Source organism: Schistocerca nitens, chromosome 5 (genome assembly GCF_023898315.1).
Source record: "Schistocerca nitens isolate TAMUIC-IGC-003100 chromosome 5, iqSchNite1.1, whole genome shotgun sequence".
Taxonomy (NCBI): Eukaryota; Metazoa; Arthropoda; class Insecta; order Orthoptera; family Acrididae; genus Schistocerca; species Schistocerca nitens.
In genome coordinates this window covers 105,219,905-105,291,993 of record NC_064618.1, presented here as the reverse complement: position 1 = coordinate 105,291,993, position 72,089 = coordinate 105,219,905, and positions in this window count along the sequence as shown.

Genomic DNA, 72,089 nt, shown 5'->3' with positions numbered 1-72,089 from the left:
GTTCACAAATTGCAACACCTTCTAAACTACTCTTGGTTATTAAGACCATAGGAACATGTGCTTTTCTGAAAGTACTTTGACGAGAAACCTATTCTGCTAGCTAGGGGCGGAGGTTTTTGTTGATCCTGTCTTTTGTTCTTGTGGTGAGATTTCCATAGAAGCTTTCAGCCCCTAGAAGTGAAATACCAATTCTCATACATTTGACTTTAAAATTTTTAATTTTTTAATATAATTAAAAATTATCATCCCTTATTTCACAGTCTTACTAAACGAATTTCCAAAAACACTCAAACACGTATTTTTTTATTTATGACTGAGAAACTAAACATTAATTTTCGCGGGTTCTTCCTTCAAAATTACGAAAATAGCCTGTCACGTACGTGGAGCAATCTGAGGTTGAAATCAAGACTCGTTTCGCAGTTGCCCAAACCTTTCAATCCTCATCCTACTGCGGAGCTTGAAGACCATAGTTATTGAAATTGATAAATTACTCTACAGGTTTTTTATGTGGAAATGATGATTCTTCAGTGAAAGACATTGTACGTGGTTTCAGAAATTACAGAGGCGTTACGTTAGTAGGATAGAGAAAGGAGAGGAAATTGTCATAATCCAGAAGAAACGATATAAAATTAAATTTGGTAAGGACCAAATTGAGCTAAAATTCAGTTTATATTTATTCAATACATAAATGAGTTATATAAGGTGAATCGTAAAATGAGGGGTGTAAACAGATACAAAGTTAGATCCATCAGGAAAGATGGCAAATATGTTCTGGCCATAATCAGTTATTTCAGGTGAAATTATTCGACAAGTTCAGAATCTTGGAATTTGAATTTGATACAGGAGAAATATAGAATTATTTTGCAGAAGTGAAAGATTCGCTAATATGTAGACAAGTAGAGAAAAGATAACCTCGAGTGTAACAAGCGTATACTACAGATATGGGTGAATTTTTAAGCAAATGATAATAGAAACATGAGGGAATGTGCAGAATTAAAGTACTCTAAATCCTTAAAAAACTTTCTCACACTGATGTCAAAAGAAAAATACAGTAGTTGGGAAAGATTCTCTCGTCGATATGGAAAGTTACTGATAATATTTTGATAACTGAAAAACTTTTAACGTGATAAGAGTATGAAGAAAACAGAACAGCACCTTTTAGGACTTAATTTGAGGACAAAATTTCTGAGGCTACACGTTTACAGCACAGGATTCTATGTTAATGGAACTTGGACTGTGCGAAAACCGGAGCAGAAGAGTGTTCTAGTGTTCGAGATTCGGTTCTTCAGAAAAATATTGAAAATTAGTTCAACTGATAAGGTACGGAGTGAGGAGGTTCTCCGCAGACTAGGAAAGGAAACAAATATATGGAAAACACTGACAAGAAGAAGGAACAGGATAATAGGATTTTGTAAACAAAATAATACGTAAGGAAATAGCCACTTTATGTCATGTGTTTACTGCCGTCGCTGTCAGATGTGCACCACACTTCTCGGCTGCAAATGACGAAGACCTTATAGACATTTGTTTCTCCCCTATAACGATCTATCAAGGCTCATGGCTTATGGTAACTTAGCGCAGTGTTAGATTAATGTCTGGATTGGTCATTGGTCTCTACCTTAGTATGTAATTATGAGCTTGCCTCTCATCTAGTAGATTAGCTTTTTCGAAGTTAAAGCTGAGCTGCACCGCACTGTGAATGATCTCAACAATATCAGATATGTTCGTTAAGCAGTGTTCCTGGGCTTGACCATATCATTACAGTCAGAAATATGACTAGGTGTGCCAGATGTAAGGAATGGGAATGAACATGTAGCTTTACTATCGCGGGATTCAATAAATCTAAGTTTACATCGGTTACTAAATCTAATATCCGTACACCATTATTTGTCAGCATTTATAGAAATATGTGGTTGGAATTAGGCTGAACCAACGACTAAATTTTCCGTATTAGTCGAAGTGCAGAAGGATGACATTTCACACTGTAACACATACTGCTATTGATTTACTATCAAATTTAAAAATTTGTCAAATTAATCGCTCGCCTTATTGGTTTAGACATTTGCAAATTCGTCCACAGCAACTGACAAACGCTGTCCCTGTTCAGTAAATGCTCATTTCCCCAACTTAAAGTAATTTTGACACCAGTGCAACACTTCCCTTTTCTTCATGCACGCTCAGCACGTGATTGCTGCTTGAATACGAAAACAGTGCTTTCAGTATCACTGCTTAGTATGTGTGTATTAGCTTTTCTTTTACAGCAGCACAAGTTCACATAACTAAATACACTCCTGGAAATGGAAAAAACAACACATTGACACCGGTGTGTCAGACCCACCATACTTGCTCCGGACACTGCGAGAGGGCTGTACAAGCAATGATCACACGCACGGCACAGCGGACACACCAGGAACCGCGGTGTTGGCCGTCGAATGGCGCTAGCTGCGCAGCATTTGTGCACCGCCGCCGTCAGTGTCAGCCAGTTTGCCGTGGCATACGGAGCTCCATCGCTGTGATGTATCTGACCCCAGGAATGTGTCAATGAAGTTTCCCCTTCCTGGGACAATGAATTCACGGTGTTCTCATTTCAATTTCCAGGAGTGTACAATAAAAGTAAATCAGAAATGTAGTTTCTGATTAATATTTACATATCATGAAATGCTGTTGCACACTAGAGTGTTTTGAGCTCTACAGTTTCCTGCCAATAACGATACCCTTGGGCCAAGGACCATAACAAAGTTACTGCGTAATGAATCAACCCCAAGGGAAGCATGAACTGTTGTATATTATTTAGTAAGGCAAGTACACTTTCTGCTCTCATATCCCATACAAGCAAAATTTCGCTCTACGTCTTCGGCCAGCTTGTAAGCTGAATATTCATTCTCACATATCCGCAGAAGGAACAGGATTTGCTGAAGGAAAATGAGCTCCTGAGCAAGTTCTCATGTACTACAAATAATAGAGAAATTTCGATGTTTCTGTGTTCCTGTTTCATCTGCTTCCTCGACTATAGGAAAGCCTTTGACTGTGTCGTCTGGGAAAAGTTGTGGCATATGCTTGCAGAGTTCGATATACCACCACTGATCAGAATTCTGTACAATAAACACCTCGCAGCTGTGAAGACAAGTGCTAGCAAAGTCTGATTTCATCAGTATCTCGCAAGGTGTCAGGATAGGTTCTGTTCTATTCCCACAACTAGAAAACATGTACGGGGAACATGTTATTAGGAATTTTGTTTATGCTTGGACTAAAAGCAGCTCAACTGGCGGATAGCTGTTAACAACCTGCTATTTGCCAATGAGCCTGTGCTTTTAGCCAACAGCGATGCTGAACCTGCCGAGCAGCTATCAAACGTAAAAGACACATTACCCTCTCATATGGCTTGGACCTCAGTCTCAGCAAGTCCAAACAGATGATAACTGATGAGGAGCACAGGTTAAACTCATAGGACCATTAAGGGCTGCATGTCTTGGGGCATCGCCGCTACATGGGAAGCAACGAAGAGGAGATGAGAAGGCGGATCACGCTAGGGCGAGTGGCTATGAAGAAGCTCAATTAAGATCTGGTAGACCAGTGCAATAACGGACAGTACAAAGATCTGGCTTGTTAAAACACTCGTGTTTTTCGTCTTCTCTTATGGTAGCGAAAAAATGGGACCTTTATGGCAGAGACTAGAAGCGTATTGATTCATTTCATCTTTCGTTCTGGCGCAGCATTCTGCGCTTAATGGACCGAAATAAGAATAAATGAGTCCATTATAGAGCAATTCAATATCTCCAGGCGCCTTTCTTCTAGTATCAACAAAAACATTATCCATTTATTTGGCTATTTTGTGAGGAGAATTGGAGATAACCTACAGAAAATAATTGTGGAAGGTAAGATCAAGGGGAGAGCAGCGCGGAAGTGATTAGATCAAATCAAGATGATTTTCTGTCTACTTCTGTAGGATGTTCTAAGAAAAGCTGGGATGATGACTCTTGTTTCATGGGCTTACGACACTTAGTAACGAGCACAGCAACTTGTGATGATAAATGAGCATTTACGTGACACTACTTTAAAATTAACTGAATACATCACTGATGCTTGCCAGAAAATGACAAGAATATATTTTCCTTAGTGACATTATTGTCGTCTCTTACATTAATCTTAAATAAACTTGTATATATGCTTCTTTTTGTGCCAGTCTTTCTCTCTCTCTCTCACTATATATATCACGAAGCTGGTAGGCGTGTTTCTACATCTGAAAGACGATGTCTACGGCTGGCGCATAGTACTGAATCTGCAGCTGCAATTTGAGCGGTAGTTGGCACCATAGTGACACAACGAACTGTTAGAATTCGGTTTTTTCATGGACAGCTTCGAGCCAGACACCCTGTAGCGTTCATTCCAGTGACCCCAAACTACCGCCATTTGCAACTTCAGTGGAGTCAGGAGAGAGTTCTTTGGAGTGCCGGGTGGAGGTATGTTTTGTTTTCTGATGAAAGCTGGTACTATCTCGGTGCCAGTGATGGCGTGTGTTGCATACAGGGCCAATTTGGTGCCTGCAAGTAGGCTGCCTGTGTGCTACACCTAGAGTTATGGTCTCGGATGAGATTTATTATGACTGCAAAATTGTACGTCAGTCTGATCATTCGGCCAGTTGTGTTGCCATTCAAGGGGAATGTTTTCCAACAGGATAACGCTTGCCTATATACTGTTCCTGGAACCAAACATGCTCTACGGAGTGTTGACGTAGGGCGATCATTCCAGCGTCATCTACAAATAGCGTTAACCAACCGTGCATTGACCTACCACGTGCAACGGTCCTGTAACTCCATCCTACAAATTGACATCCGGCACCTGTATAACACAATGCATGAATGTTTACATGATTGCATTCAATGTTCCGGCAAAAGAAGGGAGCGTTACAGACTGGGGAATGTTTTCGTGGCGTTCCCTGGGCGATCTCGACATTGTGGAAGGCACAATAGATTATTACATGTATGAATTTACCCTTGGGAACCAAGTCCGCTCCCACACCTGGAGGCATCTATCAGCACGACAATGCAACGTATCACACAGTTCTCAGTGTACTTGTGTGCTTCGAAGAGCACCAGGATGTTTACTGTACTCCCCTGGCCAACAGACTCCCCAGATTTGAGCCCAGTCGAGAATCTGTGGGACAATCTCGATCGGGCTGTTCGCGCAATGCTTCTTCCAGAACCTCATTGACTCTGTTCCTGCACGCCAGCAGTCAACGATACAAAAGGTGATTATTCAGGCTTCTGACGGGTGGTCACATTTATGTGACTGGTGTGGGTGAGGGTGCACTGCCGCTCAGTGAGTGTATCTTTGGGAGTGGGGCTCGTCTTAGGCGCGTTATAACTATGCAGACTGACTTATTTAAGGCCACGCCAAATGCCTGGTGTGGACTGACACTACCCAGACTAATGTTCCAAACTCTCCCACACGGTCCGAACGAAACTGGCTGCAGAACCGGTGGATTTACTCCCTATGTAGAGTCTGTCAGCTTTTTCAAGATGTTGATTCTGCTGCTGATAAATAGTACCCTGCGATTTGAAACATAGGACCAAATCCAGGGTAACTGCGAGATATTTTGGAGTGTCACAGTGCAGAATTTTCTGTCCTTTCCACTTAACACTATTCTGTCTTTCAGCGTTTCTCACCGAGCGAGGTGGCGCAGTGGCTAGCACACTGGACTCGCATTCGGGAGGACGACGATTCAATACCGCGTCCGGCCATCCTGATTTAGGTTTTCCGTGATTTCCCTAAATCGCTCCAGGCAAATGCCGGGATGGTTCTTTCGAAAGGGCACGGCCGATTCCCTTCCCCGTCCTTCCCTAATCCGATGAGACCGATGACCTCGCAGTCTGGTCTCCTCCCCCAAACAACCCAAACTCAGTGTTTCTCTATCTTAATTGGAATGCTCTCACTTGAACCTTTGTTGGATTGGGTTTCTGAAGGTTCAGATCTCAACCTTACAACTGCGTTGCTTATGTTGGTGTCAACGTCCTCAAAGCCGCTCCATCGTTCTTACACAGCTGTGGCATCTGCGTAGATGAATCACCTTATGTCTCGATGATCAGGCTGATCACGTCTATAGGTCTTATTGACAAGACACTGGCTTGAGGTAATGCGTTCTTGTTTCTCCAGCGGCTTGCAACGTTACATTGAGCGTATATCTGATCACGTCTGTCAGCCGGAAAGTTGTACAGCTGTTTGGGTGAACCTTTTGTGATTCACAGTGTTATACGCAGCACCGAGATCTATGAAAGCTGCACCAGTGACTAGTCAGATATTCCGAGGTAAGGGAATGAGGGACAAAGGTCACAGAACACGAAAGCGCTCTCCAGCGTTTCATACGCCAGACCGCGACTGGGTTATGGGCGGGGGAGACGGGGCTGAGGCGAGCAAAGAGCAGGTGTGCGCTCCGGCCACGCGCCGCAGATAATCTGGCCGGCGCCGCTGCATTAGACTAATTAGTAATCAAACTAATGCGCAATCGGTAGTTAACCCCGCCTGTCTCGTGACGCAGAGCCTAGCCGGGCGCCGCCCCCCGCCTTCCGGCATAAACTCGCCACTGCAGCCGCCGCTGCCGACCGCTATCGCCACATCTGGAGGGGCGGCCCACCACCACCACCACTGGTCGGTTCTCCGGGTCTCTCCACAGCACGTGGCCGCAGCTCAAGGCTGTCTGCGGAAACCACGGCTCTGATCGTCGCAGGTAGAAGGCGAGAAATTATAACGTGGTTGTGGATAACGCCTTATGGCATGTCTTATCCGATCTTGGGTTTCTTATGGAGTAGTGCTGTTTGTGACGTTCTCTTACGCTAGTGTAGGCCCTTGTTGTCTTGATCGCAAATCTAAAGAGTAATTTACACTGGAGCGAATGTAAGCGAACACAAACGAATGAGCGTTCGCAGACAATGGTTGCCATTCTCTTGTGTCTAGAGGGGACGGAAGAGAACAACAGACAACGACAGTAGCCCATAAATGCTGCATTTTTTCCGCACTAACTGGGCACACAGGATGCACCACCACAAGTTTTTTCAGCACAGCGGTAACAAACTTTCAGGACAGCTATAGTACACCTAGACGATGGAGAATCACATAGCAGTGAATGGCTGCAAACACATTTCGAGGCGTGCTAGTGACGACACAAAACACAAGACAAGAAGGAATTAACAGGGTGAAGACGTGTATTAGGCTTAGCACAGCAGAAACCAAGAAATAAGAACAGCTACAGACAACGATTGTCATCAGATTCGGCCTTGGAAAATACGACCCTGGACTGCGACGTAGGCCTCACTTTTCCAGTGGGTGAAAGTCCAGTCTGGTGCAAACTAAATCTTTTCGTATCGTGTTCGAATACAGTATTACTAGCATCCAGTTTGATACAGTCAAGTCGTTTAAATATCTGGGTGTAATGTTGCAAAGCGATATGAGAGGGAACGAGCATGTGAAAACTATGGTGTCACCGCCAGACACCACACTTGCCAGGTGGTAGCCTTTAAATCGGCCGCGGTCCGTTAGTAAACGTCGGACGCGCGTGTCGCCACTATCAGTGATTGCAGACCGAGCGCCGCCACACGGCAGGTCTAGTCTAGAGAGACTCCCTAGCACTCGCCCTAGTTGTGCAGCCGACTTTGCTAGCGATGGTTCACTGTATACAGACGCTCTCAATTGCAGAGACGACAGTTTGGCATAGCCTTCAGCTACGTCATTTGCTACGACCTAACAAGGCGCCATATTCTTCAAGAATGTATTCTGAACAGATAATATTGTGAATCATGTTCCGTCAAGAGCGACGTTCATCATTAATGGATTAAAGTTAAGTATCAAACTAATTACGTTCGCTCTCTGAATTCTAATTCCTTGTTATGTTCCAGACCTCACGTCAGTATAGTCCTTCCCTCCTCACGCCAGCCTGCGTGAGCTAAAACGCGTGCATTTCGGCCTCCACTAGTAACACGGTGTTGGCTCTTCTGCCAACACAACAAAAACTGTGATAGGGGAGGAAAATGGTCGACTTCGGTTTATTGGGAGAATTTTAGGAAAGAGTGGTTCACCTGTAAAGGAGACTGCATATAGAACGCTGGTACGAACTGTTCTTGAATACTGCTCGAGTGTTTGGGATCAGTGCCAGATCCTATTGAAGGAAGATATCGAAGCAATTCAGACGCGGTCTGCTATATTTGTTACCGATAGGTTCGAACAACATGTAAGTGTTACAGAGATGCTTCGTAGGCTCAAATGGGAATCCCTGGAGGGACGATGGCGCTCCTTTCGGGAAACACTATTGAGAAAATTTAGAGAATCGGCATTTGAAGCTGACTGCCGAACGATTTTGCTCCTGCCAACATATATCGTGAGTAAGAACCTTGAAGATAAGATACGAGAATAAGGGCTCAAACGGAGGCATATAGACAGTCGTTTTTCCCTCACTCTACTTGCGAGTGGAGCAGGAGGGGAATGACTAGTAATGCTACACGGTTCCCTCTGTCACGCACCTTACGGTGGATTGCGGAGTATCTGTGTATATGTAGATGTAGATTGGGTGGATGCAGTACAGACAACGTCAATTCCCAAACATACAGAGTTCGGACAACAGTTGGTGGAATTCAGATCTGTTGTGTATGACACAATGATAAGGAAAGGGGGGGCTAAAGGGTGGTGTGGTGAGTTTCGTTGTAGGAAAGATGGACAGAAGCAGAAATGTTAGTGAACGAGTATCACAGCAACTTGTATTTCTCCAAACATACGAAGACTCAATATAAAGAGTGCAGCAAGAAACTGAGTCCAGCTATTACAACATCAACATCAATGCTGACGTGGTGCCGACTAGGCAGCGCCCACATTGCTTCCTGCAGTGATGTGACTCCATGTGCAAGTGGGTTGTCGCTGCTGCCGGCAATCCTCTCTCGCGGCAGCAGAGGGTGCTCATTGTACGGAGCTGCTACAGGTATGGCTCAGCGGCCTAACACCACTGGGTCCGCCAGATCCCACATGACTGATGTCGGAGTCAGGTGTAAACTTGCAGTTTCGTCGCTATGACGCCCGTGGGGTGCTATCGATACAAGATACCACGAAATCAGTTTGTTTCCTTTGGTAGAATCGAGCGACTTATCCACATGCAGCACATGGACTCTGGGAAACATTTATTACAAGTTAATAGGAGTATGTGGCGTTCAGAGCATGCGAAGTATCGTGACAGAGTCGATATCCGAATCTGTTATTTAAAAACGCTACTTTATTGGAAACCATACTTACTTTATATAAAGATGAAAATTCAAGCTGACATTGTGTAACAAATTTATTTGGCTTGACTGAGTAAAGTTTATCTTTGTTCTACATTGTGAAATAATTTGTAAAAATTAGATTGACAGTTTTGTAACACAGTTGTTATCATTTTGTTGTCACTTCAAACACGCTACATTATTTCTGTTGCAATGGTGTGAGGCACAGGCACAGCTAAATACCGCATCCAGAACATTCACACCTGCCTCTGCCGGTCGGAGCCTGCCGACACGGCAGGACTGAGGACATCTGTGCCACCAAGCCACCACGAGATGGGATGATAACTATCTTTCAGGAAGTTTCCGCAGTTCGATCTACTACTGTGAGGCAATAGCTGGACCTTTGCTCCTTTCCCCTTTTCCAGCCATTTCCATGTGACAGAGGAACGCAGCCCCTACCACGCTGTCAGCGTTGGACAGCTCTATTTAGTCCCTCCAGGCCAACCTGTTTTATCATTGGACAACTGGGCAGTTTAGTGACATTCAGTTTGTGCAGGTTAATTATGTGCCGATGACGCCACCATCACTAGCTGCCGCCACCAACATCGCCAGGCCTCAAACATCTGTCTGTTGCCTCACCACTAGGGTATGTGGGGAGTTCAGCAGTCTGCCAGGACTATGACACTGGGCTCCAGCCATCCCTGCATCTGCCGAGGTCTTAACAGAGACTCTTCTGTCCTGTGTCGCTGGAGGCCGAGACGCAGTCCATTGTATATTCGGTGACAGACACTGAGGCTGCAGCCAGCCTGCTACGGAGGGCAACTGCTCCGATGCTGCGTGGTGAGGCACTGTAGCCACCAATGATCACTGGCAGGCCAGTGTTGGGAGCTCAACAAATTGGGAGATACTGTGCTGGTGCATTCTCTGCATTAGACAGGGATCAATACTAGCAGCAACGAAGATGATGACAGTAAATAAATAGTAGTAAAGAGTTTCTTGTACCCATGAGTTGTCTTGTCTACCCGTCTCTGGCAGAGAATCACCAACCACACCAAGCCATACTAGCCACCTCTTTATATTTGGTGTCAGAAGAACTACTGAATATGTAGATGGAGAACAGCGGAAGACAGCAGCTGGTTCTGTGGTTCTGTAGCAGGAGCATCCAATGCTGCGATATGAGTAAATACCGATTGTAGGGTCTTTCTTGTCCATTTGTGGCTGTTTTTGCTGTCGTTTCTTCTTCCTTATTTTTGGATATACTGCGTGATTGTGGTGGTAGTAAATAAGCAATATGTCTAAGCATTACCAGCTCTGGATGGGTCCTGCATCAGATGGGTTACGTAGCTTAGTTACAGGCAGAAATAGGTAAAATAAGAAGGGAACAAAGTAGTGAACAGTTGCATCTTAGCGCAAATATCCTTAATACTAACACCATTTCGTTGATAACGCCATTTTCCTGTAAATCATGCAAAATTGACATTCAGTTTTTTAATAATTTAGATGCACATGCCAAGTTTGGAAACTGAAATAATGAGCCGTTACAAATTGTAGTCCATCTGAAATTAGCAGTTGATACTATGGCGTATGTAATGTGTCATGAGAAATTAAGGGATGCAAAGTCGTTTCTTGGTTTGAGATAATTTTTAGTGCAAAGAGACAGAGAAAAATACTTCAAGGTGCTGCTGTGAGCAGCTTCAAGGGATACTATACAAACAAGGAGAATATGGAGAGAGTTTTGTAGAGCACATTTGGAAAACTAATATTAGCAATTATGAGGTGACTATGGATAGTAACGTTAGTGAGGCTATATGACAGGTTGCCGAACAGAGAGCATTTGATGCAATTTATAGTTTGCCACCAGAAATGTTATGCAGGGTTCGCGGCTCACATGGAACTCGGAAAATCTTTGGATGAAGTTTTAGATACTGTAGTAGTACTAGCTCAAATGGATGTGGCTGCCAAACCATGGGAAAAGAAAGTGATGTATAAAACAGATCTCAAATGTTTTAAATGTGTTCGTCCAAGTCATATTAATCATAATTGTAGGGAACAACAGTGTAAACATGTAAATTGTTTGGGCACTCCGAATGTAATTATTCTTGCAAAGTTTCACAGAAACGAGGAAGATGGTCACAGGGTGAACGTAGTACCCCTCCATAAGACAGTAGAGAGGGTGGTGTGTCCACTGTAAAATGCTCCTAGTGAAGGTTGGCACAGGTTACATATGTGTTAAACCATTGGCAGACCTTTCTCTGCCTAGTTTTGTGGAAGCAAAGTTGTGCAATTTTTTTTAGATACTGAATCTCCAGCATCGGTGGCAAGTAAGAACATACTTGGTGAAGTAGAATTGAATTCACCATGCTGCCTGACTTGTGGCATTGGTGTGAGTAATATTAATCCACTGTGCTCATAAATTCTGGGGGTGGGAAAGTAACTTCCAGGTTAGTGTAGACATTCCCTCTATTGTGGGCAGAAGCTACAAAATATAAACTTATTCCCTGGTTGTGTATCATGCCAAAGTTGCCTTAAAACAGCGTATTGCTGAATTGGATGTAATACCATTTTATCTGTTTTACTGTCACACAGATCACCCCTACGCTAGACAGCCACCCAGACTGCGTGCAAGGTCCATTAAAGTGAGATCGGGCATACTGTACCAAAATGAACCCAGACTACCAGAAGCAGTTAATACTGTCATGTGATGCTACCATTTTTTCCAGACTCTAAAGATCCAAAAAGTTGTTTCACTTGATAGGCATTACAAATGAACAAATTCCAATTTGAAGAAATACAGTGACAGGATAATCTATATGAGAATGCAACAGACATGGTCGCAAATTATGCAATGTGGAATGTGCCAGGGTAGATACAGAATAATGGTAAGAAGCACAAGCTGCTGATCCAGTATATTTGCAGTTTTTTAGGCAACCTCACTGGATTCAGCACAGAAGTGGAATTTGGGACCCTGTATCAGGAGACAAGGTGTGGTTTCTGCTTAGTGGTGTCAGATAAATTACAAAAAAAGGTTTGAAGCAGGTTTATGAAACTGTCTTAGCTGGAAACTATGGAACAGAGTGCTGCATAATAATATTGGTGAATGATACACAAAAAATATGTCTACTGTTATCTCAACCATTACGTCCCATTCACATAAAGAGTGGAATTCACTTATCAGAAGATTGCATTACAGAGTCTAGTAGACATGGATAAATCATTTCAAATTTTTGGTTTGGACATACTTGGACCATTTCCTCAAACACCTGCCCGAAAGTGCTGTGTTTTAGTGATAAGTGATCATTTTTCAAGTCCCTTCTGCGTGATAGACATACGTAACCAGCAAGCACTAACAGCGGCATGAGCCATGGTTAATCAATGTTCACTAAATTTTGATACATCTAGAACAGTGATAACAGTCCAGAGAACGAATTGAGAAACTCAGGGATAGTGTATTACACCTGCATTCAAATGGACAATCTAGAATAAATCACTGAGCAAATGGAAAGTGTTGCTTTATTACATTAACAGTCATGATAAATGAATTGCCATATTCCCTCACGCAGTAGTGACATATAACTCAAACATCCAGGAGAGTACAGACTTATCCCCGCAAGAGGTTGGTTTCTGTCGTGAGATGAATCTCCTTTTAAGATATGTAAGCCTTCATCCAGGAAAAGGTATGTCATCAATTTGGAATTTCTTGAGAGAGTTGAAAAACACTTAGTGCCAACTTGAAAAAAATGAACACCAAGACCGTGGAACCAGGAAGATACCTGTAATAAAAGTGCAACATCGCCAATCATGTCTTGCAGTAAGTAATGCTAACCAACCCCCATGTGCTGAAGGGATCCACAAAAAAATTGTTATATGTTATCAAGCACTCTATCAGGTAATACAAATGACGTCACAGGTTTGTGTTGGATTACAGATCCAGATGCACGACACAGTAGTGCACATAAGCCAAAGCTACGTGAGCTGTCCTCACTCCCAACTATGCGTTTTCGTGAACTTCACTGTCTATCTATGTTTGGTTTCCCGCCCTTGTTGTGGTTACGTCGTTGTTCTTCTTCCTTCTACATGTGGCAGCAGTGATGTGTATCGATATTTGCGCTGAGTACCATCTTTGGTTTGGTGCATATAGTTTCCGGCTATGGGTTCGGTCGGTTTGGTGCGGACAGGCTGGCAGCCTCTGTGCAGTGTCAGAGCGTGTGTGGAGCTGTCCGATCGCTACGAGTTGTGGTTCACCGACCCAGGGCGTCAAGGTTGAGTAGTAGTTTTAACTACCCAAGCCACGTCCATTCATGTTGTGGTGCTTCGTTTAGGTGGTTTCCTGTTGGGGAGGTTTTCATGTGAGCAACACATTGTTTTTCTACTGCTGAAATTTAGCCGCCATGCGGTGGAATTAACTATTTTGGTTGAATACAATTCGAGTGCACCGGCGGAATTTTCTGCCTAGTGGCCGTTAGTGTTCTGGTCATCTGCCCTGGGCACTGACGTAATCTCAGGCAGCGTCCCTTGCTCACCAGTTGACGCTGTTCAACATGGTGTGTAATTTTGACAGCTAATACATAACTCCATTGTGGATTATCACGTTTGTAACCTTTTCTGTTTGAGTTCTCATGCACTGATTGATGGGAAGCAAGTCGTGGTGTCAGTTGATTCGTGGATGTCCTGTGGTTGGGTTCCGACAGATCAAGTGTAGTTGGGCTCACCACCTGTCTCGTCCAAGTGAGTGAGGGCAGACCAACCTCCCTCGAGGCTCCTGAGTGCCACCGGTGTTTAATTATCCGTTTTTAGCTACTTTAAATTGAAAGCTTATGGTTATTTTTTCTTTTTTGTTAAAAATTTTGCAAAATTAATTCTTAAATTTATCTTTCAAGCTTGAACATTGCGGCCTTCAGGCTTTAAAAGATTATGGTAATATATTTTAATATTTTGAAACTTAATTGTGGCCTTCAGCCACTGATATTGCACCTTGCATATGTTTGTTCTATCTGCTTACCCTTAAGGCTTTCCACATGGCCATGATATGTTTTTTTATTCATTTGCCTCTTTTATTGCATTTCAATCTTGTTGGTTTTTAAGATTTCTTGGTTTTAAACATTCTGGCCTTCTGCCTTTGAAAGTCTATGGTAGTATATTCTGAAATTTTGAAATTTAATAGTGGTCCGCAGCCACTTGTATTGCACCTTGCATTTGTTTGTTCTATCTACTTTGCTGTGATTTTTTAAAATTATTTTATTGCTATCTTAAATGGATTTTATCTTGTTGATTTGTTAAGATTTCTTGTTTGGAGGCCTTCAGCCGTGAAAGAGTTGCATTCGGAAAATATCTGGGTATGTAAAAATTATTAAATTACAATAAATTACAATTAGAAGGCGAAACTGACCTCAACCTATTTGTCCCTTTCCACAATACTATTACCTGTTCTACCCAGCGGGTTCAGCGGGGGTATTACTTCGTTTGTCCACTTAAAGTGACAGTAGAGGCACTGCTTCCATTTCTGACGAACCTGCACAAGGAGTAAGGGCAGTGTTTGGGAAAATGGAAAAGACTGGTAAAATCAAGGAACAAGAAGACACCTCATCAGTTATTCTGACACATTGCTAAGGGGGGAATACCAAGATAACAAGAGGATTTCCTCTTCCTTTAGGCCACAGTGTAGTTCCAACCCAGGGCGAGAAGTAGCAGTTCCAGCTCCACGCATCGAGCTTAGGACGAAGGGGGAAAAGGAAAAGATGAAGTCTCGTCGTAGGAAGTCTACTGCGCTTGCTGTTGTCGGGTGGCATAAGGCCTGGAGGTTCATCCTGCAAGAAGTAGCGTATTGTTCACACAACAGCTGGAGGTAGTAATGTGAGATCATAGTAAATCCCAAGAATGTATTGCACTCTATGGGTGACGGGAAACGAAATGAAGCAGTTAGGAGATACTTCTGTAAAGCTGCAACTCGTGATGAGAAACTGGACAACGCTGAGAAATATGCAAGGAGAAAACCAGTGGTTGCGTTCAGCTTTTAAACGTTTATAGAGGCAGCTACATTGAACTACAGAGAGCCCCATGAATATGACAAAAGTGATTGGAAAAGGGGTTAGCTATATGCAGGTGGTTGAATACTGAAGACAGTAGTATTCAGTACGACTGGTGCAAAGCATTTAGAAAAGATCAAATAACGCCTTAGAGCAAGTAAAAGACGCTAGAGCAGTCAACTAGCGAACAATAGACCTGCGCATCACACAGGTCAGCAGCCTTGAAAAGGACGTAGTAAGTGATACTCAACACCTATGGCTCCTAGCTGTAAATCGTACAAAGGAACAAGTGACACCGTGAAAGATGCAGAAGAACGCAATGTGCAAATTCTTGTAAATTTATTGCTGTCAACATACAACAAGAATCCTTAGGGCCAGATTTCCTTAAGGGAAGGGACTGCAACGGCGCACGCCACAGCCACAGCCAAGTACCGCATCGAGACGCTTGACACTGCCTACTGGAGTTGGTGGTCTGCTGATGCAGTAGGAGTTAGGCACTTGCGCGTCGCCAAGGCACTACCCGTTAATGGCATGGGACGTTTACTATGCTTCAGGAAGTGTCTGTGGGTCACACCGATACCTGGCCCACGGTCACTGACCATTGTTCGAGACATTTCCGCGTGACACAGGAACACAGCCACATGGCCAGCACCGGACAGCGGCAGTTAAATCACCACCTCTTCCAGTACCAACTCGTCATCGTTGTATAGGTAGGCAACAGAGTGAAGTCCATGCCGGTCAGGTTGTGCCGATGATGCCGTCGTTAACATCGTCGTCATGGCTCGAACATTTGTACACTGCCTGACCACTTGGGCGCTTGTTCTGTTTAGCACTCACATGCTTTCTCGGGACTACGACGCTGGCACCCAGCCACCGATGCTTCTGCCGAGGTCCTAACGGGAGACTCTTTCGATCTGTCGCCTGGGCCGAGACGCAGTCTCAATGACAGCAGCCGACCCTGCGGACGCTCCACTGTGGCTGGAAACAGGAGACTTCCTCTGATGCAGTGGCAGCGGGGACATTAAGCGCTCACTACCACTGACAGGGATACCGTTGGGAGGCCTACACGCCAGGAGGCAGTGTCGCCGTGTATTTGCCGCGTTCACCAGGGATTAACACTAGCAGCACTGAAAACTGAATGAATGTAAATAAACAGTAATAAAGAGCTTCGTGTATCCACAAGTTGCCTCTGCTTCTCCACCAACACCCATCTTCAACAGAGACTTACCACCCACACCAAACCATCCTAGAAACTTATAACTTATTAACAATACCTAAATTTAAATTATTCTTTTACATTTGACTGACTGCATCAGTCGAAGGAGGCACGTAATTGTCGAGCAAATTCAGATGAAAAATTGTATACTGCTAATTTTACTAGTTCGCCACCCTTGGTATGAGGAGCTTTACTGTCTAGTGCTCATGTATAATTGGAACAATAACACATATTGAGCAAAATCACTGTTTAAAAAATGGTGTTAAACAAAATCAATAAAATAAAGTTGCCATACGGTTAGGACTAACACTGAAACGAATTTTGCGAAGTCGGATTGTTGTTCGATACCACACGAATCATCTCGACTATGTAATACGACGTTTCCTTCCTCATTATCACGTATTAGGAAAACTTGTCTGGTTGTTCCATTGACTGGGGACAGATGTGAGGAACTCGAGACATATGTAGCTCGTTCACGTATATTCAAGGTTGTTTCAGTAGAAAAATCCAACAGTGTACAGCCCGTCTGTAAGCACATACATTTTGCAGACGTCATCCGCCGAAAGCTGACGAAGGAAGTGGGGTGCACTGTTACGAAGATGTCGGCCGCCGTTATCGGGCGACATCTGGCAATGGCGTCTGTCAATCATTGCCCCTGTTACTGCGACCGTAGCCTTGAGCATACAGTACTTATACCTGACATTGTCAGAGAAGGAGAGAGGGATCAAATATAGCTTTCCAAAAATAGCTCCCACCAGTCGTCAAAGTTACTATTCAATTTTTATTTACCATGACTGGTTTAGAATCGAGATTCATCATCATATGGTATTCATGTAATGAACGTCTGCAGCATTGTGAGGTTCGTGTAACTGGAACAAGACATAAAAAAGAAACAAGTAACCACTGAATGTGGCGAGAGCTATTTACAAAATGAGATCGACTTAAAGGCGTTAATTATGGTTACTAGCACCCATTGGTTTATTGCTCGTGAAAATACAGTTCTGGAAATCATAATTTATGTTTTGCAGTGATATTAAACCGAAATTGATGTGTTGGTGAATGTGCCAACACCTTGTAGATAGAGGAGGCCGAAATGCACGCTATCTAACGCAGACGGGCGTGAATTCTGGAACAGGATAAGTAGTGAATTCTAATAAGAAAAGTATGCAGCTCCTCTAATACTTAACTTTTATTTATCCTTGTTGTGAATACAGCATTCTTGATGAGACATTTCATACGATAACTATCAAACTATGTAAGGCTAATGGCGCCTTGCTAAGTCGTAGCCATTAACTTAGCTGAAGGCTATTCTGTCTCTCGGCAAATGAGAGCAAAGGCTTCGTCCGTATAGGCGCTAGCAACGTCGTCGTACAACTGGGCCGAGTTCTAGTACGTCTCTCGAGACCTGCCGTGTGGTGGCGCTCGGTCTGTGAGCACACAGTGGCGACACGCGGGTCCTACATGTACTAATGGACCGCGGCCGATTTAAGCTACCACCTAGCAAGTGTGGTGTCTGGCAGTGACACCACATTCCTCCCCCGCAAATCGGCGAACGGTCGTGTTATAAGGCTTCCGCCCGCCGTGGGGAGGACCCCATGTTGTCGTATGCGATGAGGTGGGGAGCCTAACAACAGGCGAGGCTGTGCCACCCGCACCCGGCCATTCGGTCCGAGGGGAGCTAGGAAACGCCTGAAAACCTAGTCCAGGGTGCACGTCAACATGCGGCATATGCGCCCGTAGAGAGACAGGAGGGGCCGAAGGGTCGACCTCCATGTGGTCGGGGCACCCGACGGGCGAAGACGACATCTGGTCCGGAGTGGGCAAGAGTTCCATGGTGGAGGACAGCTGGTCACGGGAAGCGAGCGGCGGCGCGTGACCCAGGGAGGCGCCATGCGGTTGCAGCGAAGTGTCCACTGCGGGCGGCGCCGGCGGGAGCACAGGCGGCGGCGGCGGCGGCGCGTCACCATGAGGCAAAATGGAAGGCAGCGTCGGTAACACCTGGGGATGAGGCGAGCCAGTAGATGGGTCCCCAGGGCGCTGACCGGACGGCACCGTCGCTGAAAGCAGACGGGGAGCGGCAGAACCCAGGCGACGACAGAGGCGCAGCTGATTGAGATGCCGACGCACCTCACCAGAGGCCCCCAAAACCAAATACATCGCGCGGCCGAGGCAGCGAAGAATGCGCCCTGCGAGCCAACGCCGTGAACCTCGATAGTTGCGATAAAATACAACGTCGCCAGGAGCAAAAGCAGGAGTCTGCCGCTGCACAGGAACCTGATGCGGCGGATGCAGCAAAGTCATCAAGGTTCGATGAGAACGACCATGGAGCAACTCAGCCGGCGAGCGACCATCTCGGGGCTGAGAGCGATACGAAGACAAAAAGAGCAACAATGCGTCCTCCCTAGAATGCGACTCTTTCAACTTCAACATCTGTGACTTGAAAGTCCGGACCAACCGTTCAGCGGCACCGTTTGACTGAGGCGAAAACGGCGCGGATGTCAGATGTTGAATACCATTGGCCTTGCAGAATGACTGAAATGCTACGGACATGAATTGTGGGCCATTGTCGGAAACAATAGTCTGGGGAAGACCTTCAATGCAAAAAATAGCGGACAACGCTTGGATGGTGGCAGATGACGTCGTGGAAGACATCCGGACAACAAAAGGAAATTTACTGAAGGAATCCACCACAACCAACCATCGAGCATTCCAGAATGGACCAGCAAAATCGATGTGCAAGCGTTGCCAAGGGGAAGTGGCTGTCGGCCATGCAAAGAATTTCCGCGGCGGGGCGGATTGTTGTTCGGCACACGCCACGCAAGAAGAGCACAGATTCGTAATCGCAGCATCGATTCCGAACCAAGTACAGTGCTGACGAGCAAGTTGTTTCGTGCGCACTATACCCCAATGTCCTTGGTGAAGAAGCCGTAAGACAGAGGACTGTAACGAACGTGGGACCACGACTCTGGATTGATCATTATCCGAACGCAACAACAAAACACCACGTCGGACAAAAAGTCTCTCCTTGTGAGCAAAAAATCGGCGAACCAGCGGATCCTCGATCCGTGACTTTGACAAGGGCCATTGCGTAGCAACAAAACGCAAAACAGTAGCAAGGACAGGGTCAGCAGCTGTGGCTGTAGCGACACGACGAAAATCAATCGGAAACGATTCGACCACGTCATCGGTTTCCGAATCAATGAACATGCAAGCAAGTTCGGAAGAATCGAATGCTTTATCCTCACCAATAGGCAAACGGGACAACGCATCAGCGTTTCCGTGCTTAGCAGTGGACCGATACAAGATATCGTAGCGGTACTGCGAGAGGAAAAGAGACCAGCGAATGAATTTCTGCGCTGTACGTGGAGGTACAGGCTTGTTCGGATGAAAAAGCGATGTCAAAGGTTTGTGGTCTGTGATGATGGGAAAGTGACGACCATACAAGAAATCATGGAACTTAGTAACACCAAACACGAGAGCTAAAGCTTCTTTCTCTATCTGGGAATAATTTCGTTACGCAGACGAGAGTAATTTTGAAGCAAAGGCAATAGGGCGATCATGCGAACCATCTTTGTGCGCATGCACAGCACCGATCCCAAATTCCGAAGCATCGACCATCAACAAAAGGGGTTTCTGGGGATCGAATGGCGTAAGGCAAGTATTTGAAAGCAACGCCGATTTCAACCGGCGAAAGGCGCGTTCGCATTCCGTCGTCCAGATAGTTCGCAGCAGTAGGGACCGACGCACAAACAGTTTGTAAATATTGCTGAAACAATGCAGGGGCGGATGCACACCCGGATGGCAGTCTTTTGAATCGGTACAATCCAAGATGCGTGTTAACCACCAAGACGCGCTGGGATTCTTCGTCCACTGGTATTTGCAAGTACGCATCTGCTAGGTCCAACTTTGAAAAGTATTTACCCGGGCACAGTTTATCAAAAAGATCTTCCGGGCGGGGCAAAGGAAAAGTTGCAGTCACAAGTTGTGGATTCACAGTTGCCTTGAAGTCCACGCAAAGTCTCAATTTTCCGGAAGGTTTTGACAAAATTACTAAGGGTGAGGCCCAGAGAGAAGCCTCCACACGTTCAATTACACCTTGAGATTCTAAACCGTTTAATGTTCTGGCGACCTCATCACGCAATGCGTGGGGAACATTGCGCGCTCTGAAAAATTTCGGTTGCGCGTCCACTTTGAGTTCCAAATGTGCTTCATAGTTCTTAGCGCAACCAAGGCCCGGTGCAAAAATGTCTGCAAATTACTCACATAGACTAGAAACACTGGCGGAAGGCACAGTCTGATTCACTGATAGGACCTGATTTACTATAGACAAGTTAAACAACTGAAATAAATCCAAACCAAACAAGTTCACTGCCGCAGAAGAACGAAGAACGTAAAATGACACAAGTTTTGTTTGTCCCTTGTATGTGGCAAGAAGGCTGCACTGTCCTAACACAGGTATCTGCTGTCCTAAGTAACTATTGAGCTGAACATTTGCGGCACGCAACGGAGGTTTGCCCAGTTGTTTGTACGTGTCTTTATTGAGCAATGAAACTGCAGCTCCAGTATCGAGCTGGAATGGTATCACTTTGCCTCCAAAGTCTAAGTCTACAAAAAGTTTATTGTCCTGCTGACGACAAGAGCGACTTTCACGTGCAATTTGAACTGATACAGGTACAGAAGCTCTTGCGACTTTACGGGAGTTCCGGCGACGTCGACGCACACTTTTTGTGGGACGAACACAGTCACTGTTAGATAAAGTGGCACTGGACGGGGTGGAATGAACGACATGAATGTCCATGGGCGAATGTCCACGAGCCTGATCGTCCCTGGTTCGATTCCGGCGCGAAGCAAAGGGCCTGGAATGGTTGTGATTGTCTGATCTTAGCTTTTTCTGGCAAACACTTTGAACATGTCCTTTCTTATGACAGTAAAAGCAAATAGCTTGGCGTGACGGGCAATGTTCACGCGAATGTCTAGTTGCACACCGCGGGCATGATTTTAGAACTGCATTGGCAGGCTTATGCGGCACACGTGTTTGCGAGCTAGGCTGCAGCTGCGCGAACGTGCGCGAGGGCCGTTTAGCGTCCCGTGCAGCGTGGCCGCCGGGCTGGTCAATGCGACACACTGCTGGCGAAGTTTCAAATGATTCCGTAGCAAAGTCAAGTGTGTCTTGCCTATCCAATATGTCTATTACTAGTTGAAGGGAGGGATTAACTAGTTTCAAAATCTGTTCCCGTATGCGAACATCAGAAACGTTCTGTGCTATTGCATCACGCACCATAGTATCTGAATACGGAAGTCCACACTCACATGCAAAATCACAATCCCTAGTAAGTCCTTGCAATGTTGCAACCCACTCCCTATTAGTCTGACCGGCCGTACGTTTGGTACGAAAGAACGTATACCGTTTTGCAACCACATTAACTGTTTCCTTGAAATAGGCATCTAAAGCAGACAAAATTTCTTCGTAGGACAGAGTTGCTACGTCGCGTCGAGGAAACAATTTCACTATCACATGGTAGGTGGACACACCAACACAAGAAAGCAAAAACGGCTGCCGCTCATTACCTTGAATTCTGTAGGCGGCTAGGTGGAAGCCGAACTGTCGAGACCATTCTTGCCAGGTCTCGTGGGTTGAATCAAAAGTACGGAAGGACGGCGCAACGGCGTGTTGTGGCTGCGATAGCGATGAAGCGGCGGCAGCCGCATCGGTTTGCAGCGCACGTTGACCCCGGACGAGCTGTCCCAGGGCATCCAATAACGCCTGCGTCTGCTGATTCTGCAAGCGATAAAATTCGGACAGTACATCTGGCGAAGCCATGACACAAGTAAATGTAAGCAATCAGAAATAACACTTTTCCCTCGTCGCCAATGATGTGTTGGTGAATATGCCAACACCTTGTAGATAGAGGAGGCCAAAATGCACGCTATCTAACGCAGACGGGCGTGAATTCTGGAACAGGATAAGTAGTGAATTCTAATAAGAAAAGTATGCAGCTCCTCTAATACTTAACTTTTATTTATCCTTGTTGTGAATACAGCATTCTTGATGAGACATTTCATACGATAACTATCAAACTATGTAAGGCTAATGGCGCCTTGCTAAGTCGTAGCCATTAACTTAGCTGAAGGCTATTCTGTCTCTCGGCAAATGAGAGCAAAGGCTTCGTCCGTATAGGCGCTAGCAACTTCGTCGTACAACTGGGCCGAGTTCTAGTACGTCTCTCGAGACCTGCCGTGTGGTGGCGCTCGGTCTGCGATCACACAGTGGCGACACGCGGGTCCTACATGTACTAATGGACCGCGGCCGATTTAAGCTACCACCTAGCAAGTGTGGTGTCTGGCAGTGACACCACAGAAATAACTACGTAACTTCTGTTACTGGAGCTATTTCCACGTGCTTTACACAATAGAACTAAACCAGCGAGCGTGTTCAAAGATTATTCGTTGGCGTAGAGACTTTCTTCACGCAGCACTTGAATTGTAGTTTGGTGACATCAGAACTTCACTTGCGGATACATTTAATGAAATATGGAGCTATATGGGCGTTTGGGACGGTGGTACATGATAGAAGGGGTCATGTGTGTGTGTGCGTTGTGTATGTGCTTCCATGTGTGTGTGTGTGTGTGTGTGTGTGTGTGTGTGTGTGTGTGTGTGTGTGTGTGTGAATGGTGTGTGGTTGTGAAAAGAGGGAGTTGAGTAGGTGCGCCACTGAGGAAGGGCGTGGGGCACACCTACTAAATACTCCCTTTTCATCCACTCGCATCCACGCGCATGCACACATACACACACACTCACACACGCACGCACACGCACACACACACACACACACACACACACACACACACACACACACACACACACACAGTCACACACACACAAACCTCACCCCATAACACCCCCCTACCCCCGCCCCAAATGCCCATGAAACTCAACATTTCATTAATTCAACCCACCCGATAAGCTTTGATGTTTAGTTCGCAAGCAATAATCAATGTTTATTAACGGAAAAGAAAGACGTAAGACATAATTTGAGTACGAAAACTGTAGACGAAATATCATCTTAAACTCTTACTTTGACACGTTATGTAACTAGCACATGCCAATTTTGCAATTTGAACGTATGTCACTTTCCTACACTAATGATCATTAAAATTGCTACAGCACGAAGATGACGTGCTACAGAAGCGAAATTTAACCGACGGGAAGAAGATGCTGTGATACGCAAATGATTAGCTTCTCAGAACATTCACATAAGGTTGGCGCCGGTGGCGACACCTACAACATCCTGACATGAGGAAGGTTTCCAACCGAATTTTCATACACAAACAGCAGTTGACTGGCGTTGCCTGATGAAACGTTGTTGTGATGCTTCGTGTAAGGAGGAGAAATGCGTACCATCACGTTTCCGACTTTGATAAAGGCCGGATTGTAGCCTATCGCGATTGCGGTTTATCGTATCGCGACATTGTTGCTCGCGTTGGTCGAGATCCAGTGACATTTAGCAGAATATGGAATCGGTGGGTTCAGGAGGGTAATACGGAACGCCGTGCTGGATCCCAACGGCCTCGTATCACTAGCAGTCGAGATGACAGGCATCTTATCCGCATGGTTGTAACGGATCGTGCAGCCACGTCTCGATCCCTGAGTCAACAGATGGGGACGTTTGCAAGGCAACAACCATGTGCGCGAACAGTTCGACGACGTTTGCAGCAGCATGGACTATCAGCTCGGAGACCATGGCTGCGGTTACCCTTGCCGCTGCATCACAGACAGGAGCGCCTGCGATGGTGCACTCAAACACGAACCTGGGTGCACGACTGACAAAACGTAATTTTTTCGGATGAATCCAGGTTCTGTTTACAGCATCATGATGGTCGCATCCGTGTTTGGCGACATCGCGGTGAACGCACATTGGAAGCGTGTATTCGTCATCGCCATACTGGCGTGATGGTATGGGGTGCCATTGGTTACACGTCTCGGTCACCTCTTGTTCACATTGACGGCACTTTGAACACTGGACGTTACATTTCAGATGTGTTACGACCCGTGCCTCTACCCTTCGTTCGATCTCTGCGAAACCCTACATTTCGGCAGGATAATGCACGACCGCATGTTGCACGTCCTGTACGGGCCTTTCGGGATACAGAAAATGTTCGGCTACTGCCCTGGCCAGCACATTCTCCAGATCTCTCACCAACTGAAAACGTCAGCTCAATGGTGGCCGAGCAACTGGCTCGTCGCCATACGTCAGTCACTACTCTTGGTAAACTGTGGTATCGTGTTGAAGCTGCATGGGCAACTACCTGTACACGCCATCCAAGCTCTGATTCAATGCCCAGGCGTATCAAGGCCGTTATTATGGCCAGAGGTGGTTGTTCTGGGTACTGATTTCTCAGGATCTATCCACTCAAATTGCGTGAAAATGTAATCACATGTCAGTTCTAGTATACTATATTTGTCCAATGAATACCCGTTTATCATCTGCATTTCTTCTTGGTGTAGCAATTTTAATGGCCAGTAGTGTAATAGTGAATATAATATAAATCGATATACTTACGCCGGCCGGGGTGGCCGAGCGGTTCTAGGCGCTACAGTCTGGATCCGCGTGACCACTACGGTCGCAGGTTCGAATCCTACCTCGGGCATGGATGTGTGTGATGTCCTTAGGTTAGTTAGGTTTAAGTATTCCTAAGTTCTAGGGGACTGATGACCTCAGAAGTTAAGTCCCATAGTGCTCAGAGCCATTTTTGATATACTTACTTACTGCCACCAATATCCAAGGAGAGGGCTGAGTAAAGAAAGTCTCTGCCCCAACTTATATTCTTTGAAAAAAACTTCAGTCACCCTCTTTGGTTTATTTACACTGTGTAAAGCAAATGGATGCTGCTAACTGTGGCAAAGCTTTTGTAGGGGAAACAAACTCCATGTTTTCCAGAACAATGTGTCCACCAGGACTAAACCTACGGGTCTTAATAACCGCAGGTAATGCCTTTCGGTGGATTTCATAATGTAAATAATGTTTGCTGCATTCAGTGCTTACGTGGTTTGTGTCTTACATCTTGCTGCAGCTACATGCCTCCAGTATGCTCCAAACACCCATATGAAGTTTTGCGTCTTATGATAGACTACTAGGCAATTCGAAACCCATGCTGTAAATAGAAACTGAAGAATCACGAAAGGAGAATGACAGCAGTTATTTCATCACAGTCCCAGTATTCCACATCCACAATAGATAAAGATTTAATCAAATGTGTATCTATTTCAATTAAAAAAATAGTTTTTTATAATTGTCTAGACTGAGTACTAAGTTATAAAACTTTAAAATATGACGACTGGTTTCATCTGACAAAACAATTATCTTCACTTCGCTCATGGTAAAGAAAATGTCACTGTAAAGTTTATTGAAAAACCATGCATCGTCTGTGAAGCTCCGAGCTTGTCCGCAGAGGCGACACGTTGAATACATAAGTGAATAATCAGCAACGTAAAACTATTTCAAAACCATACTAAATGAGATTCTTGCGTTTCATAATGAGTGAAATCTCATTGAACATGGTTTCGAAATAGCTGGTTTTATTTGGCTGGTTATTCAGTTTTGCACTGAAAGTGTCACACATGTGGACATAGTATAAGGTAGATAAACTATGCAGGGTTTGTCAGTAAGCTGTGTGCCAACATTTATTTTCTCATGTGCGACCTGTAGATGGTTAAGTTGTCAACTGAACCCAGTTGACAGTGAACATTTTAATCTTTTGTACAGCACGCGATCTAGACAGTTATAATTTTTTGTTTTTAAGTTAGTTACATAAACGAGCGGGTACTTTCATGTTACGAAAACACACAAGATGACAATAAAGTAATGAACGCTGCAAGAACCAGAAATGTTAAAAATACCTTGTAAAGAATATTTCGAAAAGGAGTATTTGTAAAGGGAGACATGTTGTCTGCGCTTCACAAGAATTCCCAGCATGTTTTCGTGTTTTCTGCAGGTACTGCTGGCTATACTTGCGCCAGGCTGTAGGCAAAGCTTTTCAGTGTGCTCCTCATGTTCCAGAATCTGCCGTTTAGTGTTGCGATTACATGTTTATGGCTCACCATAGCGGCAGTTAATTTGCAAGAATTAAGTACGAAAACAGCTGGTGAACTTTAGCTCAGAGATAATTTAGAACGAAAACGGTCGTGGCGTAATGCAAGTACGTGAAATACAGCTATGGTGGTTTTCACTGACATTTACTTTAGGCTTGTGTATCGTTCACCGGTGGGACACGATGGCAAACATATCAAGCGCCCTATTTCATCGCTTGTAAAGTCCGCCCACGGTAGCTGACTGGTCAGCGCGACAGAATGTCAATCCTGAGGGCCCGGGTTCGATTCCCGGCTGGGTCGGACATTTTATCCGCTCAGGAACTAGGGGTTGTGTTGTCCTAATAATCATCATTTCATACCCATCGACGCACAAGTCGCAGAAGTGGTGTCAAATCTAAAGACTTGCACCCGGCGAACGGTTTACCCGACGACATTATAATCGCATGTAAATATCTGTAACGCGAAAATATTTCCAACACAATCTCGTAGCTTGTGTAAATAACACAGCAAAAAATCGTTGATAGTGAATCAGGCTGAAGAAATTAATATTTGTACGAAGCCCCGTATTCTAACCCAGGTCTGCTGCTCACTTCAGTGTATTCCGCATCATAGGTAAAGTTGTGACTTAAAATGTCTCTGGAACATATAATTTCCTCACAGAAGAAATTCATCGACATACACCTGTTGCTCTGAACGTGTCCGATGAAGACAGAAACCGTTTATTAAAATATAATGAAATTCGTGATCTGAACTTTGTTATTCAGACAGACTACACAGAGGACCGAGACGTCATAAAAAAGTATTACGGTGTTGTTTACTAGAGGAAAGTGAGAGTCCAGTGGTGCACACATAAATGTCCCTGGCCAGTTCGATTCGAACTAAGGGAACTGTGGTGGCTCTTACCCAAAAATCTGCCCTTCCCGAAGGCCAAAGTTTGAATATTTCCTTTAACCACCATTTGAGACATACGACTTACTCAGGCAGTACATTTGTAGGTTGAAACAAAATTTTTAATGAAAGGTCAAAACGTGTATGTTCATTCATTTGCCTCCCCCTACATGGAGTTTCAAATTGGTTGTGGTGCATTCAAATGCCAATGTTACTTTTCTTCTGGAACTGCCGTTCGGAGGTGGGCACTGAATACACCATTACGGTCTTCAAATCAAGAGACCTACCATGCAGTTTCAATACCCTGTTACTCGATGTGGTGACAGATATTGAAACAGTTGTCAGAATGTTCTCAAGAAGAGATATGCAGAACCTCTCGGGATTTGTAGGGCAACTGGGTGAACAGCGCTTCTGTCATTCTTGTGGCGTGGGGTAGTCTGGAGAATATAATGGCACATAAAATTGCTTCGGAAGACACTTGCCTGTAATGGGCAGGAGTGCTAGTTTTAGTACTATTCTCGTATAACGCTGTGAACTTTAGCGAAATTTAATGGTAATGGATAATAATAGCAGAGCCCCATCAGCATTCCACAGCGAATAGTGCCAGTGATACATTATGGTTTATTGCATAACTGAGACTTTTCTTCAGCATTCTGTCTGTATTTGCAAACTTTGGTAGGGTGTGCGTTTGAGATGTATGGAAAATGAAGGTACAAACAACAATACAACTACGTAGCATTGCAGTAACGGTAGGCGCTGATTATATTCTACAACATGATAAAAACAGATATTATTTACACAGGATATGTTATTTTAAATGCTACGGAATTTAAGTTGCAGTTTACGTTCTAAAATTTAGTACTTTCTTCGGTCCCATGCCTTAGTATGTATGGTTCCCACGTGACGTACGCACAGTTTACGTCCTACGGTGTCTCTAACCCGAGACAGTGCTTCATACGCTTTCACATGGGGAGGTGTAGTTGTGGTTCTTGGCATTTGACGATAACGTGTTTCTCATAGAGGGAGGTGCAATACATCTGCCACACACTGGATCAGTGTAATTGTGGGTCAGATAGAAGCGCTTCAACCTTTAGAATGTGCTGTTCGTCCGAAACCTAAAGACAAAATTTTACCTTATTCCGCCTCTACCAGGACATTACTCACCTAGAGGCTTGAAGAGCTGAGCCGATTCTTCAAATTCCGAAAGTATAAAGTCGAATGCTGCAAGACATACATTTGAACGACCATTTACATTGTTCTTTATTGACTTTTACTGTACAATCCTGAAGGAATAGTGAACTACAATAACTGAGCTCTCATTTACTCTTCACTTACGTTGGCAGTTCGTCTGGTTACTGGTGGAGGTGTGTTTGTGCAAAACTAACATGTTGATCATTTCTGCTACTCACAAATGGTGTCATGTCCTCGCCGTCTGTGAAGGAGAATACTGTGAGAAGTCGTAAAAAATTTCTCTGGATGGAAGAAGCTGTCTAGTCGTCAGGTACCAGAAATTCACTCGCTGCTGCACAAGTTGAAGTGTTTTTTAAGTGGTTTGTGTTTCAATACTTGTTTTAATGGGTTTCATTTGGATTTATCATTCGTCTGTGTCTATCTAAAAATTTTGCTGACGATAACATTTAATACTCGGTAAAGTCATTACAGTACGTTGTGGTGTTTTTGCCATCTGGGGGCTCAGAGTGAATAAATATCTGTCTGTCTGTTCCCACATTCCTGTTCCTGATCACTAGAAAAATTGTAGTGTACGGCTCAGGTGAAACGTCCAAAAAACAGGTGCCTTATTTTCAAATACCCGAATGTGGCCAACGGATATTTAATTCAAACTATTTGTTTTGGCTTTGGCTATAGATCTGAGCACGTACTGAAATAAATTCTTCCTACACGAATTTTTAAATCTAAATTCCTTATATTTATTCCAGAAAATAAGTATCCCTACTGTTATTGTAATTATATGTCACATAAAATAAGTGTTGCACTGTACATTATTTCTCAGAGTAACTGCTACATTTCATTACTGCCACTCAAATAACCTCAATCTGTTAATAAGAACCATCAAATACAAAATAATGCTCTCAAACATACGCTTTAAACAAACTTTGCACGGAATTCTCCATGTGTTTCCCTACCTATATTCAAATATTTCATTTAAAATTAACAATTGTTTTCTTTAGATAGCCTGGCCTGGCCCAACGTATATCTTATACCAGTCAGCGAATTATACAACAAACGACTGACAGTTACAACATATTAAATCATTTCTTGAATAACGGCAATGGCGTCCCTCTGCTGCTTGGTGGCCGATTTGTTGTCACCACACATACTGCTGATCCCAGCTACTTCTTTCCTTAGAATTACACACATGGTGGAGTATGATTCTCTTAAGAATAGGTTTTAGAATGCTTTTATACAGGTTTTGTTTCTCACTTCTGGTGACTTAACCCTGTCGCTTAAGAACATTTCTCCTTACGTCTTCCTAGACTTATTGTATATTACTGGAAGTAAAGCAGGTGTAGGAATGGAATGGACAGACATATGGATACACTGTGAGAAATGCATGCTTGAACATAAATGCAGATGCTAGCCGAGTCTGCAGGTTTCGCTGTTGTATTTGACCGCCTACGGCACCTGTACAATGCCATCAACACGTTGCAAGTATCCGTTACTTGTGAGTACATTACGTCTCAGTTGACGGAATTGGAACGAGGACAAAAGGTTGTTTCTCTTATGGTGGGTGCTGCCTTAACCAAGGTAGCCGAAGTGTTTGTTGTTTCAAGAGGCAGCATACCGAACATTTATACCACTGACAGGAAAAGAGAAAGAACATCATCCACTGATTCACAACGCAGACGAAAGTGTGTGTTGAGTCATCGTCACAGACAGTCACTGAAGAGTATTGTGACGATAAATAGAAGAACGACAGTTGCAAAAGCCATTGCAGAAGTGAATGTCGCATTGGTGCACCCTGTCACCACGAAGAGAAGAGGAAATGAGCTCCATAATCTGAAAACTGCAGGGCAAGCTGGACTTCGAAAACCAAACACCAGTGGCATAAATACCTTTAACAGTAAAACGTGGTGCCGAAACTGTGTATCCTGGACTCTGCAGCAGTAGAAGAAAGTAATTTGATCGGACGAGCCTTTTTTCATATGTTCCCACCTTTTAGGCAGCCACATCGTGGTATTCCATGAGCCCCATACTTACCGTACAAGATCGCATTACTGCCAAGAATTGTGTGACAATTTTGGCTGATCGGGTCCACCCCATGGTACAATGATTATTCCCCAATAGTGATGCTGTGACCAAAGGCGACAGCTGCACTGTTCACCCAGCTCTCATCTTTCAGGACTGGTTTTGTGAGCACGAAGATGCAATGTCGCATCTCTTCCGACCACTACAGTCATCGGATCGCAATATAATTGAGATTTTGCGCTCTGCTTTTGAGAGAAGGGTGCGTCATCGCTCTCCACTGCCATCATCGTTAACCGAACTTGCCACATTTTTGGGGGAAGAACTGTATAATCTACCGTCGAAAATCATACAGTACATTTATCCGCTGCGAGACAACTAGAAGCTGTTTTAAATGGTAACTGTTTTATTTGAACGTTTTGGTGTATCCCAACGCTGTTGATCATGGCGATGAACTCTCGAAACGTATTGTGGTAGGTTGCCAGTGCATTCGGAACACTCTGGGGTGAACGGTGGCTACGTGTGACACTTGTTACAATGTGATTGTTCTCAAGTGCGTATTTGCAGCTTGTATCCTCGGGGGCAATGTCATTAGGTAACCGTGTACTCAGCCGTGAGAGGTCATACTGGGAAAACCAGTGGTTTCCGGATCTACGTTTATCAGGATTATTTGCTTGTTTCATTGATCTCTAGTCATCATTTTCGTTTCGTCGTATAAAAGTAGTCAGCTGCTCTGGGGCCGCATCTCAGCATACACTGCTAAGCCAGAACATTATGAGCTCTACCCATCGCGACGTTCTACCCATCGCGACGTTCGATGCCACCTGGTGGCGTTGGGGGCACGTGACGCGCTAGCAAAAGTACGTTAGCAGATCGGGCACGGACTGGGTATCACCCCAGCGGCTATATTGGCTATATGACACCATTATACCAGAGGTTGAAAATACCGTTTTATTATCACACGACCGGTGTCGTAACTTGGAGCTGAAGGGTATTTGGAACCTCTGGTAAAGGGAAGATTATTATTACGAGTATCTCTAACACGGTAAAGCTGGTTGAATGGTCACGTGCTACTGTCATGAACATCTACAGAAAGAAGTAGGACAGTTACACTACCACTAAGCGCTAAATAGTTGGACGTCCATGACTCTTCACAGAACGTGGGATTCAGGGCACTTCTGCTCTGTAAAGTAGGAGAGATGGAGATTTGTGTCATCTCTGCACAATGCTGGTGCACCTACAAGTGTTTCAAAGCACGCCGTTCATCTTACGGTGTTGAACGTGTAGCTCTGCAGCAGACCACAACTTCCTGTTCACATGTTGAGCAAACTGAATCGTCAGATATGACTGCGGTGGTTCGGGGCCATCGGGATTCGAACGTCGATTAATGGGACCGTGTAGGCTCTTCGGATGAATCACCTTTTTGCTACACTCGGTCGACGGTCGCCTCCAATACGGCAGTAATCGCGATAAACGGTGGCTCGAATCGTGCAATACGCCACGGACGCCGGCTGGTGCGAGCAGTATTATGCTACAGGAGAACTTCTCCTGCGCTTACATGGGACCTGCGGTAGTAATCGAAGACCGTCTGCATCCCTCCATGCTTGATGTTTTTCCCCGTCGGCGATGTCATGTTAGCTGTATAATTACCCATATCTTGAAGCCAGACCCATCCTACAGTGCTTTGAGGAACATTATAGTGAACTCACTTTGATGCCTCGCCGACTGAATTCACCTGATGTAAATCGCGTGGAAACCATCTGGGTCGATATCGGGCGCCGTCACCAGGTACATAAATAGGCGGCTTGTCATTTACGTGAATTACATGACCTGTGCGGAGATGCCACATACCTCCACAAACCTACCAAAAAACTGTCGGATTCCTGGTACGCACCATATTTCGTTCCCAAGACGGACGAACGAGCCATTAAGCAGGTGGCTGTAATGTTTTGGCTCGTCAATGTACGTCAAGCCTGCTTACACCTGGACTGAGGCCCGTAGTCATTATAGAGGGATTTACTTGCAGAAGTAACTCTGGAAAGTAACGTATGAGGCCGTCCTTCATACTTGTTGTCTGGTACCCAAGGCGACTGATAATGGGCACAACTGCAGCTTCAGAGCTTGAGGGCCAATTCACCAGAAAGGGGCAGACTGGTGCTTTTAGAGCAGTGGCGGTGGATGCATGAGAGAGGGGGAGGGGGGGCGGGGAAGGGAGAGGAGAGGAGAAGGGGACTCGAGATTTACTCGTCCCTAGACAGCCGGGGCATTTATTGTGGAGGAGCGGTTTGTTTCAGGGGTGGCCGCTCACCGCTCACCGGCGATTCATTATTCATGACTCTGGGCCACGAGGAGCCGGCGTTGGCTTTGGCTGAACGCAAGTCCGCCGGTCAGTTCAGTAACTGCCTCCGCTGCCGTTGAGGTCCGAGTCCTGGCACGAGCGGTACGCTAATACGAATTCGCATTCCCATAAAACACCTTGAGACTTTTTCCCCTAATCGTCATTTAGTCAAGGACATACCACCATCGAGAACCCGTGCGTCATTGGGAATGCCTACTTCACAATACATAAAATTAATTTTGGAAGACTACATATAGGGGAAAACTATCGCGTAACAATCTTAAGAGAATAACAAAGAGCACATTCACAAAAGCTACCCATACACCGTGAAGGTAGTGTATCTAAATAATTAATAACTTGAATACAGAGTATTAATGTTCCACAACAGTGTTCATTTAACAGTTCGTTATGAACCGGCTTTCGGCTTCTTAGGCCACGGTCAGAGAATTTAATACTAAGCAGATACTCCATACAACTTCAGTGAGAATTCGCAGCTGAACGAAGAACATTTTATGACTGTATCGATACAAAACACAAGCATAATGTGACACCTAAAGTGACTCTGAACAGCTATATTACAGTTTATTCACATATTAAAAGTATGTGAATGTGTAACCCAAAAATGTTACCCAAGTGACAAATGGCACAGGCTGCTGTGTCATATGAACAAACTGGTGAATGCATCGAAGAGACCGAGTAAGGAGAGAGGGAGAGAGAAGTCTATGGAATGTGGGTGTGGAAAAATTATAACAAGCTTATTATCTAATGGCGAGAGAAATAATAGTAACAGCCAGTTATTGTTTCTCTCACCATTACATAATAAGCCTGTTATAATACCTCCACACCCATATTTCATCGACTTCTTTCTTCCCATCTCGTTATTCTGTCTGTTCGTCACATTAACTAGTTTGCTCACATGAATGGTTCAAATGGTTCTGAGCACTATGGGACTCAACTACTGAGGTCATTAGTCCCCTACAACTTAGAACTAGTTAAACCTAACTAACCTAATGACATCACAAACATCCATGCCCGAGGCAGGATTAGAACCTGCGACCGTAGCGTGCTCACGTGATATAGTAACCTGTGCCTTACTCACTTTGATAACATTTTTGGCTTACACATCCATATAATTTTAATACTTGAATATACTGTAATATATCTGTTCAGAGTCTCTTTAGATATCACACTATGCTTGTGTTTTATATCGATATAGTCATAAAATGTCAGATATTTTTGTACAGTAATCTTCGTACAGCTACGAATTCTCACTGAAGTTGTATGAACTATCTCTTTAGTATTAAGTTATCTGACGGTGGTATAAGATGCCGAAAGCCGGTTCATAACGAACTATTAAACGAACATTGTTGTGGACCATTAATACTTTGTATTCATGTTATATAAGTGTCTATGTTCCTCCAAGAACCGATAGAATATTCCATAAATAGTATCCAAAAAACTTCGTCAAACACCTTTAAAAAGTTAAAATCATACGTAAAGTATATTAATTCTTATGTGATGAATGCAAGACGGCAACCGATTTTGGAACAGTAGAAACTGCGAGAAGATGCATGAGTCACGTATTTTTCTGTATTTGAACAGATCTTTACATTGGATAGTACCAGACTAATTTAGAAGAGGTGGGTTGTAAATTTAAGGTAACTGAATTGTTGTTACGTATCGCACTATTCCATTCCATGTTGATAAATCTTGGAGGTGAAGACACATTTTACGTTACAATCACATTTCGTCTTTTGACCGAACGTCACTTTGTTAAAGCGTTAAGCAAAGCATTTTTCAATAAGGACATCTGCTTTTTTTAGCATAGTGGCTATTCCCTTGGTTTAGCTGAAAAATTTTCTTCTATCCCGTTTCGTTAGAGGGCTTTAATGACATGTATGTTTATGTCTTTTATTCTGGGATATACGTTTGTTCTCGTTAGTGACTACGTAGGGTTCAGCTTGTCTAAGTAATTGCCTAACATCACCATTCTTTAATGTGTGAAAGACCCGCCATGTATTTCTGCTTTCCTAATTGATACGAGAACCATGACGTAGATTATTCTTTTTTTAAGTGGTAAACAAAGATTAGTTGTTTTTTTCCGAGCTTACATACAGCGAGGAGCTGACTCTGGATATCATTGCTGTCCATTCTAGTTTGCTTCCTTTTGTCAGTGTAAATCGATCCATATACATCTGTGTGATTCCTGTGAAGGTTATGCCAAACAAAATTTTGATTTAAATGTTTACATTTGGAAAATTTTATGACTTGAGTCACTTTATCGCCAATTTTTCTTCCACCTCAGTTGCCGAAAGTCATTAGGCAGCCAGGTAAGCGTTTTTGTTCTTCATTTTTTCTAATTTCGTACTTCTGTTCTTCACACTGATCATGGCTGTGTATATATAACGAATTGCGTATTTCAAACAGTGTAAATTCTAGGGTGGAACAACAGCATTACAAAAAGGATAGATCGCCACTCACCACACAGAGGAATAGAGTGAGAGACAGGTACAATGAAAATACTGCTGAAGATTTAAGCTTTCTTTCACAAAAAGTTCTACTTCGTAAATAGAGAAGGTTACGGTCATTTGCACAAGCACAGCTCGCACACATGTCCACCGTCTCAGGCCGCTTATTTTGCACATAAGGCCTTCTTTGCCAGAGAGGGAATGATAGATAAGGAGGGTTAGGTGTGGCATACAAGCTATGTCCATGGGAGATCCATCCCACGTTCCTGAAAAAATTCAGAAGTAGGAAGGTGTTGCGTTATTTTCAATGACCTAGCTGAAGACATAGTTGACATGTAGGAACTTATTGTTGGATTTTGGAATGCAGATCATCGGACAGTAGGTTTCGTTATCTTTCGTCAGTGAGAGACAATGCTGGCGGGATGTATTTCCTCAAGTGCGTTTCTGTGTACTCGTAGCCAGCTATCACCTTGTACAGTTTAGCATCGTAATACATTAAGCGATAAGTCTACATTCTCCAGCTATACGCTGAGGATATCTGTGCGTTCTTGATCGCTCCTGTGCACTGTAATGTCAACGAGGGGAGCAGCACGAGAGGCGCGGTGCCTTCTGTGCCCGATAGCGAGGAGCTGACTCTGGATATCATTGCTGTCCATCGATTGTTGGTCAAAACACTGATTTGACGACTTATTGTCTGCATTGTGGCACATCTGTCCGCTGTACGATGCGCGATGACAAACGGTAGTCTCTCTCTTTAGCACTCGTTGCCCGCAGCAGTACTGCAAGGACAACTGAAGACAGCAAACGCAGAAGTAATAAACGATTTGTATTGCTCTTCTACCAAGGAAGATGCAGGTGTATCGCCCCAGTTTAACTCACGTACTACTGCGATGATGACTGATACAGATGTTTGCAGAGTTGAGAAACAATTAAAAAAAGTAAACTCCGTTCCAGTAGGTCTCGGGACGTCCTTCCATGTCGACCCATCTCCGCAGCATCCTCAGCCGGTGTGCGTCACCGGTTGCCGATACGGAGGGGCATGTAGTCAGTACACCCTCTTCCAGCCGTTGTCAGTTTTAGTGTCCGGGGCCGCTACTTCTAAATCAAGTAGCTCATCAATTGCCCTCACAAGGACTGAGTGCACCCCGCCTGCCAAGAGTGCTCGGTAGACCCGGGATGTCCCCCATCCATGTGCTAGTCAAGCCCGACAACGCTTAACTTCGGTCTCTCACAATGCCACATGGACTGACGGGATCCCTGTCATACTACGAGGGTTGGAACTTAAATAGTGGCAATTATTTATTCACAACAGATACAAAAGAGTTACCTGTTAGTGTCCTTCGGAGTGGTCACCAGCGTTGTGTAGGACCCGTTGCCAACGATGTGGAAGGCGTAGTACACCGTTAGCAGAGCCTGGTGGCATACAACATTGCCTCTCCACACTCTACACATCGTCTTCACTGAGGCAAGTAGTCAGTCCAGTCTAAAATCTGTTTCAATGATGTCTCACAAACATACTAAAATACCCTCCTCCCAACACGGTAACTCCCATCCTCTTGTTCCAGTAACAAAACCTCCCCTGTGTTAACAAAATTTTACTCAAATAAAATATATACCTGCGCCATCGAATTGCCTTACATACAGAGTAATTTTTCAGGTCATGCAATCATTGCACCCTTGAAAATATTTTATGCAAGTCAAAAAGAACACAATGTAGTTCTACACTCTGCATCAACACGTACGTCAACTATATACGGAATAATTTGCGCAATAACGTTTGATAAAGTGCTAGAGATTGTATATACTGATCAATGCGCAAATGTCAATTAAAAAATATATCCGTACCAGGAGCCTCTTCTGACTCACAGCTCACAGAAATTCGACTGAAAAGAACGGATCTCTACAGTCGGCTGGATCTGAAGCAGTCTGCCTCACCCTTTACAATACAGGAGAAAACATATTTAATAAAATGTTCTGCCAGACATAAAAACAACATAAAAATATAGAAATTACTGTCGGCAAATAAAGGATTATCTGTAAAAAACCTTTCGCATCTCACGAAAGAACGTCCATCTTTTCTTATCGCCTTTCCCCACATGCCAACTATTTATTACATTACTGTTTCTTTCAATCGTATTAGAAGTACCAGGTAAGTTTTTCGTAGTCGTTTGCTGCTGCGAGCGTTTAATAGAGCTCGGAAACGATGTAATAAGTTTTAAGCTAACCATTCGCAGGTTATTTTCCTGATGTGACAAGAGGACAAGGACTGTATCTTCTGTCTGGGTTGAGAGACATGGGCAGCCTATGTGATTCCCTTGAGTCTTCAACCGCCCTGAGTGGCAGCACACAGGCTAGGCGGATCCCTGCAGCTCATGTGGCACTTTACCTAAGTGGTAGTATTAAGTGGCCGAATCAGCGCATAGTAATTACACCCATTACCTACAGTATTAGGGTGAGATACTGTTGTGTCTTGCTTAGTGATCCCATTAATAACAACCAATTTAGTTATTGCGGTTTTCATTTGCAGTTTCCTTTCACTGCGGTGTATGGCCCGAGATTAAACCATTTTGTCAAATTTATGTCACTTATTACTGAGACTGTACTGAATTCAATGAAATAGTCAAATATCTGTGTACTTGAGAAGTAATTATCCATTTGTTCTCCTTCTTAAAAAAAATTCATTGTCAAACTCTCCTCTGTACATGTAATATAGCTGTCGTACTTATCACTGATAGGTACTAGAGAGTCCAGTGAGTTTATCACGTAAAATGACTGACATCCACATGCCTTTTATATTGGTCGATAACTATGTAATTACTAGAATCAACAGCTATTAAGCATGCTTGGTGATTTTTGTGGCATTAAAACTGAACACTGAAAAAGATCTTCGACTACGACTAATGCCCTTGCAGCGGAAGATACAGTAAAACTATCTCAGTGTTTACCATTTACATTTCGTTTTACCTTATCACATTAATATATGACTCCTATTTGATGGGTGAACTTCCAGGGAGTAAATACAAACTGTGGTTAATATGGACCAAGATTATGGATTCAGTAGATAAATAACCTACGTCACTCATTAATAATTACTGATTTTGTGAGAACCGTCACAAATAACTCACATTCGAGAGTCTTTCTTTCCTTATTTTGCAATCTGTAGCGCGATAAGTTCAGTTGCGTATTTGAGTTTATGGTGAGTGCTCTGTCTCTCAGTGTGGAGGTTTGTTACCGCGAGTTGATGTCTCGCAACCTCGCATGAAACGATTCATTCGTTACAGCCTGCACCTTCGCACTACAATGTAGGGCTCCACCATCATGCTGGTAGATGACGGACGGCTGCATCTCTTCGAACAGGGGTGGGAATAACTGTTCGAGTCAATGTAGATAAACATTTCCTGCTATGGCTTTCTCCACCAACAAAATTTGGCGAATCAGGCTATCAGCCATCAAGCCGCACCGAACATTGAGCTTCGGCCTATCACGGGTACGTATGTGCACGTGTGTTGTTTGGGTTTGCGAAGCCCCAAATCCTATTGCTGTGGCAATTGAAATGTCCAGAAATGTGGGACGTGTCCAGAAATGTGGAACGGTTCTACACCTTCTAATGGACTTGGTCAATGGCCTTTCTTTTCAGATGTACTAGAGTATTCGATACGTGTGATAAATTCACGAGCCGAGTCCATATAGTTAAAATTGTGATCCTGCATTTTGCATAATTTTAACGATACTAAAGACATGGTGTTGTATACGTATCCAAAGAATGTATTCAAACACTACTCTGGCACAAATTATAATGATTTTGTTATTTTTAGAACGATTGATTACTTATTATATATTGTATTAATTTCGATACATAAGGAAGGTCCAAATGAAGCTATCGAGATTGATATTGTTAATTATAAATTTTCAAAACAATTTCAAAGGAAACATTATCGACAAGTAGGTCATTTGTTATCTAAAAGAATTATCCTGATAGGTATGTAATCTTTGTCTTTGTTACCTGTTTGTGTGAGATGGGTGTTGTACGAGGTTGGCAAGAAATGGACTACGTGAATTTTGGTTTTGCATGCGAAAACTTGCAATGGAAAACGTTGAAGTCCCTCAACAGACTATCATATGGTCTAGGAAATGGCCAAATGGAACCAACTTTTGGACTAATCAACTTTATGTGAATGTGGAGCCAAAAAAAAAAAAAAAAAAAAAAAAAGAAAAAAAAAACCTAACACATGTACAGTACAGTTTTCCTCAGTGCCCAGTTTCCCGGTCTGCTGCACGCTGGAGTACTTGTTATGGCAAGTGTCAGTGCTGTCGACGTAGCTTATTTTTGGTCTGATTGTAGTTAGTGCTTGTAATCTCTTCATATATAACTATTGTTATTTGGCTTTATTTGCCTCAAATTGTATCTATATTTCCTTTGTATGCGTTAATTTTATATATTTTGCTTGCTTTTTTCTTTTTGTCTATTTCGTATACAACGCTTTTGACATCAATAAATAAATAAAATAATCTATTTTTAATTCCAGTAACCGGTTTCGATGTGTAAGGCCATCTTCAGACAAGAGGCTCCAGATGGTGCGAGAAGCCAGTTCACCGAGCCGCTGAGAGTACCTTCTGGTACCAGTCGCCACTGCTTATAAGTAGCAACAGATGTCCAGCAGAGGCTCCATCATATTGCTCTTCATGCCATCTGGAGCGACTTCTCTCAAGATGGTCTTATAGAACGAAACTGGCCACCGGAATCAAAAATAAGTAATTTATTGCGATTTGGACTGCTTTTATTAAAATTTTAAGTACGATCGCCAGGATTCCATAATGATCTAAAAATTACCTAGAAATGTGAAGGGAGGTTTCAAATGTTCCTGTGCGCCTACATAAACCGGGAGAAAACTACACAACACTCTTCCCGTATTACGGGCTTAATGTTTTACTGACCTATGCGTACTTCATATCGATTGTCATATGGCTTAGATTACTGGGCTAGGTGTCCGCTTTGGAACATAATGTCGACTGTATGTTTTGTATATTGTTCAGATATACACCTGAGGACGTGATCTCATATCATGATACTGGTCATGTTCCTATAAATACAGGTTCACATAAAGTTGGAAGCGGTTCAATTGTCTAATATGGACTACAAAACTCGGTCGCGTTGTAGCAGCCCGCCTTCCTGTCCCTGTCGATAACATCTGGTTCACATGTTATTCCACGGCTGCTGATTAGTATTAAGTTTCTTCTGTATTCTTCGAACGCTGGCTGTTACAGATCAGAAGCATTTTTTTGTCACGTAATGTGGGTTAATTTTGGGATCTTGAAATTAGGCGATGTTTTGTTAAATACCTATAATTCTTCTTGTTTTTGTAAGCAAAAAATCCAGGAGTGAAAAAAATAACAAGTCATCTTGACTTGGTGTGCACAGCAGCACGGTTGTTTTTCCTTATTTATGTCTCCGTCCGGCCCCTCCAGTTTTAGTGTTGATTATTCGTACAACAAACTTGATCGAGTTTGGCATATACTTTGAGGTGAATGTCCACCACAGTACAATGCTACGATAAGTAATTAGAGGAACTGTATGCCTACTTGACGCCGTACTGCGACACATTCGTTGACCTGGAGTAACAACAACCTTGACATCCCGCAAGGCGACGTGTTTCCACTGATGTACGATACAATCTCGATTGGCCCCTATCCACTACATTCATAGTTGAGGACGCTGGGAAGACGTACAAGCCTGACGACGTACAACCCCTTGTTAAACAATGTGCACCGAACGGTGCGCCCGATACACTTGTCCCTGCACCATCATTGCGGCATCTCGTCCGATCCACCACATATCACACCCTACCCCGCTTTACAGACAGGACAAGCCTCCGACGTCCACTTTCCTTGATGAGGCGTGGACGTCCAAAAATTTCTTGCCCACTTGTGGTTCCAACGTCCTTTATCTACATTCCTTAATGCTCAAGACAGTATCACACAAACGGTGGACCAGCTTTTCTGTTTCTGAGATAACTGTCTCCAGGCACAAGACGATAACAGTTTCTCCTTTGTCAAAGTCGTTTCCGTCAGTGGATTTTCCCATTTGCGGCCTGCATCGTATTGTGTGTATGAGTATGTGTGCGTGTGTGTGAGAGAGAAAGCGAAAGACGGAGAGAGAGAGAGAGAGAGAGAGAGAGGGAGGGAGGGAGGGAGGGAGAATATTGGTAAGACATTAACATTAGAATGTAGTTATTAAAACATGTTGTCTTCATGGATTTATTGATATGGGGCTGACTGTTACGTGCAAAGGAACATTGTCACCAGTTACCCTACAGCTGAGAGTCCCGTTTAATGAACGCGTAAATTTAGTGTTCTGGATGCCCCAAAAAGTAGGGAATCGCTCCTAACAATTCGGTCGTTGCCTCTTTGAACTCATTATAGCCAGGTGGAAGCAGAAGAGTAAGATTCGCCGTTGCACGATGTAATCATGATTTAACACAGAATGCTGTTTTTCCACAGCAAGAAGTAGTACTCTCATTTTGAAAAATATGATCTTAAGATGAGCTATTTTGCTTGTCAATACACGTGTTTCGGAGTGTCCAAGATCTGCACTGGTAACTAAAGAAGCAGACATGCCCGCGGCAGGAGAATCGGAAAGCGGTCTGCTTGGCACAGCTCCAAGTGTGCTACACATAACAGTTCAGAATAGGGCCGAATGAGAGTCTAATGTTGCAGGCTGCATATATTACAAATCTAGGTGCCACCTTTTGCCAGTGCTATATCGGGTTCCTTCCACCGAGGCATAGTTCTGCGAATACGACAAAATGTGCCACAGTGGTCACTTCCCTCTGGTCGACTCGTTCTCTCTTACTGAAGCCTAGCGGAGTATTTTGGGTAGTCATGACTTAATATGACCGACCATTGGGATCAGATGGCCTCTAAGAAAGCTTAACAAGTAATAAACATTAAAATAAATAGTTTTACACATATATACACACACCAACATATATATAAACATACATATATACATCCACATTCACACACACACACACACACACACACACACACACACACACACACACACACACACACACACACACATATATATATATATATATATATATATGATGTTAGTGGTATAAGAACAGATACTGTGACCACTGTAACCTTATTATGTACCCACATCAATGTGTTAGTTGTTTTTACCTGCATATAATAGTTTTCTGGCAAACATGTCACATAATGTGCTACTTGATGTTTTCTGTGAGATCGTAGCTGCACCACTAAGTAGAGTACATCTGACAGTATAAACTAATCATTGTGCATTGATGTGTGCACATTTTAACAAATGACCTGCTGTCCAGGAGAAAACAAGCATTAATGGCTTACTCTTGCTACATGTACCTGGAGGGTACTGACTAACCTAAAGACATACAACTCGTAATAGCTGTTACTATTAGTCTGAAATGAAGTAATTATTGGTGCAATGTTTTTCAGTATACTGACCTCAGTCACGAATAGGTATATCTGCATTTCTGCCTCTAACACCGTGAGTATGCAAATACAGAGTGGTCAGAAACAGTCTGAAAAGCTTCCAGAATGAGATTTTCACTCTGCAGCGGAGTGTGCGCTGATATGAAACTTCCTGGCAGATTAAAACTGTGTGCCCGACCGAGACTCGAACTCGGGACCTTTGCCTTTCGCGGGCAAGTGCTCTACCATCTGAGCCACCGAAGCTTCTAAGAGTGTTTCAGAGTAGGTACTGCTGAGAAATACTTGTTAAGACATAAATTCGATAGGTTGAGCTGTTTCCAAGTTAATTAGTATCCAAGTTAGGCCACTGCGCCAGTAAATTCAAACAGCCAGGCAAAGATAGTGTCGCCAAAAGTGTTCTTTGTTTCCTTTCTCACAACCGATCAAGAGTGCGATACAAAAACTGGACATGGTAGTAAGGATCGAACCAGAACCGAAGGCTGAGCAGTCTCGTTCGCTATCACCTACGCTATGAGAACAATGGGCGCTAATTACATCTGGCGGGCCTCTTGAATTTGCGCGCTTACCTGCCTTATTGGCTAACTTCAATAGTAATTAACTAGGAACGGTACAAAGCATCGATGTTGTTTACTTAACAATTCCTTCTCAGCGCAATCTAACTTGCAGCAACCTAATAATCTTCTCAGATTGGTTCTGACCACCCTGTATACATTAAAACACACACACACACACACACACACACACACACACACACAGACACACACACACACACGCGCACTCAAACACAAACCAAATTAGCGTATTCATTTCGCCAAAACATATGGGAAAATACTAAGTAAAACACAAAAAAACGTGATATATAGTCATTTCTGTTCGTAAAAGCATAATAAACAGAAAAATAAAAATTACATTTTGCTGTTGACAGATGACAAGTCGTAGATGGTGTAGCAGACTAGCTACCAACATAAATATCCAATAGCTTCATATGAGGTATGTAAATAAATGCACACATCTACTCACTTGCCATTCTATAACTAGAACTTTAGACATAATGTAATAAACAACAGTGCATCAGGTCATAAATACATATCTCAACTGTGAATTGTAAACAAATGATGTATAATATCTTACAACATTTGTTCATTCACAATTGTAAATATTTTGTACCAAAAGTTTCTCTAAATGTTAATACGTAACAACAATTTTAAAGTAAGAAAATAAGGGAACTCTCTGAAGACAGCAGAAAAACTGCCGAAAGATGTCTTGGTAAAACGAAACTGAAAAGGTGTCTTACATAAGGCGGAATTCCTCGTGCTGTTTTCATAGCAAACACGGACATAAGAAGAACTGTTACACCACAAAATGATTACATTAGTTATTATATTTATATATAATAATCATCTTTCCCAATGGTTGTGTATCTCTCGGCAATGTCGCTTGGTCTCGATTATAGTTGTCAACTCGTTATCTCGACCTCCTTTCTATTCTGGTATGGTCCACTTGTGCATGCAGCGTATTCGACTGACGACTTTTCGGTTAAACGGGCAGAGGTGGGCACTCGTAAGTCGCGTCTCCAAGTATACGGAGACGGCGTCTTCCTAGATGACGTCATAGGGAGCCACTGGTGGGTTTAAAGCGCGTGTACGGAGCTCGTTTCTGACCTGCGCCTCACACGAGCAAGCAGTGGTGAGTGGCGACGCGCCAGCGGACTGTAGCCGCACTAATTAAGACGAGGCCCCTTCGCGGGTGAGCGCCATTGTCGCTCCCGCTCCGCCGTAACTGCTCCCCGGGATTAAATATTTATCGCGCCGCCAGCTTTCTTCCTCACGATGAGGTATTCTTCGCTCCTCCGGAAGGTAGCTGTGCTCTAATTAAATCTCGTTCTTCCGTGGCGGCAGACTGTCTGCGCACTATAAACAAGCCCATTCTACTAACAGCTGTTTCCACTCTGGGTCCCGCACGTTGACAGCCTCTCATTGTTGGTGCAGACAATGCCGGGCAATTAGAATTCCTGCAGTTTGCACCCAGGTATACTTTAAACAATGGTGGGACTGACTGACAAGGATTTATTACACAGCTATAATCACATACCTCTTTCTCATAAATATGCGTTAAAGCCGTCAAAATAGATTTTTTTTAATGGACTGGCGTACTGTTGTAATCTAATTTACATTATGTGAATACTGTCTATGAATTGCAGCACGTAAGCTACTAGGATCGTGGCAATTCCATAATTTACATTGGTTTACGTGGATCGTTTTCCATGGTCCTTATGGTATGAATGTCTGTGACTTGGACAGATGATATACAGTTTACCTAAGCACCAGAGAGTGAATGAAACACATGAAAAATAATTTTTAGTGCAATTACGAATTTTATTATAATCAAAACGATAGGTTCTAAAAAGTTATCTACAAATATTGCTCATTGACATGGTTATAATTAATTAACAAAGAGCTCCTTAAACCACTCTGGAACGCAGCTATAGTAGTAAAAAGACATTAAATATACCGTGACAGATTAATGAACAAATCTTTTTAGCTGACTCCTTTAATCTCCGAAATGCTTTTAGCGATTTCCTCGTCCGACACTACTAGTATAGAAAAGACAGTTACGCCTTGAAATTTCTGCAGTAATTCATCTAACGTCTGAGGTCGATCTGTTTCTAGAATAATGATAATGTGTCGGGAGTCAAGCACAAGTCGAATACACCCGTCAGTTTTTGTACAACACGAAGTGGGCTGGTATATCGACTGGTGGCTGCTTTAATAATGCCTTGTCCTAACATACTCTATTTCTTGTTGTTCTTGCTCTCCAGGACTGGCAACAAAAGTATCATGGGTTTCAACTCGAGAGTCGTACAGGAATCCACGAACTGCACCAGAAACTTTGTCAAAAACACGAGAGTCATTAGTCACAATTTGTTGAAAATGGGCTTTGTCTTCATCGGAGGCTTTCTCACTGGAGTCAACTTTGGCTTGCATTATTTGTAAGATTCCAGAGTGCGAGTGAGGTAGGATGTGAAGCAGTTTTTATTTCTGTTTGACGTTGAGAAAGGCAATCGATATGCTAGAATGAAATTTTCGCTCTGCAGCGGAGTGTGCGCTGACATGAAACTTCCTGGCAGATTAAAACTGTGCGCCGGACCGAGACTAGAACTCGGGACCTTTGTCTTTCGTGGGCAAGTGCTCTACCACTTCGATTGACATTCTGTTCTTACACAGACGCATTATGTTCAAAATGCAATGTGATCAGAATGTTATCTTTCTGAAGGGAAATGCAGGAACTGTTGAAGTCTGGGACTTCTTTATGGCAGTTTAAGAAATCGATACCTACGAATATTTCGGTAGTAAGAAGAGGAACCATTAGGAAGTTGGCAAAAAATGAGTGTCCCAGAACAAAAATTCCAAGTGAGTTTGTAGTCTGACATCCACACCTTTTCCAGAAACTGCACCTCTAATCTTTGTTTCATGTAACGGCAGTGTTGGACAATTGTCATCAGAATTACATTTATTGTAACTGGAATCGCTGATCGCTCACACAGTCTCTACATTTAACGTATTGTTGGCTATCTGAATGCTAACAACTGAGTTAAAAATATGTCTCTGAGGCTCTTGTTTTTCCTGTAACAGAGATTCCCTAATGTCTTGAAAGGAAATAAGATTTTCAGTAACATCCTGAGAAAATGTGGAGTGTAACAGTTGTGTTACTAAATGTGACACTTCTGTCACTAAATGTAACAGGGTTTTCTCTTTTGATGCAAGACAATTGTCAGGATGAGCATTCTAAAGCATGACAATATTAAATAAATTAACTTTTCTCTCTTAACAACATGTGGGCAGGGTGGGTTCTTCCTTGGCTCGGGTATGAGGTCGAATGAAACATCATTTTTACAAAAGATAACTTTTATTGAAGATTTGTACAACTGTATCTTACGGAATGTTCTGGTTCGGAGAGCGGCAGCTGTGTCGTTTGTGATGTCTTCTGCTGCGGCAGCGGCGGCGGCGGCAGCAGCGGCTTCTGATTACGCGTAGCGGTGTGTATCTCGTGTCGCCGTCTCGCCCAGCTGACGGGAGACGCGCAGCGCGAGGTGGCCGGTTTAATTATTGCGAGCGAAGTCGTGCATCGGATGATACCTTGGGTGTCGCGTCCCAGTGTTTCTCTTCTCTAAGCGGCCGCGTGTGTTCTGCGTCGGCCAGCGGAGCGGCGCGGCGGGGGAAGGCCAGTGTGGCGGACTCGAACCACGGACTCCCGCTTGCCAGTCTTCGGCTGTCAGGTCTTCATCCCAGCTCACAGGTGACTACTGATGTGAGGCCGTCTCCTTCCCGTCCTCACGAGTCACCCGGGTATGTAAAAACCAGACTTCAAATACCTTTTAACTTCTGTCTTCTGGCGCCGCGGCTGCTGCTGGCTATTCCATTACAGCGGCGGACTTGGTGCGTCTGTGCATGATGTAGACTCTTCTTGCATGATGGTCTTCAGCACCGAAACTGACTGAAAACTACTGCTACTTCTTCGTCTTCTTCGTCTCTGTCTCCGTCTCCGTCTCCCTCCGTCTTCATCTCTCTGGGCCACTGCGTCTCGCGTATTTATTAATTTACTGGAGATGAACGACTTTATGGTCATTGCCTCTTCTGTCACGTTGAGAAGCTCCTCGAAGAATCTTCTTAGCGTCGGTCATTGGCTCTTGGAATGTAGGCGAGGGCCTTTGCTCACACGCGACGACTGAGAAACACATGAGCCGGTCATTGCCTCTGCTGTCACGTTGAAAAGCTTCTCGAAGAATCTTCTTAACGTCGGTCATTGGCTCTTGGGATGTAGACGAGGGCCTTCGCTCGCATCCGACAACTGAGAAACACGTGAGCCGGTCGGGCGATGCCCTGACGGCTGAATCGACAGTGCCCACTTATGTGGAACTTGCTGACTTCACGGTCATTGTCTCTTCTGTTCTGCTGTTCTGCCCGCTGTTTGCGAGTATGTAACTCTCTAAACTGAACCAAGTTTTTCATTTATATTCTAATTTCTAGTTCACTTTGATTTCACTAATTTATTTACTTAAGTACCACTCAACAGGAGTCTTCTGTAATCACAAGTTGGTCAGCTAGTCATTGTTGATTTCCACCATCTGCCTGTTTTTGCTGGTTGTTTGCTGGCAGTTCAATTAGTGCACTGATCTTCGCGGTTAGGAAGCGTTGGAAGATTGTTGTGGTGGGTGGAAAGGAGTATTCAGTTGATTCAGGGTGAAATTTTGGTGAGTACCTTAATCATAAAGTCGTCCGTCATTATTTTTCCTACCATCAAACTGACCGTTGCTGTGGTGATTAAAATTTTGCTGTCTGTTGCTGTGCTGTATTATTTCGCCAGTTGCTACTTCTGTGCTGAAAATTGTTGCCAAAAGTAATCTACTGTGAAAAAAATTTTGAAAAAAATTTTCAATAATTTGCAAATGAAATGCTAAAAGAGAAATACCCCAATGGTTACTAAATGAAATGCGCAGCGGCTGTGTCAGTAAACAAAAAGAAAGTACAATATTGCAGAAAAGCAGCGCATGTATACAGTTTGCCGAGAAAATCTCAGAAAATTACTCAATGTTCGTAGTGTACATCGCTGTCGCCAAATTAAATGGCTAATTAGTTTGTGTTGTATAATAAGGTGTAGTTACGTTTACTGGTATTTTATATCTGTTAATGTGAAGTTGAACACGTGATTAGAGACACAGTTAAGTTCGTATCTAAGATCATAAGTAAACTCGTAATTATTGAAAAGTGATCACCAATGCTAAATTTAATCAGAAATGCAACATTAAACTGTGTACTGCAACACTTGTGGCGACAGTACAGTGTGTTCTGCTAAGTTTAATAATACCGTCCTGTTAGAAATAATACAAGCAATCCGAGTGAGAGAAAAATATGGAACATAAATAACTACTGAAAATGTCCTGTGTGTAAAGTATATCACTATTGAAATGTTAATTGTGTCACGCGTAAATTATAAATGGCCTGCCTGTTTGCGAAATGAATAAATGCTTTGCTGCTGCTATCTCAGAACTACTGCAGCTGCTGCTATTGTAGCTGAAAATGTGCAGTACGTGCTTTAAACTAGAGAGGCATCCACAAAACTTCTGTCACAATAAATTTCATTAGTGCAGTGATCATTGTCAATTAACGTTCTGTTACTGAGAAACTTACGAAAGCAAAATTATATATGTGAAATCTGAAATAAAGAGATGAATGCTGATTGATGGAAAAACAACAAAGTAACTGTATTAAGAAAAGTTTACATCACTAAGACGAAATGTTTTAACTCTTGCAATTTTAAAACTTTAATTTACAAACATAGTGGAAAAACCTGAACAAATTATGTTTACTTTCTTATAAACTCGTATGCTATCCATCTTTGAAGAAAAATCAGTAAATAACACAGTGTTACGTTATCATGAAAATTTCCAATTCTAAATCCCTGACAAAATTAATTACTACCCTTGGATGTCTTGGCAAATGCGCTATTACAGTACCTTTTGAAGTCTTCTGTTACAAAATATCTCTCATTAATGAAGATTGGTATAAGAGAATTACTGCCGGCACACAGCATGGGCTAAACAAATCTCACTCCATCACAAGATACAACTCGATTCCTGCTCTCTCTCCCCAAGACTGCCCTCTACTCACAAGCAACGTATTACTAACAGTCTCCCATGGCGAAACCTTTTTGGTAGAGATGTTGCCCCTATTACTCAGATGCTAATGAAGCTTTACTTTCCCGTGCGACATCCGTAATATTAGCTAAATTACAATTTTCTGAACAAAATAATATCCATACACGCTTATATTGCCAAATCCAGATTAACTTAAGGACTCTGTGCAACTGTGGGTAAGGCCACGAGAAAGAAGTAGGACTTTCTAGAGGAAGGGAGAGGATGACATCATATGAGCTAAGACATGAAGGAATAACATCGATGACAGTTGAGGGAAAAAATGGAATGGTGTACATTGTGCAAAAAACTAGGTATACAAAATTTTCATGTTTTTAGAGGAGATAGAACTAACACTACATCGTCAGACAAAACTGTCACAGGTGCCCCGTTTTTCATTGTGTGTCCATCAAGGTCATGACGCTACAGGTGTTCAAATGTGGTGTTAGGACTGTTGTGTGATGAATATTTCTTAAATAGAGGTTGTCTCGCTTCTATAGATTTTTTTATGTGGTCGAAGATGAAGCGTTTTATGTACGAGACATTGTTACGCTCTCCGGTAGAAATGGTTGCCCATCTAGCTGGAGCTGTAATCATTATTCGTGACACACGTGATTATTTACCGCGTGTTAGAAAGTCATCACCATGCAAATGTCAGTGGTGCGTTAATGTAAACTGACGATATTATCATTAACATCTCTAAAACATCATCTTTCACAAGGTAGTTTGAACACAGTCTCTAAACATCACTAGAGTCGGAACTTCAATGGACTCCTAGCGGGGAAACGGTGCACATGCGACATTTTACTTACAAAAATTGTTTCTTTTAACAATACTATGAATTCTACAAGTCTTTGTACATAGTTTTTTTCCACGTTGTACATACAAGGAAATAATTGACAACTTCGGTTGTAGGTGCCGTGCTGAGGTGAAGAGGGTGGAACTGGGAGATCAGTTTCGAACAGTCAAGGGACTGTTGTTTTATGGAGAAGGCCAGCTAGATCGGTTAATATATACTGACAGAAAAATTGCACTACCAAGAAGTAATTAAAGTAGAATAATGAAATTTTCGGAATTCACTTGTCTAGGGAATACACTCCTGGAAATGGAAAAAAGAACACATTGACACCGGTGTGTCAGACCCACCATACTTGCTCCGGACACTGCGAGAGGGCTGTACAAGCAATGATCACACGCACGGCACAGCGGACACACCAGGAACCGCGGTGTTGGCCGTCGAATGGCCTAGCTGCGCAGCATTTGTGCACCGCCGCCGTCAGTGTCAGCCAGTTTGCCGTGGCATACGGAGCTCCATCGCAGTCTTTAACACTGGTAGCATGCCGCGACAGCGTGGACGTGAACCGTATGTGCAGTTGACGGACTTTGAGCGAGGGCGTATAGTGGGCATGCGGGAGGCCGGGTGGACGTACCGCCGAATTGCTCAACACGTGGGGTGTGAGGTCTCCACAGTACATCGATGTTGTCGCCAGTGGTCGGCGGAAGGTGCACGTGCCCGTCGACCTGGGACCGGACCGCAGCGACGCACGGATGCACGCCAAGACCGTAGGATCCTACGCAGTGCCGTAGGGGACCGCACCGCCACTTCCCAGCAAATTAGGGACACTGTTGCTCCTGGGGTATCGGCGAGGACCATTCGCAACCGTCTCCATGAAGCTGGGCTACGGTCCCGCACACGCCCCAACATCGTGCAGCCCGCCTCCAGTTGTGTCGCGACAGGCGTGAATGGAGGACGAATGGAGACGTGTCGTCTTCAGCGATGAGAGTCGCTTCTGCCTTGGTGCCAATGATGGTCGTATGCGTGTTTGGCGCCGTGCAGGTGAGCGCCACAATCAGGACTGCATACGACCGAGGCACACAGGGCCAACACCCAGCATCATGGTGTGGGGAGCGATCTCCTACACTGGCCGTACACCACTGGTGATCGTCGAGGGGACACTGAATAGTGCACGGTACATCCAAACCGTCATCGAACCCATCGTTCTACCATTCCTAGACAGGCAAGGGAACTTGCTGTTCCAACAGGTCAATGCACGTCCGCATGTATCCCGTGCCACCCAACATGCTCTAGAAGGTGTAAGTCAACTACCCTGGCCAGCAAGATCTCCGGATCTGTCCCCCATAGAGCATGTTTGGGACTGGATGAAGCGTCGTCTCACGCGGTCTGCACGTCCAGCACGAACGCTGGTCCAACTGAGGCACCAGGTGGAAATGGCATGGCAAGCCGTTCCACAGGACTACACCCAGCATCTCTACGATCGTCTCCATGGGAGAATAGCAGCCTGCATTGCTGCGAAAGGTGGATATACACTGTACTAGTGCCGACATTGTGCATGCTCTGTTGCCTGTGTCTATGTGCCTGTGGTTCTGTCAGTGTGATCATGTGATGTATCTGACCCCAGGAATGTGTCAATAAAGTTTCCCCTTCCTGGGACAATGAATTCACGGTGTTCTTATTTCAATTTCCAGGAGTGTATATTTAAGTAGTTAACATTGCAAGATTACAGGTTAATGTAAGCGCGTGGTAAGACATTCCAAATGTGAAATTCTGGTACATAAATAACCAAATAACAACTGTAACCGCCAGACTGTTGAAAGAAAGTACGGAAACATGCATGTATTGTGTTATACAGATTCCGGATTTGACTTTGTGTGATGGAGTTCCATCCCTGTTGCATTTGGTCTGTCAATACAGGGACGGTTAATGATGTGTGTGGATGACACTGGGCTCGTCTTCCGATGAAGTCGCGTTTGTGCTCGACTTGAGACAGATCTGGTGATCGAGCGGCCCTAGGTAACATGTCGATACACTGTAGGACACGTTGGGTTACAACAGCGGTATGTAGGCGAGCATGCTATTCATGCTATTCATGAATGACAGTAAAGCAGGTCGAATCACCAGATTGACGAACAGATTTGCAGTCGAGGTGTGTCGGATAACCACGAGCGTGGTCGTGTTGTCATACGAACTCGCACCCCGACAATGAACCTAGATGCAGACCAACCCACGGCCATCACTTGCAACGAGGCAGAACCAGCTTTCACCAGAAAATACAAAAGACTTCTACCGTGTCCTCCAATGAACTCTCGCTCGACACCGCTGAAGTCCCAAATGTGGGTGGTTTGGTGTCGGTGGGATGCACGCTATAGGGCGTCCGGCTCGGAGCTGTTTTGGAGTAAACGATTTGTAACAGTTCGTTGTGTCTTTGTGGAGCCAACTGACCCTCGGATTGCTACGCCATACGCCAAACATGATAGTTTTTCCCTCTCGGTAGTGCCACGTGACCGCGCGGAGCTCCGTGTTCTTGCGGCAATACATTCTCGTGAACACCGCTGCCAGTAATCATATACAGTGGCTACATTCCTACCAATCATTTCTGCAGTTTCGTAGAAGGGACATCCAGCATCTCGTAGCCCTTTTACACGACCTCATTCTAACTAAGTAAGGCGTTGATAATGGCCTTATTGCCAACTAAAAGGCAATCTTGATTAACATCAACTCACCACATCCAATATCAAAGATAACAAACCGTCACGACCGTTACAGCGTGTGTTTATTTGTTTCCTCATAGAGGCGTTACTAGTGCCACTTACGCCACTAGCGCGAAATTTGAATAGACATCATCATTTAAATGTAGAAACGCGCCTACGAACTTTCGTGTACGTCACACAACTTCTTTTTCGTGTTGCGATTTTTTTTTTATTGTATTTACTTGTGACACCGTTTCGGTTAGTGTCGTCATCAGGACAAAACAGCGTTCAGTGTCACAACGGAAGGAACCTCTGCACAAGTTAGGTGTTTAATGCTATTCTGTCTGTTGTAATTATTCGGGAGTTGGCCGTCTGGTTTTAAGCTTTCTTTGCTTTTTGCGTTTAATTTGATTGGTAAACCGTTGAGATTGAACTTAACATATACATGGATGGGCATGAGAAATGAGAGGTTGCAATAAATTTTTCATATGTGATTATTATTTTACGTATGAAATATGCTGTAGTAGAATAATAAACATAAATTTCTTTGAATATTCCAAAATAATCACAGTTTTACTTTTAAACAAGTACTAAAGCTGTTTGTGCAAGAATGAAAATATTATTGTCCATCGAAGTTAGCAATCATTTTCACGTTGCAGTGGATTTTTGTTTAACTGGATTTACCATATGTTCAGAATTTTTCAGTTTTTTGAATGAAAATTTACAAAAGCTGCAGCTTGTATCAACCTGTGAATGCACAAGATAAAATCTACTATCTCCTTTTATTTTGCGTCTGGAATACTGTGAAAAGAAACACTGTATTATTTTCGTTCACCTGTACCTGTACCCTTTTTAGGATGTGGTCGCTATTGCGATCGTATATTTAAATCTGACACTGCTGCAGATTGCTCGCTTGCGGCACAGCTCCACACCGCCAGCGATATCCAATAAAATGCTGAAATTTCTTAAATAAAATGGGTAATGTCCGGTGAGAACTTTGCAGCAATTGTGACAAACAGATTTTACTAGATAAACATATTTTAACAGAAACAATTAAAATCTTTACACACCTTTTACACGCCCAGCTACAAATGGCGTCGATCATTGACTTACGACAAATGAAGACTACCTAAGAGCCTAATCCAACGTCACGGATTCCTCTTCCATTCAGTCCGTGCAGAAGACAAGCTATTGTATTACAATATATTGCCTATTTATATCTTAACTAATTCTTGTACAGTCTTTGTCATTACATATCGTTTCTTCTGTGGCAGTTTTCATATCCTCCGCCACAGATAGTATTTCACACTCTCCGAATAATCATTTATAATAGCAAAATTTGTAATTATATTTTTCCTCACAAAATTAAGCGTCCTTTTGAAATTCAATTAACAGAAATACATATAAATTATTTGTTACTGTGAGCATTATACATCGAAATGTTCTTTTAAATTTCGCTTTGGATGCGTGCTGCCAGAGAACGTTACAGGTGTCAACGTGGATTGATAACAGAAATATGGATGCTTTCCACAGGACAATAAGGAAATAAATATATGGAAAACATGCCTAAATCAAGGGGCAAGATTGCAGTACATGTGTTAAGGCACGAGGTGATAGCGAACCACTTAGGTATAACTTCTATTGATACTGAGTCTGAACTTTGTCTTACGCCTCTGAAGTTTTTATCTAATGATGGCAGCAGCGGAAACGGCGTTACTAGTAAATAAATATATGAATCAATGTAGACGCATTTATTCATAATCCGTCCGCAGACTCATTCAGGAAATCTACTTCCTTTATGGACAATAAGACGAACGGTGCGGAGAAAAAGTCTTACGAGACCCATTATAGCGCCCCATATCCCGTTCCGGATGGTACGTTCGAATTAATTGATACATAACCTGACTAGAGCAGCAAAGGAGCTCCGCTGTCATACGAGACTGTGCGAACCAAGCGCTATTGTATGCCTATGTGCAGTTTCAGTATCGCAGCATGTGAAAGAAAACGAAGCAGTCAGAGAGCGCGGTATGGTGTGCAGTGGGGCGCTTGTTTGCAGAGCTACGGCAGCCAGGCCCGCCTTCCGCAGAGGAGCGGCGAGGAGGAGGCGGCGGCGGCCCCTGATAAATATTCAGCAGGCAGCCCGCAGCGCGCCGCGGCGAACAGGACGTCTTGTTTCGCGAGACAGACGGCTGTCGCCGGCACAGCCGCGGCCCTCCATGGTGCGCCGGAGGTAGGGTGGAGCAGCAGGGCGGATCGCTGCCTGCACCTCTGCTCTGGCCCACCGTGTGCACCCGAGAGGCTGGGACCACGGGTCACCACCACTCTGCGATATGCAATCATTGCGAGATGAGAAAGAGCTCCAACCGAACTGTACACCGGCGGTCTACAAAACTAGAGTTGAAAAGTACACTACTGGCCATTAAAATTGCTACACCCCGAAGATGACATGCTACAGACGCGAAATTTAACCGACCGGAAGAAGATGCTGTGGTATGCAAATGATTAGCTTTTCAGAGCATTCACACTAGGTTGGCGCCTGTGGCGACACCTACAACGTGCTGACATGAGGAACGCCACACCGTGTTCCAGCCAACTTCTGGTGCCTGTGTGCGACCGTGTTGACAGCTTGCTGCTGTTGGTAAAGGCGATAATACTCTTTCGTGCTGGGTATCCGTGTTGTCGGAAGGTGTGATCGTAAGAAGCTGAGGTCAATCAAGAACTCTCTGATATGGGCGAGTGCCAGGGAAATGTGTCCTACAGAAACCGGTGGATGCAGAAGGTGTGGTGCCACTTCAGCTTTCAGGGAGCCCGTCAGATTGGTGTAGGCAAAGGTCTACGTGCGACGCTTAGTCTTGAGATAAAGCGATCGCGCACGGTTATATACGTGAATTAGACCGATACCTCAACCCTGCTGTGGCAGTGTCAGGGTGGCGTATCGGACTTTAAGAATAAGACTGGCGCTCATGAAAAATGTCCATAATTAAGCTGCCAACGTAACCGTCAACGGAAGGACATGCGCAAAATATTTCAGTCTGGAGACAAGATAGGTGTTGACATAACGTGTTGGTAGGAGCATGTCCATTCGACGCAATTTGTTGTCCTGTATCAGAGCACGTGTTTGTACCATTAGGCCATCCGACCACGTCTTACGGCCACACCAAAACTTCCATATGTCGTCATCCATGTGTCTACAATCTGTACTCGTACTTCCATTAAGTATATTCCCATCTAGGGGACACATTTTACTTGAAGCTCGACACATGTTTGACGACATATGGAATAATGCAGATACTGCAGATCGTATTGGTCCGTCGACACGGGGCAAATCACTTTCAAGTAAAATGTCTCCTCTGTGCTGGAATATACATAGCGGATGTACGAATACGTATGGCTGACGACATACGGAAGGTTGAGTCTGGCCGTTAGGTCGTGACTGGCTAGCATTATGGTAAGGCGACCGTTCGTAGTAAGCGGGATCTCCGGGTTCAAGTCCCTGTAAGGCACAAATTTTCATTCTTGTCTTGCCATTATATAGCTGATGTTTGTCCATATTCGTAACTGCGATTATACATATTTTAAGTACCATAACAGCCAGAAAGGAAGAGGAACTGTATTGTTTCCTCTTCGAAGAATGATAAAGTAACAACGATTTCCAACAGATATTGTACCTGCAAGTAAATGTCCGAAATATTCCCGAACTTGTGAGATTCGAGCCTCTGCGGTGTTTTTGAAATCGTTAGGATACAGGAGGGCATCGAAAACATGGAAACACAACAAACACCAAACATTACCATGCCTAAAACGGAGTAGAAAACACGTCAACATAAAAACCGGTACCAATCATTTCGGAATGAATAAATACAGGTAGCGTATAGTTTTCGAGGGAATTTTACATCCAGAATGAAATTTTCACTCTGAAGCGGAGTGTGCGGTAATATGAAACATCCTGTCAGATCAAAAATGTGTGTCGGACCGAGATTTGGACTTAGAGCAAGTGCTCTACCATCTGAGCTACCCAAGCATGACTCACGACCCGTCCTCACAGCTTTACGTCTGCCAGTACCTCGTCCCCTTCCTTCCAAACTTCACAGAAGCTCTCCTGCGATGCTGCAGAACTAGCACTCCCTGAAAAAGGATATTGCGGAAGCATGGTGGAGCACTTTCCCGCGAAGGGCACATAGCTTTGACCTGGCATGAGGTTTCAATTTTTGATCCATTTTCCTGCAAAACAGTGGAAAGTTCAGGTAATGATTATGGAGGTGCACAGCGATCCTGCACGTTTCTTTTCAAAGCAGACCGCAAAGGTTCAATAATATTAAGATCGGGTGACTGCGGAGGTCAGTGGAATTGCGACAATTCATACTCGTTCTCAGAAATCCAGTTCTGGACGATGAGACCTGTGTGAACAGGCGCTCTCTCGACCTGAACACAGCATCACCGTTAAGGAACAAATATTGTTGCATTGGGTGGGCCTGATCAACCAAAATGGTTACATAATTATTGGTGTTACCCTGCAGAATAACCACGGCGACCATGGGATACCACGATGTAGCATTTCAAACTGTCACTGAACCTCCGCCAAATTTCACTCTTTGGACGTAATCTCGGTCAGAAGTTGGAAACAGTGTGCATCAAGAGTCATCCTACCAAATGACTCTCCTCCATTGTTCCGCAGGCCAGGTTTTATGGCTTTGGCTCCACGTTTTGCTGTTGTGGGCATTTGCAGCACTGAAGAGTGCTCCTGTAATCCCCTGGTCATGGATCTCTCTTCGTGATCTCTTGCCGCGATAGGTTTCGCGTGTGTGACTTTCAGTTCGGTAGGGACATTTCTCCTCGTATGTCTCGTGACACATCAAAGACCGCCTCTCACGATCACTCAACACGTACTTTCGTGCGTGTTGTGACTGAGCATATGATAATCGTCCGCTTTCCCTGTACGCGGTACACATTTTCGATATGGTGCCTCTTGGGACGCCATATCTTGATTATGGAAGCAACGACCACCTGAGCACCAACAAATTTCCGAGGATAGAGTCCGCTTATTTCTGAAATAATGTACTCACAATTGCATGGAACACTGTTTTGACCTCAAATGACATAAGCAACGAAATTAGGGCATTGCACAGGTTCTGTTCATGGTCCGTGGCAACAGCTAAACATGCAAGGCTTCGCTAGCATCTGCATTTATGTTCAAGCATGCATTTATCGATTTGTTTCCACATTTTTCTCCAACTCCTCTACACTGCAGTGAATGTCGCAAGTTCCTCGGCCTTACTGCCTTTCATGTGCCGGCCGTGGTGGCCGAGCGTTTCTAGGCGCTTCAGTCCGGAACCACGCGGCTGATGCGATGGCAGGTTCGAATCCTGCCTCGGGCATGCATATGTGTGACACCCTTAGGTTAGGTAGGTTTGAGTAGTTCTGAGTATAGGGGGCTGTTGACCTCAGATGTTAAGTCCCATAGTGCTTAGAGCCGTTTGAACAATTTTTTCCTTTCATGTACATATATTAAATCTTCAAATTTTCGACTGGCACGTATCGTCACAGAGACATAATAGAAATAGCTGCAATCCCGAAGTTCCAAGAAAGGCTCTAGGGAGATTTATTTCGATTACAATGCAAATGCCGAAATGGAAATACTTTCCTAAAGATTCCTAATTAGGATGATCTCAGCCATGCTACCACTTTGCCAGGAATTTTGCTGGAAGGAACCGTGATGTCCAATCGGCTGAATAACAAACAGCCCACTCCGACGACAGAGTCTGCGGAGGAAAAAAATAAAATATACTTCTATGCAGTCGGTTTTACAGTAGGACGACGCAGGCAGTCAAGGTATTACGCTACGATGGTGCAAGTATGTAAGGTCGGGTTGAGACATTACTTATCTTCATGGTTCATTACATTTAAAGATAAGTTAGATAATTCTTGGACCACCAGATTTACGATATTTCAGAATCCTCCTGTTTCCTGGTTTAATACGTGCTACTCTATCCTGTGCAAGACTCTTCATCTCCGTATAACTACTGCAACCTACCTCCTTTTGAATCTACATAGTGTATTTATCTCTTGGTCTCCATCCACGATTTTTACCCTCCACGCTTCCCTCCAGTGCTAAATTAGTGATCCCTTGATGCCTCAGAACGTATCCTACCAACCGATTTCGTCTTGTAGTCAAGTTGTGCCACAAATTCCTCTTCTCCCAATTCTATTTAGTACTTCCTCATTAGCTACATGATCTACCCACCTAAACTTCAGCATTCTTCTGTAGCACCACATTTCAAAAACTTCTATTCTATTCTTGTGTACACTGTTTATCGTCCGTTTCACTTCCATACATGGCTACATTCCATACAAATACTTTGAGAAAAGACTTCCTGACACTTAAATCTATACTTCTCCAGAAATGCTTTCCTTGCCATAGCCGATCTCATTTTATATCCTCTCTACTTTTACCATTATCAGTTATTTTGCTCCCCAAATAGCAAAACTCCTTTACTACTTTAAGTGTCTCATTTCCTAATCTAATTCCCTCAGCATCAACTAATGTAATTCAACTACATTCCATTATCCTCGTTTTGCTTTTGTTAATGATCATTTTATACCCTCCTTTCAAGACACCGTCCATTCCGTTCAACTGCTCTTCCAGGTCCTTTGCTGTCTCTGACACAATTACAATGTCGTCGGCAAACCTATGAGATGATATGTCTTCTCCATGGATTTTAATTCCTACTACGTTTTTCGTTTGTTTCTTTTACTGCTTGCTCAGTTGAATAACTCCCTCCTCAATCACTGCTTCCCTATCGTGTCTCTCTACTCTTATAACCGCCATCTGGTTTCTGTACAAATTGTAAATAGCCTTTCGCTCCCTGTATTGTATCCGTGCCACCCTCAAAATTTGAGATCGAGTATTCCAGTCAAATCAAAAGATTTTTCTAAGTCTACAAATGCTAGAAACGTAGGTTTGCCTTTCCTTAACCTTCTAAAATGAGTCGTAGGGTCAGTATTGCCTCGCGTGTTGCAACATTTCTGCGGAATCCATATTGATCTTTCACGAGGTCGGCTTCTATTACCTTTTCCATTCGTTTGTAAGGAATTAGTGTGAGTATTTTCAACCATGACTTAATAAACTTGTAGCTCTGTAATTTTCACACCTCTCAGCACCTGCTTTATTTGGGATTGTAATTATTACTTTCTTCTTGACGTCTGGTAGCTGTTCTTTATTATACCGAACTACAGTTTGGCAAAGGTAATTTGCTGTTAGATGTGAGGCAAATTAAATATTACTTAATGTAACCATTCGGCAGGCTTGGAGAACAATGTACAAGCACAAAAGATATGAACGTCATTACATGTTGGGAGTGAGTGTCCACCAATCGAATTTAGGAACCGGTGCAGGCTTACAGTCTCACACCACAAAGACTCTCTCGCCCAGAATACTGTAAATAATATCACAGTTAAGCAGAATTAATTATACTGATAAACAGAGTGCAAAAATTAAAATAAAATGAAAACTATTGGTCTGAATGTTACAAAACCTCTCGAATTTGCCTAGTTATGTAAAATTTATGGCGCACAGCGAATTTAAACTCGACAATAAACTGAAATAATTCTTTCTGGAGAACTCTCTACACCGTAGCAAATAAGTTACATAGAAATTAGTGCGTTGGATCATGTAAAATAATTACATGCTACACGAAAGAAACGATTTTTTTTATTTGTAGATGATAAGTTATGCAAAGGGTATAGAGCAACACCATTACTATAGATAGTGCAGGTGACTCACGGAAGTCGTAATCCATAAGCTAAATCGTTCGCAGCGACGGACTGGATCCTTTCTTTCTTCCGCGGATGCAGCTGGACGAAGAGGAACCGGTCTGTTTCAGCCCAGAGGAAATGACTCTCCAGCAAATAAAGTAAGCCTCCGAATTATTGCCCATTACCCGCGCCCGCAGAGTAGTACGACCGCCATGCAATCCGCCTACATTTCAGTCTAAAGATAGTCTGAATGGACTTCAAGATGTAAACTGGCATTTTCCGTGACTGGGAGCTATCAGCGGCTTCACTAATCTGGGAGCCAGTTCATTTAATGCTCCGGCACTGTCTCCGGGGGGAATAGTGTGGGGGCAGCACGGGGGGGGCCGCCCATGGGCCTGAGTGAATCGTGATCGTGGGTCATGGACTCTGTCCCACGAGGGACGCGTTGCGATAGGTGAGGGCGTGGTCACATTGCACTGGGTGCATCGGCCGTTGTACTGGACGAAGCTAATTTCTTTCTATTGCAGCAAAAGTGATAAAGGTTCTTTAAGACTTCATATAAAAGGCAGAGTACATAGACCTACCCTTATACTCTATTTCCACTTCTGCATATCGCCTTCTCATTAATAAAGTGCACAGAAAAATTGCAGTTGCGTACTTTAACGAATGGCAACCGATTTGGAATATAGACAAGAATGAGTAACTATGAAGGACTAGGGAGCCTGCTGTTACCCATTACATAGACTTAAATATTGAAGTAAGTTTGAAAATTAGTTGATGCAGAAAGTTGTTTCTCTATTTACTGTTAAAAACGATAACCCAGTTGTATGGAAAAATACAGGGTGATTCAAAAAGAATACCGCAACTTTAAAAATGTGTATTTAATGAAAGAAACATAATGTAACCTTCTGTTATACATCATTACAAAGAGTATTTAAAAAGGTTTTTTTTCACTCCAAAACAAGTTCAGAGATGTTCAATATGGCCCCCTCCAGACACACGAGGAATATCAACCCGATACTTAACTCGTTCCACACTCTCTGTAGCATATCAGACGTAACAGTTTGGATAGCTGCTGTTATTTCTCGTTTCAAATCATCAATGGTGGCTGGGAGAGGTGGCCGAAACACCATATCCTTAACATACCCCCATAAGAAAAAATCGCAGGGGGTAAGATCAGGGCTTCTTGGAGGCCAGTGATGAAGTTCTCTGTCACGGGCTGCCTGGCGGCCGATCGATCGCCTCGGCTAGTTGACGTTCAGGTTTCATAACTAACCTTTTTCGTAGGACTCTCCATACAGTTGATTGTGGAATTTGCAGCTCTCTGCTAGCTCTGCGAGTCGATTTTCCTGGGCTGCGAACAAATGCTTGCTGGATGCGTGCTACATTTTCATCACTCGTTCTCGGCCGCCCAGAACTTTTCCCTTTGGACAAACACCCATTCTCTGTAAACTGTTTATACCAACGTTTAATACACCACCTACCAGGAGGTTTAACACCATACTTCGTTCGAAATGCACGCTGACCAACTGTCGTCGATTCACTTCTGCCGTGCTCAATAACACAAAAAGCTTACTGTTGAGCGGTCGCCATCTTAGCATCAACTGACGCTGACGCCTAGTGAACAGCGCCTCAAGCGAACAAATGTACAACTAAATGAAACTTTATAGCTCCCTTAATTCGCCGACAGATAGTGCTTAGCTCTGCCTTTTGCCTTTGTTCCTAAAGTTGTGGTATTCTTTTTGAATCACCCTGTATTATTTTACAATCAGTCAACAGTGTGACCATCATCAGGTATTTGTGTGAAAAGAAAAAAAAATTCAAAATATGTAAAGGTGCGCTATTATGTACAACATTGTTAAGTGATGTAAGAGTGTATTTTTTACTTGGTTGTTTACTGTGCTGTATGAGGCATGCCGTGTTACACTGGGTGGTCATAGTTAAACTAATGGCGTTCCTAGTGCTGTATTGCGATTTTTATACATCGCAGAATGCTGATATGTCGTTGGTATATTTATTAATCGGTGCGTTCGCCGATTATACTGAAATAATAATGATTCAACTTTGTGCCACCAGGTGAAAATATGGCGCTGTAAGCGGTCAGAATGTGGTGTAGGTGCAGGAAAAGGGACGGAATTGTCAAATGCATGATAAAGGTAGTTATTAGGATATCGTCCCAAGCTCAGACATGTTTTGAATATGGTCTCCCGACTCAGCAGTATGCCCCATCCGTAACACGGCATTGTCGGCAGCTGCTCGAGGCATATCCGGTGTAATCAGAGCAGTATGTCATTGTGTGCTACCCTACGTATCAAGAAGAGTCCGGGTATCTCCCTTATAGACACGATCTTTCAGATATGCTTACAGGCAGAATCTACATGGATTAAGGTCGGTGATACGGCAGTTACCGAAGGTTTGTCAAGGCAGATGGTTCATATGACAAGTGAAATGTGGGTCGCCCCGTCTTGAATCAAAACGGTGGTGTGGGCACAGTTGCATTATTGGAAAGCTGGAATCATGTGTTGTTTCAGGAGGTCCTTACACATGCAAATGTCATTGTACACCCAACAGTCGTGCGAGATGTCATCTCCCTGAAGAAAAACGAACCAAGAGTGAAGGAGATTGTGGAAACACACTGCACAGTCACATAATCTGAGTGCAGTGGATGTTCCTGCACATGGTGCTGAGTAGAACCCAATATGTGACAGTTCCGTACAACCACGGAGCCATGCAGACAAAATGTGCATAGTCAGTCCAAAGAATATTCCCCGGCCACATGACATCCAACTGCATGTGTGCCAAAAAACGAAGGGCAAAGTCATGGCGTTGGGTTTCATTTGACGCTCATTTTGCATGTTGTAGGGATACCAGTGTTAAATGTGCCGCAAAATCTTTTGAACTGTTGAGCATGGGAGAGACAATTCCCGTTACACGGCTTCAGCACTCGCTGCAGAACTAGAGGCATATGTTGAACTTCATCAAGAGCTGCCATAGAAATGAGGCAACAAGGTTACAAATATTGCTACCACCATTTACACCCATACATCTGAAGCCGGAAAAAACAGTTTGCCTATGTAAACGTAAAATACAGAGGATACGGAAAATAAAAATAAATCATAGTCACGTGACTCGTGCACACATGATAGGCCAGTACATTTAAACACTGTCAGAGAGATTCCTCCATCATATGAATGAAAATAACTAACAGAAAATTACATTTCTTTTACTTCACGTCTATGTCCACAAATTTTTGTCTTCATACTACCGGTTTCGGTCTATAATGACCATCTTCAGATCTGTTTTATGTCCTAAATACTGGAAGTCGTTTCTGAAAGTATTTGTATGGAGTGTAGCCATGTATGGAAGTGAAACGTGGACGATAAATAGTTTGGACAAGAAGAGAATAGAAGCTTTTGAAATGTGGTGCTACAGAAGAATGCTGAAGATTAGATGGGTAGATCACATAACTATTGAGGAAGTACTGAACAGAATTGGGGAGAAGAGGAGTTTGTAGCACAACTTGGCTAGAAGAAGGGATCGGTTGGTAGGACATGTTCTGAGGCATCAAGAGATCACCAGTTTAGTATTGGAGGGCAGCGTGGAGGGGAAAAATCGTAGAGGGAGACCAAGAGATGAATACACTAAGCAGATTCAGATGGATGTAGGCTGCAGTACGTACTGGGAGATGAAGCAGCTTGCACAGAATAGAGTAGCATGGAGAGCTGCATCAAACCAGTCTCAGGACTGAAGGCCACAACAACGACATACTAGATCCATAGTGCCCAGTATGTTAGAACATGTTTTTATAAAACAGAGCTGAAGATGGTCATTATAGACCGAAACCGGTAGTCTGATGACAAAAATTTGTGACCGTAGTCGTGAAGTAAAGGAAATTTATTCAGTATTCGGGTCACTCTTTTATTTGTGACCATGTAACAGAAAATTAAAAGTAAAGGATACGTTAGTATAGCACGTGTCTGTATGTGTGAAGCGTTGTACAGTAAAAAATAACATAAAAATGTGAAAGACCAGTTCCCCGTACATTTTGCTCAATAAATTTTCGTTCTTGCGTATGGATTTTAAAAGGTGGTGCAAAATTAACAAAAATAGGTAATTAACAAAGCTTGAGTCGCCCATCTGTTAAAACATACCGTTAATAAACTGCCTTCATTTTAATAAACAAGAGAAAACTTTACTGAGGACCCTTACTGCAAGTAAAAAATGGAGACCGAGTGAGATATGGTTAAAACAATAACTACGGCTTTCAGCAGACAGTTACTACAAATTAACAAAGGTGTTAGACGACAATAGTGTGGGAAACAACAGAGTGGGGGCTAGAGAGCGCCACATACCGTAGCAGGCCGAGTGCCAACCGATGCTGTGCTGTGTTTATGCTATCGCAGGCTGTAGTCTGCACCAACCATCTATCATAGTCGGCTAACATGATAAACAGCTCCTGCTCGCGGAACAACGAAGAACATCAGATATTTTTCACCTACCGGAGAGCTATATCTATCAATCTATAAATATAAAGAAGAGTGTCCGTTTGTTTGTTTTTAATCATACAAATCCACAGTTTTATTCCGATCTTGATGACATTTTGCACACTTCACCTTCAAGACAAGAGGAAGATCACTGTCTAGATAAGATTTCGTAATCTGCCTTGAAACATAAATGTATCTTGTGCAATTTTACCTGTGTAGCCTACGTTCATTAAAACGAGTTTTAATACTCTGCCTGTCTACCCAATATAACCGTTTCCACAATAATCTCATTTTATCTTACAGATACTGGACTGAAAATGTCTATACATTTCTCGAAAGATGTTATGATCAACTCAGCGTCCAAAAATATTTTGTGCTCTACAGGCAAATGTTGTTTTACATTTACTTATGGGTCTTTCAGTTTTATCCGAAGTTGTGGTATGTTACGTCTTGCTAACAAAATTATTTTTCCTCCATAATTTAAGCTCGTGTGTGCCTTTTAGTTTATTGTATATATGTGTATTTGTTTACGTCTTGAAGAAATTGAACTTTTGGCTGTAGCCTCGTGCCTAACACGTATTGCAGAGGTCACTGGCCTTTTCCATTCCCCGCAAGTGATTCACTGTTACCAAGGTGCCGTTACAGACATGGAAGTGTTGGCGAGCCTCATCCCACATCCTGGAACTGTCGCTGCCGCTATGGATGCCACCGAATCGTTTTACACCTCGATAGAATGAAATCTTTAGTATTTTGAGTTAAAATAATTTTATCCTGTTATATCACTGTCTCCGAACACAATAAACAAAAATCTTAGGGGCGTAAGGAGAATAGCCACGTTTTGAGACAAGATTACAGGATGCAAACTGGGGTGTTACCACACCATCTAACGTTGACCAGATGAGTGTATTCAGTAAATTTAATGGTTGAAGTTGTTATCAGTAACTGATAAGGAGTCTTTTAATAAATATGGATTCTCGATATTTATTCACTCTATATTATGTTTCGTTAATGACTACAATTAACTGCAAGTTCCTTTGCACTAAACTTCAATCTACATCCATCCTTTCACAGTTTACATACGTTTGCTTTGGTCTTTCCAATATTACTGTCACTTAACTCTCCACTGGAGTACTACAGAAATTCGTTTGACGACACTTTCTGATCGTCTATATCTGCGGCAACCAAGATTTCGGCTCGCAGACCATACCCGGGCCCGAATTCCAAGGCGTTCAGACTTGCTGAACACTACCCGCACTACCACGCCACGCTGTCTGAGGGCGAGCAGAGGGAAGAGGGGAACACTGTGAACACAGCGCATTGAAACGGCTGTGCAGTCCCACTGTATACGCCTTGGTTTTATTTTTCACATTTCTTGGCAACATACATCACAAACGAATCAATTTTTCAATATTATTTAATTATTTCTGACGCGCTGAAGACAAAATACAATTTTAATCTGATACAAACTCTCAGCAGATTGACAGATGCAGGCATTTTCACAGATTTTCGCACTCAAGTTTCCACGTAATCTGACTTATTTAGTTTCATAATCACCAAAAGAGATCTTTCACACAAGTATGCCAATCGAAATACTGTAGCAATTTAGCTACATCATTATGGAGGCGTGGATATTCTGCTTGAGGAATGCAGTGTAGATGCCCTGGACAGTCTTAACGTAAAAAATGTTTGTCATTAAAACTGGAATTACCTTGCAGGTCAATCAGTTAGATCTGCACACACAGTCAGAGCCGCCATCAGCTGAAACGGCAAACGATTTGAAAACAGTTAGAAAACAGATGTAAGATTGGCAGTGTCATCGAAACGTTTAGAAAATTATCCTCATAATTCTATCAAGGCTTCAGTGAATTCTCCAGACCTCGCGTTTCCTTTAATGGCAGTGAAGTAAGGTAACTGGACTTTCCCTGTCTGAATAACGTGATTTTTTAAAAAACACATTCCCATCACATCAGAAAGAAGTTACTTCTCATCTTACAGTGTGTGTGTGTGTGTGTGTGTGTGTGTGTGTGTGTGTGCAGTCAAATCCACTTAAAATGTGAGCTCTGAAATCCATTCCGGATGATCTGGTTTTCGTTCCTTCACTTCTTTTCCTTCGATAAATTTAACAATAGCTAGTTTTAAATCGAAAAATGCATCTAGACTTAACCAACGTACTTTCAGTAATATATAAAGATTTCATAATCTTCGTTCATTTGCATCGAAAACTGTTGCGGATGAGAGTGGAATAATACATGACACCATAAATTTTACTGGACATACCTCCAGCTTCTTCACATGCTGCATACCTGAAAATTAAGTACTAAATACTTCAAAAATGGTTCAAATGGCTCTGAGCACTATGGGACTCAACTGCTGAGGTCATTAGTCCCCTAGAACTTAGAATTAGTTAAACCTAACTAACCTAAGGACATCACAAACATCCATGCCCGAGGCAGGATTCGAACCTGCGACCGTTGCGGTCTTGCGGTTCCAGACTGCAGCGCCTTTAACCGCACGACCACTTCGGCCGGCTTACTAAATACTTCTTGATGTACTGAACAAAGGAATCCATCTGTCACTCGTTGTACATGTTTACTCTTCCATTGTCAACTAAATCTTTAAATTCTTTCTGAATGCTATTGCAATAGCGTTTCATAGCAAATCTGCAGTACCAATCGCCTATGCGACAGCATCATAGTCACTGAGAATTCTTATCCCTTTCTTCTGTCTTTCCCATTCATTTTTATGGTCTTGTGGCGATATATCGCAAGACAGTCTCTTTACGTGCAAACAAGCATTGAACCTGTGACTGTCCGTCATACGAGAAGAACTAGCAAAGGGTAAATAGCGCTGACATCCAATTTTGTGGAAATGAAGTACTAAATGAGAATTCTTATCCCTTTCTTCTGTCTTTCCCATTCATTTTTAAGGTCTTGCGACGATATATCGCAAGACAGTCTCTTTTCGTGCAAACAATCATTGAACCTGTGACTGTCCGTCATACGAGAAGAACTAGCAAAGGGTAAATAGCGCTGACATCCAATTTTGTAGAAATGAAGTACTAAATGAAATGTCTCGCTCTACTGAGTACTTCCAGGAAGGAACGGGCAAATCGAGGAAGACCGAGTTGACCGTACGCGGCCCGCACACGTCGGTCGCGAGAAATTGTCACTTGCGAGAAGTTTGGCACGCCGTGGCCGGCCCTGATCTATAAAGACGTGCAAAATCTGTTTGCTAGCGAACCATCAATACAATACAAACCTGGTTCAGTATTCCCGCACCTCATATCTGTACACTAAGAGGCAGTGTGATGCGGCATCAGAGGCCTTTCGGAAGTCGAGGACGGCCACATCACTATTAGCGCCTCTGTCTTCGGAAAGCTGTGGACCAAAAGAGCTAATTGTGTTCCAGAGGATTGATAATTGCGCAGTCGATGTTGATACCGACAGCTGTGATTATCAGTCTCCGAAAGGATCGCCGTTTATATAATCATACAACGTGTTCCATGATTCAGCAACATACCAACGTCAGCCTTCAGGCCTATAGACATGAATATTTGTCAGAAATTGTTCACCATTTTGGAACTTGGACAGTGCGAGAATGTGGTTCAAAATGGTTCAAATGGCTCTGAGCACTATGGGACTCAACTGCTAAGGTCATTAGTCCCCTAGAACTTAGAACTAGTTAAACCTAACTAACCTAAGGACATCACAAACATCCATGCCCGAGGCAGGATTCGAACCTGCGACCGTAGCGGTCTTGCGGTTCCAGACTGCAGCGCCTTTAACCGCACGGCCACTTCGGCCGGCCGAGAATGTGGTGAAGACAGCTGTGATTAGGTTTTCTTTCGACTTCATCCTATGGGCAAGAAAACTTGTTGGGCAGCTGGAGACAATCTAAGCGAGCTAGAGGTGGGGTAGAAGTGTTCCCAGCGCGGAATATATCGGAGAGGATTTCCAGTTCCGGCCTTTGACTGATAAACAATTACTCGAAACTTGTCATTTGAACCTGTTTCCAATTTATTTTTCAAGTTTCGTCGAATGGTTCTGAACGGTCCCTAGTGGTTACAGTCTGCACACCAGAGCAAGAACTGTGTTCGCACTGCACTCGGAAGGGGTTCCAATTGCAGCCCTGTGACGTCAGCCGAAAAGGGTTAACCGCTCAGGAGGTTTCAATTGTGTCAAACGCTGTCATGAACATCTTCCTGCTGCTTATCGTACTGTGAACTGTGTTTTTGATAGCGGAATTTGTGGAAACCAGCGTCTCAAGGAAAGGGATGGTTTCATTGACACTCTCTACGCCACCCCGTCAGGTACTTTCGTTTAGATTCTGACCGGTGATATGTCTGGAAGGTTTTCCTCTGCCACCCGTAAGAAAACGGCGTGAATTAAAAACTGGGAGTAGCGTTTCTAACCTCCATCGCAGAGGTGTCAAAAGAAGGGGTGAAATGGGTGTAAAGATGACGTGTGACGACCTTCCCATCGTATGACGCGTCCACGGTGGCGTTGGGCAGAACTGTGGTGAGTGCCTGTGTGACATAATTAACCCACCTCACGCTTCACATGACCTTCTGAACTCAGGCCTTTCACTTATGTCGCCGGTACTTTGCTGTTTGAAGCGCTGTCAAGTCTGAGGGTGACGTCTCAGGGCTCAGGTTCCCACACTTGTGCAGCATTACGGAGGAGGTTTGTAGGCACTTTCAAGTCAAATTTCAAACTTATTCGTTGGTATGTGGGACAAGTACGGGGTTTCTTTTACTCAATGCAGAACGTAGCCGGGGCTCTCCTTGAATGCCACACATTCGCACCAAGTTACTACAAGGGCGACAATGGAAGACAGGTAACAATGCAAGTGAAGTACCTCGATCGAACTGACGACTGATATGTCTGAGTGACTGATTGAATGACCTAGATGTAAAACGTGAAATATGAATTTATAACTTAAAATAAATTTAAATAAAATAAATAATCAGAATAATAATGAAATTTTAGATATTTCAGTTAGGTGTTTTGAACATACTCCGACAGCACACGGTGTACGCAGTTTTCGCATTATTACAAATGTTTGTATGTGACTTGAAAGCTTCGTTAATTTATGATGTAATAAAAGTTTCCTTTTCTGAAATTAATTAATGGTGGCGGTGTATTAGCAATCAGCCCACGGTGCTGTAGCCACAAAGCCAGGTCTGCGATGAGCACATATCATGATGTGTCATTTCTGGAAAGGAACCTGATGTCCTGTAAACATCAGTGTTGTATGTCCTTAATCACGTAGTGCTAAATTTCCTTAGTAACGACGTATGGAGTTGTTCATCAATAGCTCCAGCAGTGGAGTGCACAAAATCTACAATAATTGTAGATAATACAAACACCTGAGTTGATAGAACATCTGTCCAAGTTCTTACCTCACGTCACAGTTGGTCAATATGGGCATCGTTTATGACGCAACAAACGTCAATACGTGCTTGCAACTCGTTTTTCAAGGAACATTCGCAAATATAATAATCAAACCTAATGAAACTTGGCAGTTGTGTAGAGGGGACAAAATAATGAAACACCTATTTTCAAAATGGTGAATACCGTTCTCATTTAAGTTTTCGGACAAATAATAGTGAACATAGGCCCGTAGGTCGATGTTGATATGTTGCAGAATTATGGTTCAAATGGCTCTGAGCACTACGGGACTTAATTTCTAAGGCAATCAGTCCCCTAGAACTTAGAACTACTTAAACCTAACTAACCTAAGGACATCACACACATCCATGTCCGAGGCAGGGTTCGAACCTGCGACCGTAGCGGTCGCTCGGTTCCACACTGTAGCGCCTAGAACCTCTCGGCCACCCCGGCCGGCCAGAATTATGGAACTCATTGTATGATTATGTTGTTGTTGTTGTTGTGGTCTTCAGTCCTGAGACTGGTTTGATGCAGCTCTCCATGCTACTCTACCCTGTGCAAGCTTCTTCATCTCCCAGTACCTACTGCAACCTACATCCTTCTGAATCTGCTTAGTGTATGCATCTCTTGGTCTCCCCCTACGATTTTTACCTTCCACGCTGCCCTCCAATACTAAATTGGTGATCCCTTGATGCCTCAGAACATGTCCTACCAACCGATCCCTTCTTCTGGTCAAGTTGTGCCACAAACTCCTCTTCTCCCCAATCCTATTCAGTACCTCCTCATTAGTTATGTGATCTACCCATCTAATCTTCAGCATTCTTCTGTAGCACCACATTTCGAAAGCTTCTATTCTCTTCTTGTCCAAACTATTTATCGTCCATGTTTCACTTCCATACATGGCTACACTCCATACAAATACTTTCAGAAAAGACTTCCTGACACTTAAATCTATACTCGATGTTAACAAATTTCTCTTATTCAGAAACGCTTTCCTTGCCATTGCCAGTCTACATTTTATATCCTCTCTACTTCGACCATCATCAGTTATTTTGCTCCCCAAATAGCAAAACTCCTTTACTACTTTAAGAGTCTCATTTCCTAATCTAATACCTTCAACATCACCCGACTTAATTCGACTACATTCCATTATCCTCGTTTTGCTTTTGTTGATGTTCATCTTATACCCTCCTTTCAAGACACTGTCCATTCCGTTCAACTGCTCTTCCAAGTCCTTTGCTGTCTCTGACAGAATTACAATGTCATCGGCGAACCTCAAAGTTTTTATTTCTTCTCCATGGATTTTAATACCTACTCCGAATTTTTCTTTTGTTTCCTTTACTGCTTG